This window comes from Macaca mulatta, chromosome 14 (genome assembly GCF_049350105.2).
Source record: "Macaca mulatta isolate MMU2019108-1 chromosome 14, T2T-MMU8v2.0, whole genome shotgun sequence".
In the NCBI taxonomy this organism is placed as follows: Eukaryota; Metazoa; Chordata; class Mammalia; order Primates; family Cercopithecidae; genus Macaca; species Macaca mulatta.
This window is the reverse complement of record NC_133419.1, coordinates 39,357,597-39,429,685: the sequence shown is the minus strand read 5'-3', so window position 1 is coordinate 39,429,685 and position 72,089 is coordinate 39,357,597.

Below are 72,089 nucleotides of genomic sequence, written 5' to 3'. Positions count from 1 at the left end.
CTGTTTTTGTTTTTCCTCAAACATAATACAGTAAGAGATCATTGTAACATGATTTCCTAAGTAAAAACTGCCTGCTAAACTACACTTCGGCTGCAGCTAGTCCCCTGTGGTAAACATATTGCTTACAGTTTCCCTAGATCTACTTGACAATGAATACAGATGCGTTTCAGCCTTAATCCTCATCTCCTCCCTTGGAAGTCATAGGCTTCTCTAGGAAAGATGTAAGCATCATTAAAATGATGCAAACATCCTAGACTTTCTTTCCCTTAGGATGGATACTGAAATGAAAGTTTCCAAGAGCAAGGCTCTGCTTCACAAATAACACAATTCCCTTTACAGATAGAAATCACCTTCTACTCAAAGCCCCAGCATGAACAGAAATGCATTTTTAAAATATTGTCATTGATTATCACTTTAAATCAGAGAACTTTCTATTTTAGACTTTGCCCACTTGATCTAATTCTACTTTCTTCCTTCTACCTAGTTTCACTTGTGGTGATCCCTGTCAAGTTACATAGAATTCAATTGAATTGCTTAAATATTAGCCTGCCTTCTTTATTACAAGGATTTTGTCCTCTTTGAGAAAATAAAACTGTCTTTGAGATTTCCACACGTATCTACTCTTATACATTCTTTTTTACTTGTTTGTAGAAGTTGATGGAAGATGGAGAGAGATTCAAACTTTCTCACATTCCAACAAGAGTGCACTGGGGTCCTCTGTGTTGTCCACATGTTCCAAACATTGAAAAAAATCACATTAAAAATTCAATATAAATGACATCTAGTTTTTCAAGAAATGTTGCCCTATGCTACTTATAATTATTCTTTTGATATTTAATGTTTTACTACCTCAACATTTTGATTAACTCTTGTATCAGAATACTCTGTGCCTCCTTCTACAATGGCAGACTACCAACACATTAGTCTAAATATGTTTACATGGCTGTTTCCGTGACATACAAGGAAAATTCTACTACTATGTGTAAATTTGACAATATCAACCCAGAAATAAATTGCCATTTATATATTATGTGCATATTTATATAAATTATACTTTTACGATTTGAGCTATTGCTTGAGTATTACCTCTTCTCCACCTACCACTTTCTCAAGAGTATTGTAAATGCTGTTATAAAAAATAAATATCAAAATATATAATGGCTTAGCTATAAAAATATAATTTTGGCTTGGTGTGTTGGCTCAGGCCCATAATCCCAACATGTTGAGAGGCTGAGGTGAGAGAATCCCTTGAGGATAGGAGTTTGAGACTAGCCTGGGCAACATGGCAAAACCCCATCTCTATCAATAATTAAAAAATTAGCCAGGCATGGTGGCACACACTTGTAGTCCCCACTACTTGGGAGCCTGAGGTGAGAGAATCACTTGAGCACAGGAGGTCAAGGCTACAGTGAGCTATGATCATGCCACTGAACTCCAGCTTGAGCTACAGAGCTAGACCCTGTCTCAAATGTATCTATCATATATGTAATGTAAAAGTAAAAATAAACACGTAAATAATTTTTGTGCATATGCCAGTATGAGCATGGTGCTTCTGTTCAATAGACTGCCCTCCTCCATGTGGTGATCTAGCTAAATAGGCAGTGCCATCTTGTGTTTCTACCACTGAGGTCCTGCCATCTGAATTCAGCTAAAGGAAGAGAAACGAACATGCAGGGATGTGAAAGGGAGGATGTATGGGCCAGACCTAAAAGCAGCTAACATGACTTCTGCTCTCATATAACTGAAGAGAAATTTATCACCACCCTTAATTGGTAGAGGTCTGTGAGATATTTTCTAGCTGTGTGCCCAAAAATTGAAAGATAATTTTGATGAAGAGCTAAGAGCCTTTGCCTTACCTCCTCAGAGATAATAACTTTGAACAATTCACTTTGTACCCTTCTGATTTCATTGCTTCTTATTTACTAATTCATAAGGGGTTCAAAAAATGCTATATGCAATGTTAAAGTTGTATTTTTAATTATTTTTTCTTTTTTTTTTTTGAGTCAGGGTATCCGTCTGTGGCCTAGGCTGGAGTGCAATGGCACAGTCTTGGCTCACTGAAACTTCTGCCTCCTAGGCTCAAGCGATCCTCCCACCTCAGCCTCCCAAATAGTGGGGACTACAGGCATGTGCCACCACATCCAACTAAAAACTTGTATTTTAAAATTAAAAATATGTATTAAGACAAATTTCCTTGTCATAACTCTTATGTCTACATAATTCTTCCAAATTAGTTATATGAAATGTTCCATTATGTTGGTGTTTTACAATATAACTTTCCTATTGATGAAATATTTTAGACCTTTAAATAACAATTTGAGAATTTTAAGGTTCATGTATTTATAAAGCAAGGATGTTCAAATGGGATTGTAAGCAGAGTAGTACTTCATATCTATTTAATATGTTGTGATTTGAAAGTCTTCATTTTTCATTTTCCACTGCCAAATTTTATGCCCCAAATGTGATTAAAATATTCTAGGAAACTCAGCTTTTATGAATATAAGTAAGTGTACTTCTCACTTTATTAATTTTCATGATGTATTCATTTTAGTTTAAAGTTATCAAATTTCTCTTTCATCTTACCTTAAGAAGACTTCATAAGACCTAATATCTGAGAGTTCACAGGAAGTTATGTTTTCTTAAACTGATTTTCTAAAGTGGATAAGATGCAAATATATACTGAGATTAGTCATATATACACACATACACATATACACGTATATGAATATATACATATATGAATATATATGTGTATATGTGTATGTGTATTATATATCTATATATCTATATATTATATATATGTCTATATTATATATATAATATATATATATATTTCTAGAAATATCTAGAGCACTATAGTTGGGAGGACAGTCAGACACTTACAGTGAAGATCTTTCTGCTTCTATTGTAAAATGTTGGAAAATTTATCAGGATATTGTCAGATTTTAGGCCGGGCGCGGTGGCTCAAGCCTGTAATCCCAGCACTTTGGAAGCCAGAGACGGGCAGATCACGAGGTCAGGAGATGGAGACCATCCTGGCTAACACGGTGAAACCCCGTCTCTACTAAAAAATACAAAAAAACTAGCCGGGCGAGGTGGCGGGCGCCTGGAGTCCCAGCTACTCAGGAGACTGAGGCAGGAGAATGGCGGAAACCCGGGAGGCGGAGCTTGCAGTGAGCTGAGATCCGGCCACCGCACTCCAGCCTGAGCGACAGAGCGAGACTCCATCTCAAAAAAAAAAAAAAGAAAGAAAGAAAAATCAGGATATTGTCAGATTTAAATGCTTGTAAGAGACGAAGTACAGATTGCTTAAAAATCAACATATAAAGAGTTCGAGTTTTGGCATCTAATGTCATTTGAATGAGGGGGATATCTAACAGAACAGTAGTACCCTTTCGTTATCTATTATATTTGAATATATAAATATTACTAATAAAACATTATGTAATCACAAGGAAGTTTGGCTCATGCATGGAAAAGTAGAAAACATAAGAAGAAAATGTAACGAATGCTCATGACAGGACCACAAGAGATTTTTCTTTGCTATATATATTTTAATAATGATTTGGGCATAAAATTTTGCCATAAAAATAATAAAGACTTTCAAAATCATAATATATCAATAAATAGACTTGAAACACCACTCCTTCCCCAAATCCCACAGAATTCTCACATTATAATTACTGAACTTTAAAATTATCAAATGGTCTCTTAAAAATGTAAAATATGGCATCTCTGAGCATCCAGTTGCCTATCTCTTGGCTTTGCACAATGAACCAGATTTCATGTCCTAGGGAAACATCTACTCTGGATAGGAAAAAATAAAAAGTATATATATATCTAGCTAATTGACTTGCGATTTCCTGAAACCATTGGTGATGACTGATTTTATGTGGTGTTGCCTAGTAATAGATCTTTATAAAGACAAACCTGGTGCCATCTATTTTACACTTGCCACCTAAGCTTAAGAAAATTGCTCTCCTAGCTCCTGTGTTTGATTTATCTGTGTAATGAGGATATTAGTAATATATTCTCTAAACTTGTGAATAATTACCTATGTAAACTGGTTATTATAATACAGTGGTTCAAGAGGACCCAGAAGAGGTACCTATTATTATTAATGATTTGTTCTTTAAAAAAGGCATAAGCTAACCAAGCAAACATAGATATGCTGGCAAAGAAATAAAACTGGTTATTTTTTATAAATAAATAAAATGGCACTTAGGTTTCTAGTTCAATTGTGGGTACAATCCCTTTATATAGTACTTTAACCTTCACTTACCATATCCACAAACTAATGAAATCAGGCATTTTAGGAAACAATATATCAAAACTCAATTTAAGTAGAATCTTGAAAACATGGGAATCGAAGGTTCTCTGTTATAGAAAAATGAGAATTTTATCTTACTCCTGAAATTTCTAAGTTTAAAATATTAAGAAACACACCAGAGCCAAAGATTTTGCCAGTAAAAAGAAAACTTTCGTTTGAAAAGAAAACCTTATTTGATTTTAACAGATCTCATTAAACTAGACTAATTGAAGATTTACAGCACCTGCTGAAAAAACATTACCTTATGTTGTCCACTGAGAAATAGCCACTGGAGATAAGAGTTAACCAAGCAAGCTGATACATTTTATTCTGGCTCACTCCAGGAAACTTGTACCTCTTTTGCCTATTAATTCCTTGGCCTTTTGAAAATAACACATCTCAGTTCATGAACTATTTATCAAAATCATGTCATGAACCTGATGAGGATTCTAAAATGAGTCATGAGTCATGTTCTAAGCAATGAATAGCATCATTTAAAGTCTTCACGCATAAAGAATCGTAACAGTCAAATGTATGAATCAAATCCATCAATGTGAGTCCCCAAGCAAAGACAACTGGTTTAGCAACTACATTTAACTTAAACAAATTTACAAGAAACAACAACAACAGCAACAAAAACAGTAAAAAGCAGACAAAAGACATGAACAGGTACTTTTCAACAGAAGACATACATGTGGCCAACAATCATATGAGCAAAAGCTCAATATCACTGATCAATAGAAAACTGCAAATCAAAACCACAATGAGATATCATCTGACACCAGTAAGACGGCTATGATTAAAAAGTCAAAAAATAGCAGATGCTGCCGGTGTTGTGGGGAAAGGGGAACAATTATACACTGTAGGTGAGAGTGTAAATTAGTTCAACCATTATGGAAAGCAGTGTGTTGATTCATCAAAGAGCTAAAAACAGAACTATCATTTGACCCAGCAACCCTATTACTGGGTATATACCTAGAGAAATATACATAATTCTACAATAAAGACACATGTACGTAAATGTTCATTACAGTGCTATTCATAATAACAAAGATATCTAAATGCCCATCAGTGATAGATTGTATTTTTTTTTTAATGTGGTACATATACACCATGGAATACTATGCAGCCATTAAAAAGAATCAGATCACGTCTTTTGTGGGAACATGGATGGAGCTGAAGGCCATTATCCTTAGCAAACTACTGCAGGAAAGGAAAAACAAATACTGCATATTCTCACTTACAATTGGGAGCTAAATGATGAGAACTCTTGGACATAAAGAAGGTAGCAACAGACCCTAAGGCCTATTTGAGGGTAGAGGGTAGGAGGAGTGAGACGAGCAGAAAAACTACCTACCGGATACCACACTTAGTACCTAGGTGACAAAATAATCTGTACCATAAACCCCTATGACATGAGTTTACCTACATAAGGAACCTGCACATGCATCTAAAAGTTTAAAAAAATAAAAGACAACTGATTTTACAATTCAATCGTTACAATATTTGGCATGTTTTACATCATGTGACAATTTAATGATTATAAAAGAGAGGTGCTATTTATGCTGATTTTTTTTATTTTTCATTTTAAAAGTGATACTATCATCCCCTTCACTTTATGTCAATTATAGCTCTTCTCCCCATTTCCAGATTGTTATGGTGTAGTTCCATAGCATGAACTGCACAGACAGATTTCTCTTATTATTTATTTATTTATTTATTTTGAGATGGAGTCTCGCTCTCGCCCTCACATCAGTAGTGTATTAAGCAGCAGAGATCATCAATCACAATGTGCTCTCAATTAGTTCCTTTTTCTGTCACATTAGTTAGAAAGTAAGTAATTGTTTGCTGAAGTCTATCTGTTCTCAATGGTTCTGCAGGTTATGCACTTAAAAATCAAGGTCATTATAAGTTTACAAAATTACTCCTTTATCAACCTAATATTTGTTTACTGAAATATCCATTAACAAGCCAATTAGGACTGGACACTAATAATTATGCAATTCAACCCCTATAATCTGAAATGGTGGCGGTGTTCCAGTATATGTTGGACGAGAGGCGACGACTGAATGAAATGTTCAGGAGTGATTACTCTTTGAATGACAACCAATTAGTTCTCACACAAATCACAGATCGATTTTAACTCTGACCTTTCTATTCCACACTGCAAAAGCATTGTGGCATCCCCTCCAAGCTGAAGGGAGGCAATTCATTGTGGAGATGCTAATGAGCAGAGAAGTTTTTCTCCCTCAGAAATGTTTCCACTTAATGTTTTCCTGGCATAATTATTTTTTATTTTGTTGAAAGAACACTTTACATTCTCAGTCTAAAACTGGTAGGAAATAACTTCCAAAATTTGAGGATGATTTGAGATGTTATTTTTTTCTTGAAACTAATTGCAGCTCATGGTTTTATTAGCACTATAATTTATCGTGTCTGCAAAAGTCTGTAGCAGTTGGCCATGCAAACCCAGTGAGAATAATCACGATTTATATATGGCAACAGCTACTGGGAACCCATACACATGGTAGTGAGAATGACCAATTATTTAAATCGTCACCATCACAATAACAAAATATGCCCAAAAAAATCTTAATACAAAATAAACTTTTGCATTTTAATTTAAATAAAACCCTGTAGCAATGTTGAAATATTCTCTAAAGCAGAGCGAAATAATGTAACACATTTTTCCAGTGTAGTTCACGTGACTCCAGACTTCAAGAGATTTTATGTTTTTTTTTCAAATTTAATAGGCTAAGCATGTCTTTGTTCTTCCCCAATCTGTCAGTCCAATTTTTTGGTTTTTTTTTTTTTTTTTTTTTTTTTTTTTTGAGACAGAGTCTCACTCTGTCACCCAGGCTGAAGTGAAGGGGCGTGATCTCAGCTCACTGCAACCTCCGCCTCCCGGGTTCATACAATTCTCCTGCCTCAGCCTCTCAGGTAGCTGGGATTACAGGTGCCCACTGTCACACTTGGCTAATTTTTGTATTTTTGTAAAGATGGGGTTTCACTATGTTGGCCAGGCTGGTCTTGAACTCCTGACTTCAGGTGATCCGCCTACCTCGGCCTCCCAAAGTGCTGGGATTACAGGCATGAGCCACTGTGCCTGGTCCAGTCCAAGTTTTTAAAATCTAATTCTATGACTATCAACTTTACCAACAAAAATAGTTTTATAATAGTAAAATAGGCACGTATTATTTAAAAAGGTATTTTTTATTTGAATGTATATTTTGGTGATTCAAACAGAAAATGCATTTTCACCTTTTGATAGATGTTTTTAATTGCTTTATCTCGCCTTGCTGTGATATTAATGAAGATCATATCTTTTTAATAAGACCTATGACTTCTATAACAACTACTTCAGAAACTGGAAGACTAAAAGCAATGTAAGTAAATAGAAGCACACCAGCTAAAGGAAATTTAAACATGTTGAGGATTGCTGTCCCAGCCAATTATATCACTATGGCTTTCTATAAGACTCATGATTGGAAGGATGATTTCAATATGAACAATGCATAAAATACTGTTCCCTCATCCAATCCATCTGTAGTAGATACTTAGTACCCTCTATTTTTGACACAGCCATTTGCTACTATCTTTATTTGGAGAAATTGTTGCCTCCCCACCCATGTTGTATAGTTTTTTGGTTGGATATGTAGCAGGTATGCTAGTCACTGCATAAGCCAAGGATTCCATTTCTTCATCTTATTATCTTGATAGAGAAAAGGGATTAACTCTTGCCTAATCATGCAGAATCATGTACAATCATGTACTTCTTTCCTGAAATTTAAGTCTTGCAGCAGAAACATGCAAAGATAAAAGAAATATTTGGAATACATTTTTTCTTTTTTTTTTTTTTTTTTTAGGCAGAGTCTCTGTTGCCCAGGCTGGAGTGCAGTGGCACGACCTCAGCTCACTGCAACCTCTGCCTCCAAAGTTCAAGCGATTCTCCTGCCTCAGCTCCCTGAGTAGCTGGGATTACAGGCTTCTGCCGCATAGTCAATTTCTTTTGTGAAACCATTTTTGTAATTGCCACTTCGTAGGTTTCTGAAACTGATTTTTCTTAAGGTCATTTGTCCAGTGTTTCTGCTGATATGTTTAGGCCTCCACACTCTTCTAGTAAAGCCATTTGTGCACAAGTTGTTTTGCCAAGAGTTTGTTTCCGTCTGGTGTGATAAGAGAATTTGGGGAGATTTTTTTGTTACCCTAGCATTGACAACCAAGACAAAAATCTGAAGAGAAAGAGTTCATAAGAATCCCAAAATGTTTTAGTGCCAACGTTTGGCATTACACATCTCCTTTCAGGTTTACATAATAGATGACCTATCCTACGTTCAATTCAATTTCAGCACTTATGGCTTACAGGACTTTTTCAGAAAGCTGGAGATGAAAGAACAAAACTTCACAATGTCTTTGGTCCGTGCAGAGATCAAGGTCTGTCAGAGAGATCTTTTCCTGTGGTTCCCTCAACTCCATAAGCCTTTGGGTAAAGATGTACTCAAAGTGAACTCATCATAGAGATTAAGTGTTTGTGTTTTGGGCTGAATCATACCCCACCCAAATTTATATTTTGAAGCCCTAAATCCTAGTACCTCAGAATGCAACTCTATTTTGAGATAAAGTCTTTAAAGGGATAATTAAGCAAACATGATGTCTTTTGGGCGGCCCCTAATAAAATATGACAAGTATCCTTGTCAGAAGAAAACATGTAGACATAGACACCTACAGAGGGAAGACAATGTGAAGATTCAGGGGGAAGGCTATCATTTACAAGTCAAGGAGAGAGGCCTCAGAAAAACTAACCCTGCATGCTGACACCTCAGTCTCATTCTGGTAGCCTCCATATCTGTGAGAAAATAAATGTCTGTTGTTTAAATCACTCACTCCAACTGAATGTGGCCCTTTGTTATAACCCCGACTGAGTGTGACCCCAGATTATGCGGTCTTTTGTTACAACCACACTAGCTAATACAGTCTGCAAGAAGGAGATGCTGTCAGATTACTCCCTAGTTGGTTGTTTCATGAGTTAACCTGTAGAATCATACTAGTAATGGCATCAAAAGCAGAGTGGATCATGGTGACAGAGGTCTCAGGAGAACCTGATGTGTGTGCAAGTTATATTGTTATTATTATACATAAAGACTGGGACTTACTCTTCCACTAGAGATCTCTGAAAGTGGAAGATTAACAGTAATAAATTGCAACCCAAAAAATGATAAGAAGAATGTGGCATGTCACAGAGAAGGATGTTCCTTTATGCCTCAGCTATATTCTACAATTTTCAAATTTCTATGGCTACCTATTAGGATGCAAAAAGTTTAGAGGAAAATGAGAGTATAATATCTCATTTGGAAGTGATAGGAAGGTTGTATTTCTGGAAGGGCTAAAGGTACAAGCAACTGCTTTTCTTGAAATGAGTCATAAGTGACGGCAGAAAGCAGGGTAAGTTCTAGTGCCATCCTCTTCCCAAAAATTAAATTAAAAACTAAAAAGCATACCTACAATCTACACAGAGACCAGCCATCTCAAAAAAAAAAAAAAAAAAACTCAGACACAACGGGAACAGGGAAGAAATAAGGGAGGAGCAGGAAACATGATGTGGAGAGGAAGCGATGTGATGACCTTTTAACACAAATGCCAACATGGCCTATAATTGGAACTCATCTTCTTCTGAGTGTTGGCCAACTAAATAATTTTTTTTTACTCCTAAAGCAATTTATTGCAAAACATAATCATACAGAAAACTTTATAAGACAATTTTGATTTAATAAATAACTATGAAATAAATTCCTGTAAAACTAACACTCAGATCAAGAATTTACAAATGCCAGAATCCCAAACCCCTTCTCTCTGGTCAACCACCCTCCTCTGAGGTAATAACTAAATAAACCAAAAGAATTTTTAAATGTTTTGTTGTTGTTTTAACTAAATAAGTATATACATATTAAAAGATCATGGCTTATCACTATAATTATCAATCTTCTTCCCACTCCATTTGGCAGAAGCAATCACTTTCAACTCTTCTCGTTTTAACCTGGTAAATAACTTTAAATTTCTGAATGAAATGATTTAAGGACATGTTTTGATTTTTAAATTTTGATAATGTCTATTAAATTGCTTATATAAAGGTCACAATTTTAATTCTCTTAAAATTTTACTTCATACACCATTTTCTACCCTTTTTGCTTAGCATATTTTGGATAAATCATTATTTGGTATTTATGCTATTGTGATTTCTTTCATCTCCTTTTTTTTTTTTTTTTTTTAGATAGAGTGTCGCTCTGTCATCCAGGCTGTCATGCAGTCCGGCAACATCATCTCACTGCAACCTCCGCCTCCCAGGTTCAAGTGATTCTCCTGCCTCAGCCTCCTGAGTAGCTGGGACTACAGACACCTGCCACCACGCCCAGCTAATTTTTGTATTTTTAGTAGAGACAGGGTTTCATCATGTTGGCCAAGATGGTCTTGAACTCCTGACCTCAGGTGATCCATCCGCCTCGGCCTCCTAAAGTGCTCGGATTACAGGCGTTAGCCACTGTACCCGGCCTGTGATTTCTTAAATTATATTCACAGCTGAGGCATGTGGTGTGCTACAATTAAACTGCCTTTTTTAAAAAAATTGTACTTTCTCAAGTAAAATGATTCATCATTTTCTTCGCGATGTTCTCATTAATTACTCAAGCCTATAGAGAAATTCTTCCGGAATTCTTCACCCATGTAATTGGCTGCTCACTAGACATGCTGTAAGCTAAATTGGAAATATTTCCTGTCATTTTTCCTCTAGTAGGTCCCTCTTTTCAAAAAGAAAAAAAAAGTATTTTAAATAATATCTATAAGAAAGTGAATAAAACTTTTCATGTCTAAAAGCACTTTTTAAAATTTTACATTTATCCTTCTTAGGTGAGAATAAGCCTGTAGTTTCAAAATACTTTTTTTTTCTAAAATGTTCAAGACACTTCTTTATTGTAGTTCAGGTTTCCATATTGCTGTTACAAAATTCAGTGCCATTCAAATTTCCAATTTCTGTATGTAAATCAGTCTTCTTAGGTACTTCTGTTTATTACTAATTTCCCACAAGTTTATAATTGTGTGGCTTATGGTACACCATTTTACAATACATTGAGCTTGATAAGATGTATATTTTCACTTTGAAACACAAGCTTTTACTCCTAGATTGTATTAATTCATCAATTTATTAATGAATAAATTCATAATGAATTTTTCATTCATTCAAAATACATTTTTAAGTGTCATATAATGTAAGAGTAAACAAAGTAGAAAATACAGAAAAATTAAGCTCTGTGTCTTATTTTTCTGATATTTCTGGTTTTTGTTTGTTTGTTTCTTCCATGTCGTTCATTTGCGAGAAAGTTTAATGTTTCGATTTATCTTCTTCATGCAGACGTAATCTTCACATCTTGAGTTTTGAAATTGGGTGCAGAAATTACCTTAATAATCTTTGTAGTATACAATAATAGGGTATATATATTGTAAATCTTCTGTAAATGTAAAATGAATTAAATTATTTTCCCTGTGAAGAATAAAGATCTACACACAAAAGGATTGGTGGTGATTTTGCTAGATCTAGATGTCTCAAATTTTATTACAGAGAACATGGTTAATTGCAGTAACATAAAAGAGCACTTCAAATTGCAAAAAGAAAACAATATGTATGTTGATAGAAAAATAAACAAAGAATATAACCTGATTATAGAGAGAAACAGAAACAGCCAGTATGGTTAACAAATGATGTTGAAATTAAATAATAGTAAACACGAATTATTAGGAAATGAAATATCACTTTACATTTTTCATGGTGAAAATTTAAAAATAAATATCCATTTATTATGGATAGAATGGGGCAACACTTAATGCACATATATTGCATATAAAATATTAGAAAGTATAAAAATATAAAATCATACAAAAATTAAAAATACAACAGAGATATATAGATTTAATTCCTCACATACCTTAAAATTTGAGAGGAAAAGAAAAAAATAATGGTATCTGGGATAAATGGCCTGAAATATATTTGGTTGCTTTAAATGTTAAACATAAATTAGTTGTAGGAAAATTATTTCTAACTGTTGTGAAATATTTGAATGTAAGATAAAATAATTTATAGACTAATTAGGAAAAAACAGTGTAAAGACTGAAGTATAATACATTTTTACAAAATAAATATTAGCATAACTGTGATTAATGTGTATATTACTGTTTCTTTCCTATTTTAGATATAAAGGAGAAATTTAACTAAAACACACACAGTTAAAATAAAATTTTGAGGTGGAGGGAAGAAGGTAAACAACACAAATTATTTTTCTCACAACTTTGGAGGCTAGATATTCATGAGCAAGCTGTCAGCAGGTTAGGTTTCTTCTGAGGCCTCTCTCCTTGGCTTGCAGATGACTGTCTTTCCCCCATGTCTTCACATGGTCTTTACTCTGTGCCTGCCTCTGTTCTAATTTATTTTTTCTACTCTTTGTTGCTTAACATTTTATTATTATTATTTGAGACAGAGTCTTGCTCTTGTTGCCCAGGCTGAAGTGTGGTAGCATGATCAAGGCTCACTATAACCTCCGTCTCCTAGGTTTGAGCCATTCTCCTGCCTCAGCTCCCTGAGTAGCTGGGACTACAGGTATGTGCCACGACGTCTGGCAATTTTTTTTTTTTTTTTTTTTTTTTTTTTTTAGTAGAGATGGGGTTTCACCTTGTTGGCCAGGCTCGTCTCAATCTCCTGACCTCGGGTGATCCGCCCACCTCGGCCTCCCGAAGTACTGAGATTCCAGGGGTGAGCCACTGGGCCCAGCCCAACATTTTATTTTTTAATGTATTTTATTTTAATTTTAAAAATCATATTTTTACAATGTACATGTTCTAATATATGTGTACATTGTAGAATGAATGATTAAATCAAACTAGTAAACATATACATCACCTCAAATACTTAGCATATTTTTGTGGTGAGAACAATTAAGGCCTATTCTCTTAGTAATTTTCAAGCACACAATATGTTATTATTATCTAGTCACCATGTTATACAATAGATCACCACAAATTGCCTATCCTAAGATTTTGTAGCCTTTGACAAATATCTCCTCATCGATCCGTTCTCCCCCAGCCCTAGGCAATGATCATTCCACTGCTTCTGTGAGTTTGACTTTGTTAGATGCCACATACAAATGAGATCGTGCAGTATTTGTCTTTCTATGCTAGGCTTATTTCACTTAGCCCAATATCCTCCATGTTCCTCCATGTAGTTGCAAATGACAGAATTTCCTTCTTTTTAAAGGCTGAATTGTATTCCATTGTGTATACATACCATATTTTCCTTATATATTCATCCACTGATGGACACATAAGTTGATTTCACATCTTCACTGCAATGAACGTGAGAAATGCTGCAACGAACATGAGAGTGTAGAAACTCTTCTACATGCTGATTTCATTTCCTTTGGATATATACTCAGACACGGGATTGCTGGAACTTATGGTGGTTCTATTTTTAATTTTTTCAAGAACCTCCAATCTGTTTCCCATAATGGCTGTGCTAATCTACGTTTCCATTGACAATTAAAAAAGGTTTCCTGTTCTCAACATCCTCTTCAGCATTTGTTATATTTTTGTCTTTTTGACTTTTTGATAATAACCATTCTAACAGATATGAGGTGGTATCTCATTGTGGTTTTAATTTGCATTTCCCTGATGATTAATGATGTTGAGCACGTTTACATTTACCTATTTGACATTTCTGTATATTCTTTTGAGAGAAATATCTATTCAGGTCCTTTGTTATTTTTTAATTGGGCTGTTTTCTTGATATTAAGTTGTTTGAGTAAAAGGAGATTTAACTAACTTAAACATAATGCAGTATTTTAGACAGACAGTTCAGTCACATTCTGTAAATGTGGTTTTTCAACTGTGAAAAGTGAAACAATTAGATAAATAACAAAATAATCTATTGATATACAACTTCTGTAATGAAGTAGATTTTCAGAAGGCAGTTGTGCACACAAAAAGATATAAACAGAGGGAAATTTTCTTACAGAAAAATCTATGAATATATTATAATACTGCAATCTGTGAAATTTATGTATGTGTTTTTCAATTATTTTTATTATTATCTCATAGATTGCAACCAGAGAATCTTAACATACATGTGACAATTTGGTGACTTTTAGAACAAGTGACAGTGAAGACTCATGACTCTCTATATATTTGTACATACAAGTATATAGGTATAATACACACATACACATATATAGACATAGATATACAGATAGATGCTTGTGTGTATAAGTGCATGTATACACGTATTGATGTGTTTTTCCTTCTTTCAATGTTAGTGAATACTATGTGTGTGCATAACACATACAAAAATTAACACAATTTTCTTTGTTTCATGAAGATATCAGAAGGTAATACTTGAGTATACCAAAATATTGCTGTTCATTTGTGTCTTTAATTATTATATTGATTAGATTTGTATTTATATTCCTAGATAATCATATATCATTTCCTAAAACATAAAAGCGAAAACACTAAATTTATTCACAAGAGCCTCAATATAAGAACATAGGAAACCTTATGTTTCTTTCCTGATATTATCTCTGAGCTATCATCTGATTATATCACAAAAAAAAATGTTTAAAGTTAAGAGTATAAACGACTAGTTTCTTGTTCCAAATCACTTCCTAGTAAGCCGAACCATCTTGACCTTCATTATATATATTTAATGTATTTACTATGGTGCTAATCAATAGAGACTGTGACCTGTTGTTTTTGTTTGTTTGTTGTTTGTTAAACCTTGTTCAACTTTGTCACGTCATTCAAAACTAGAGACTTAATAGATTCCAAATAGAGATTTGTGAAAGTTTGGTTCTGTTTACTGTGTTATTCGCAGTATACAGATATTTTAGTTTGGCAAATATCGAGCAGAGAATAGTACTATTTCTAATATTTTTAACTGTGGAAATGTCAAAGGGATATGAAGATTTTTATTCAATTTATTCAGATTAAAGAAGGAATTTACTTTTATTTAATGTAGTCTAATAAGGAAATTTCCTTCTGATTTTAATGTTTGTTCCTAGACTGGGCTTGGCTATATTAAATTCTAGCTTACTAGCATATCACTAGGGTTAATTGTCCACAAATTAAGAGTATTAATAAGTCATATATGTGTATATCCACATGTAGTATACTAACATATATTTGTATATATTAATAAACAAATACATAATTGTATATTAGAGGCTACAGTCTGCTAAGCCCTCTAGATATTTATTAAAACAAAGGAAACAGTCCACAAACCTTGATTATCAGATACTTCCCTGAGGAAAACTTACTAACATCACAGAGCAGTTAAAAAGTAAAATCATGGCCACATATTTCTAGTCAAAGCACTTTTACTATGCCATCCTGGAGAAAGCATAACTTATTAAGTAGCTTCAAATATTAACTCGCTGCCCAAAGAGCAGACTGGAAGTAACATACATGTATATATTACACTCCTTATACAAAAAAATGTTTTAAAACAAATTGGAGAAAGTGTAACAACCAATAACATCATTTTAAGTTACAGTTACTATTACGCACGTGAGTGTACAAGAAAGTATCATGTAACAGAATCCTTGACTGTTGCAGCAAGAGGAATGGCACTTATATAAAGTAATAGAAACAATTATTTCTGCACAGTTTGAGGTCCTGATAAATTCCTGCTAAAAGTTTTTTGTTTTAATGACTAACCCTGAGGAATTTCAGACAAGGCACTCCAGACAGCTTCTGTAGGAATTTTTGGAGAGAACTCCTAAATTTCAGCTCCACGTAAAGCTATACACTCTCTGATATGACCCAAAGTAAAACAATATACATACCTGATGAGCTCTCGTAAACAAAGAGATTAACATCTATTCATAGTGAGTTAAAGCTCCAAAACATCAAATACTCACTTCAAAGAAAAGTGAGGGAAGAATCAGAAGATCACAAGTTTTAGAAGAAAGAAACCACAATAACATTTCTTAGCTATTTGCCTTTGCCATAGTCTCATATCAGTTTCATCAACTGACAAGTGAGAAGGCAAGCTGTTCCAATTCCCTCCTGAGGTGCATACATAAGAGTCTGCACTGACTGTCGTTTTACAGTGTGATTCAGTTTTTCTTATATAGCACTTTTAAATAACATAAACAATGTCTTTGGTATTTGAAAGCTATAGAGATCTAAATTGCTGTCCACCCATTTGTCAGCATTCTGGTGCCCACAGTGACCAAACAACACTTGCACTCATTGAAGACTGTTGTGATATTTACTTTTTTCCACTTTGGCTTTGCCTTTTGTTACAAGGTCCAACAAATAAGGGTAAGAACAGTGACACTGAACTGGCTTGTTAAAAAAGTGCATCTCAGTCACCTCTGAGACTTCTAAATCTGTACATGTCTTCTCTTCTCCATTCCTCCTCCCCGAGGTTCAGACACCTGACCTCACCCCCAGGGGTTGGAGACTAGATGGAACTATTGTAAAAATCCAAGTTGTCTACGTGAAGAACTGTAGATTAAACAAATCTCTAAGTCTTGCTCCCACACTCATCCATTATTATTCTAATATGAGACTAAATTCAACAATTCAGTCACGGAGAAAAGATTTGGGTTATATTTGTTTTCCTGAAAACATTTTCTCTTTCTCTCATTTATAGGAAAAGAATAATATTATTATTAAAGTTAAATAGTGCTCTGCCATGAAACATAGAAAAACCTTAATGTCCCAGAGGTTCTTGCTTCTTTAAAATAAGCCTGTGGTTGGTTTCTATTTTAATGTTAATGGATGTTACCTACTGGGTGACACAGCGTGGTGTTATGAGCCAGAGACTAGGTTCAGAATCCTGGCTCTCACACTTTCTAGCGTGGGGCCATTGGAGGATCTACTTTTCTATTTTTTACCTTGGTTATCTCGACTGTAAATTGAGGTAATGATCCCTACCTCATAACAATGTTACTAGGCTTAAATGAGAAAAACGGATGGAAATTGTTCATCACATAGTGATTGTTTTATATACATAATAGTTCTAATACTTTTATATTATTAAACATGTATGAAGTAAAATAGATTTATTTTTTGGTACTAGATGGTGTTACAAAAATAAACTTATAGGCTATTTAGCAACATAATTGGTGCATCTAATTACAGTTTTGTCAGTGACATTAAGGCCAGACTGATTAATGATTTCAATTCACATTGATTACAGAGCACGCAGAAATTCCATGTTAATATTAAACACTTGGTAGTAAAATGTGAAACAATGAATCAGTAATTAATCAAAATTAATTTTAGTAAGGAGCATCAAACATAAAAATATTAATACAATAATTATGTATGCATGGAGATTAATTACTACATCTAAATTTTTGCATGGAGATTAATTACTATATCTAAATTTTTGCTAAGAAAATAGTTAATTTAATAATCAACTTTCTAAATGTATCAAATTCAACATAAAGGACACAGAAAACTTCTGTTATTGGCTCTGAATTTTTTGTTGTTAACAGTGGTGCCTTTAGTTGGTGCAGTTGCAAAGCACATATATGAGCATAAAAAGGATATTTTCATTTATTTCATAAAATTAAATGGAAAATACATCTATTCTCATTGAATTCCACTGCAGAAAGTACACAAGTAACACGGACTAAAACTTCTTGAGTCTTCATTCCTCATTAGCATTCCTCTTAACACAGTCCCATAATTCAGAGTCTTGCTCAACAATTCCAGAAAGTGTGAAGGCTTGCCCATTTCCCCTTTCAAATAGAATTAATATTTATGAATGCACTTATTATGAATTTATACCCCATTTTCTGTAAGTCAAAACCATTTGAAGCAGCTTACAAAGCAGAAATAATGCAAGATAGGAATGACTGTTAGGAACAAAAGTCTAATGGAAAGCCATGCTGCCCGACCCCTTCCCTGGGACAGACTATGATCACATATTCAACACTGAGAATCTACCTCACTATTTCCTGGCAGTTTAAGATAAAACAGGTAAAACTTTAGTATACTGTCCAATCTCCTTAAAAGTGGTTTGATTAAAGACATACAATTCATGAAAATGTAAAACAATAATCAGGTCAGTGTAGGGGATAGAGATTTATTGAGCCCTGATGAGATTTAATCTTCTATCCCATATCCTGGGTCATCTGGAATTCCAAGCTTATAACTTCCTATCATTATTCTATGGCTTTAGTGATGGGGAAGTATAACAACTGACTATTTAATGTTTAGTGTTTTTAAAAACCTAGTGTCAATACATATAACTGTGTGAGTGTGTACTGCACAACACTAGGTGCACTATTCGTCTTTTAGTCATGTAATATATATATGCACATATATACGCATATATATGCACATATACGTATATATGCATATATACGTATATATGTACATATATAGAGAGAGACGACACTTGTTAGTTTAGAATTGTGATTCCTCTTGTTAGTTTAGGATTATGATTATAAAAGAGTTGATTTTCTTTTTTTTTTTTTTTTTGAGATGGAGTCTTGCTCTGTCACCCAGGCTGGAGTGCAGTGGCCGGATCTCAGCTCACTGCAAGCTCCTCCTCTCGCGTTCATGCCATTCTCCTGCCTCAGCCTCACGAATAGCTGGGACTATAGGCACCCGCCACCTCGCCTGGCTAGTTTTTTGTATTTTTTAGTAGAGACGGGGTTTCACCCTGTTAGCCAGGATGGTCTCGATCTCCTGACCTCGTGATCCGCCCGTCTCGGCCTCCCAAAGTGCTGGGATTATAGGCTTGAGCCACCGCGCCCGGCCAAAATAGTTGATTTTCAAGATGACGAATGGATACAGACACAGATAAAAGAGGAATGGCATGAAGTTAGCTACTGAAGGTGATGCATATTGTATTGACTTTGTATATATATACAAAATTTCTGGGAAAAAAGTTTGAAAAAAAAGTATTGGCCCTAAAAGGAGGTAGAATGAATACGACTTCCTTGATTTGTCAGTGACTAGCTTGTGATCTTGGATACATTTCAATCTGTTTAACTCTCAATTCCTGTGCCTATAAAATGAAAATAATATTTCTTTATAAAGCAGTGCTATAAAGACAAAATGTGTAATGTATTTCACTATCTAAGCATAGTTCAGAACCACCATTCTCCAATATGGTGTTATTATATGACTTATAAAAGATTTCCTCTCCCAAGACACCCTCTTGCTGTGTGTCAGGAATACACACGCGCGCACACACACACGCACGTATCTATATAGTCACTATATATCAAAGTCAATACAATATCCATTACCTTCAATAGTTATCAGCCTTATGCCATTCCTGATTCATCTGTGTCTTTATCAACTCCTCATCCTCAAAATCAACTATTATATAATCACAATAGTAAACTAACAAGAGGAATATGGAGTTATTAACAGTAATTTGTGCAGTAGTATGAATAAAGGTTTAAGATTATATTTAAATTATACCTGGGACACTGAATGCAGAAACTGAAGACTAGGGAACATCAGCAACGTTGTTGATGTTGATTGTGCTTTGCTACCCATGTAGGATAGCATTTTTACCAAGAAGGCAGGGCTCTCAGTAAAAATCGTATTTTGAAGACATTATATTCTCAGTAGCAATCGTGAAAATTAATGTCATATTTCTATACCATGATTATTTATGATTAACTTACATAATTGGATCTCCCACAGGGCTGCTGATCAATATAAAATCCACGGCCTCTGTAGAGACCAATTTTCTTAATACAAGGACACGTTAATGGACAAGATAATTTCAAATGCCATTTTTTGGTGCATGCAATGTCCAACGTTTATTTTGAATGCATCTGCATTTTTAGATCTTCATCTATAATTGGTTATTTTCATCTTCAAGAAGCCAAGTATTGAAGAATTGAGGTCTCGATTTGCCAGAATGCTTTCGTAACCATAAGGTATACACTTAAATGCCAAGAATTATGTGGTAATAAGTTAACAAGTGTAATCTAGCTTGTCAACAGCCTGAAAATCTAAATCTCAGTATTTGTGATTTGGAACAGAATGTACAATGCATGGAATTTCAAGAGTTGCAGATTTTCTCTCACGATCCATTGTTTTATAGTTTTTTTTTTTTTTTTTTTTTTTTTTGCATTGTGCAGAAACTCAGGATTCTAGAATTAATCACATTTTTAAAATAAATATGATCAGTGTAAAGCAGGTTAACTGTACATTGGTTACCCACTTGTCAGAGTCTGGTGAGACAGAACTACTCATAGGCAATCAATTACATTGGGTGTACTTATTAATTACAGACAGGCAGCAGAGACCAAAAAAAAAAAAAAAAAAAAGCCTAGGGTCCACTGTGAAATGGCCCCTCAAGGCTCAAGAAAGCTGCCTGAGGCAGAAGTTTCAGCTGTGTGTAGCCCTATTGCACCACAGCTGGAGGGACTCTGTAAAGCAGCCCACCCTGGTTACAAGCCTTAGGGGCCATGTGAACCAATGGGCTAAAGCTTCGAAGGACATCCTGCTTCACGCCAGAGAGAAACAAAGCCTGCCTTGATCAGAGCAGTTATTTTCTAACCTAAGATGTTATATCTCCTAGCTCAGAATATTTCATTCTTAACACATTTTATAGTTATTCTTGAGAACTGCTAGTGCAAAAGGGGAGTGCACTGTACTGCAATTAGTAATCCCATTGAAATATTGATAGTTATAAAATACAGCAGAGCACACACACATACCCATGCACGAGCATTTACTAGGACTTCTTTGTGATGCATTTAAACTTTATAATAAACCTAGAAGTTTGTCTCTTTATTATTGAAGAGGAAATGAAGCATATAACTTATTTATCTTTGTATTAGTTCATTTCCATGCTACTAATAAAGATATACCCAAGTTTGGATAATTTATAAAGAAAAGAGTTTTAATGGACTCACAGCTCCACATGGCCGGGAAGGCCTCACAATCATGGCAAAAGGTGAAGAAAAAGCAATGGCACTTCTTACATGGTGGCAGGCAAGAGAGCGTATGCAGGGGAAGTGCTCTTTATAAAACCATCAGATCTTGTGAGACTTATTCACTAACACAAGAACACCATGAGAAAAAACCGCCCCTATTATTCATTTACCTCCTACTGGGTCCCTCCCAAGACACGTGAGGATTATGGGAGCTACAGTTCAAGATGAGAATCGGATGGGGACACAGTCAAACCATATCAATGGTCACACACCTAGTAAAACTTAGAATCAAGAAAACAACTCAAGCGTTTAAAAAATTAAATCTTTTGTTGCGTTGCCTATTCTTACTTATCTTTTACACTAATTCAATTATCAAACCACATAGTACCAGTGCACTATTTCCATTATAGCTGTTCTACTTCAGGTCAATATAATTTGTGCCTTAACTATACACATGATATTCTAAATGGCCACCCTGTTTCTTATTTCTCCCATTCTAGACTGTTCTAAATATAGCCAAAGGATTCCTAAAGCATAGTTTGGGTGATGTCACTCTCCTCTTCAAAAAATGTCTATGTACTCATTGCCTACTCAATCGTTAGTATTTTGGGGGAATGTTAGAATTGAAGAATCTCCAACAATTCTTAGTCAAGAAATGGAATTTGTAACTAACATTACTGTAAAAGCACTGCCATAGCATGACATAAAAAACTTGCAAAAAAAAATTGTTCTGCAATCTGTGACCCCATACCGGCCAAACTACCCATTGTGTGTGTGTGTGTGTGTGCACGTGCATTTTTTCCCCTGAGGGCAACACTCAAAAATATCTGACAAGCATATGATATTACTCACCCAGGTAAGTACATCTATATTTTACTTGCTTTTATCTTTTTTACATACTCTTGATTTAGAATTCTCCTGAAATAAAGTAGTTAATACAGGTAACTCAAGATAGATTTACTCCCTTTCCCAAAGGGTAGAGCAGATAGACTTCTAGGGAGAAAGTAAAATATGTATATATATAAAATACATATACATGAATATATACATATGTATATACTTATGTATGTATGTGTGTATATACACGTGTGTGTATATATGTGTGTGCATGTATATATAAATATATAAAAATATATATAAATAAATATATATGTAAAACCTTCTCTGTTCTCCTTTTCAACTGAATACCAAAGTAAATAGACTTTGGTTAAGGATTACTTAAAGTTAATAAGCCTGAATCTATGAAGCATTACTCTCAGGAAAATATCTTTTAAGATACACAACTCCTTTAGGGTAACAAATAATGCAGATGTTTCATAGTTTGAGGTTCGTTGCTGTATAAGGTAGCCCAGCAAACCTCACTTAGAAAAGCCTCTGTTACTCTACACCAGAGGTGTGTGTGTCATGAGTGAAAGAAGAACCTGGGAAGCACCCCATGAGTCCCAGATCTCACTCTGCCTTGTCTGAGCCTGTATCCATGAAGCCTTAGTAAAGCTTAAAACTGGGTGATATCTCTGGTTCGTGTGAATCTGATTTGACCATCTGATCCTCTACATGGGCTCAGTTTTCTTCTTTATAATTCTCTTTATCTTTAATGTCCTTCTGTGTGTGTGTGATAAAATACATATAAGATGAAATTTATACTCTTAAATGCTTTAGTGTACAATACAGTATTTATAACTATAAACACAGTGTTGTTCAGTAGAACTCTAGAACTTTCTCATTTTGCATAACGGAAACTTCATACAGATTGAGCAGCAACTCCCCACTGCTTCCTCTGCCCAGCCCCAGCAGCCATCATTCTACTTTTTACTTCTATGAGTTTGTTTACTTTAGATACATCATATAAGAGACATCATTTAGTGTTTGCCTTTCAGTGTCTATTTGCCCTTCAGTGTCTTTCTTATTTTATTTGGCATAATGTCCTCAAACTTCATCCATGTTAGAATGGCTTCTATAGTCTAAATGTTTTCCCCCAAATTCATGTATTGAAACTTTATCACCAATGTGATAGCATTAAGAGGTGGAGACTTTAAGAGGTGATTAAATCATGAGGGCACAGCCCTTATGGATGGAATTACATCTTTCTAAAGGGGCTTAAAGGACTGTACTGGAGGTCTTCCGATCATCCACCATGTAATATAGCAAAAAGGCCCTCGCCAGGTACACAACCTGCCAGTACCTTGTTCTTGGACTTCTCATTCTCCAGGACTGTAAGGAATAAATTTATGTGGCTTATAAATTATCCAGTCTGTGGTATTCTGTTATAGTAGAGAAAATGGACTAAGGAAGAAATTGGTACTGAGGAATGCAGTGTTGCTATAACAAGTACATCAAGATGTGGAAAAGGCTTTGGAACTGGATAATGGGTAGAGACTGGAACGATTTTGAAGTTCGTGCTAGAAAAGCTTAGATTACTAAGAGCAGACCATCCAGGGCAATTCCTGTGAGGGTTCACAATAAGAGATGAGCAGTAGGGAAAGTCTCAACCTTGGAGATTATATAAGTGATCATGGACAGAATGCTCATAGAAATATGGGCAAATGAAGACTATTTATGAGGTCTATTTACCTCCCACAATAGAAATCATTATCTGAAAGAGCTATTTGCTCTCCCATGTTCACTGCAGCATTATTCACAATAGCTAAATTGTGGAAACAATCTTAACTTTCATAGACGGATGAACAAAGAAAGAAAATATACACATACATACATACAGTGGAATATCACTCAACGTTAATAGAGGAAGAGAATCTTTTCATATGCAATAACTGCCCTTCTTAATCTCGGCTGTTCCTACACCTGCAACTTCACACCATTCCCCACTTCCACACTCTCTTCTAAACATTCTGGTTTTACTCCTCAGTTTCTTGAATAAGCATTATTACTAACACAGAGTATTTGCACATATAGTCTCTACTCTCTGTAACACTGTGTTTCATTTGGCTTTCTCTTACTCTCTTCTGATAATAGTCATTCATTATTCAGGTCAAATTTTAAATGTTATTTTCTCTGAAAGGCTCTTTTAGTATTTCAGTATAAACTTAGTGGTTTTTTGTCTCTCATACTTTTTTGCAAAGCCCTATACATTTTGTTTAGTGTTGAATAACTGTGTATATACCTTTGTATCCACAATACGTGACAAAATAAACTTGCCACATACTCTTTACTTGTTGTAAACTTGTGTTATTTTATATAAATTTCCATGAAATTTAAATGTTCTTTTTATCACGATATCCTATGCTTCACTGTCTTTGCATACAATAAAAAAGATAAAATATATTCAATCACCACTATGTGCCACAGGCCCTGCTGATATAATAATCCTTCAAAATGAATTCTATGTAATCTTTGATATGTTTTATATCATATTTATAGTTTAATGTGGGATCTATTCTAAGCTTAATATGAAGCTTCCTGTTAGTCCTACTAAGCTTTTACCTGCCAGATATTCTGTGTTACGCAGTAGTTAAAACTTGTACATCAGTGACCATGGAGTAGGGTGATAAGTTGATCTGGACAACTCCTCACACTTTTTTCCTAAAGCAAATATATATTTAATAATAGACCGTCACAAAGGTTTATGCTTCCTTTTGTAAAGGGGTACATAAGATGATGTAGCTATTCATATATAGATCTTGGAAGTATGAGTGGAAATGGGAGAAAAAAATCAAGCCTTACGCCCCTGGGAAAAGAGACAAGGCCTCCTTTCCCAAGTCTCCAGGCTGTTTGGTATTTTCCTATCTGTACTCCCCTTAGCCTTCATGGATAATAACAACTTGTCTCATTATTTATTCACATGTTCTCCATTTCTACAATTTTCCACAGACCTTGCACTTTAATATCTTCTTAGCCATGTTCTACTCCCTCATTTTTATTGCAGAATGTCCCAACACTAAGCTGCTAACTCAGTCTCAGGCTCTATCTATGAATGGCAAAGGTCTTCTTTTGAGTGTGCTTCACTAATTTACTGTTATGAAGCCAACAGTGCAAGCTATCCCAGGGTTTTGTGGGATCCCTGAGGTAGGAGCAAAATGCCAATTGATCTCTTAAGAGAAAATGAATTTCTGAAAAAAATACTTCTTTTTTTCCTCTGGCTATATTTGCTCCTCCAGGTGAGCTGGTAAATCAAAATGTATCTTATACTGAGAGTATGATTGTCAGATAAAATGCAGAATACCAGGTAAAATTAGAATTTGAGATAAACAACCAATACTTATTTTAGTCCCAAATGCTACATGAAACAAAATTATATATACATATATATATATTTATTGCTAAATATAGTAGCATTAACTAAAATTCCTAGCTTTCTAAACTACATGAGAAATTCATATTTGCTCTATTGAGTTTTCAATATTTTTTGCGAATACGCTGATTAAAATTTATTTTTATTGAATTTTAGTTATTAGTGATCTAAGGTCAAAGCTAGTCTTTTTAAGGCATTAAACCTTCTGTCCTTTTAAAGATTACAGCTGTATTATTTTTTAACCTGTATAGCTATTTAAATTAACTATATATTTCAGGACTTAGAGCCAGAAACGTTTATATTCCTAACATCATCACCTATTCTTGAATGCTTACATATAACACCTTTCATTTAAAGTTGACTTTAGCTTAATATTCTATCTAGGTTGAGGGAGGAGAGATCACTAGGTAGGAATCATGTACTTCATAGAAAAGTTATTTTTTTGTTTTGGCTGTACGTCACAAATTTCAGGTAAAACATATTTTGGGATGAGTCAAAGTCAGGGACTTAAAACTGCAGAATGGGAGTGGTTATTTATGCAACTGATAAACAGTGAAACAGACTCGTGGACATGTTCCTCTCCGCCAAACCACTCTTTCTAGTTATTAAACACCTTTTTGTGTCTTAGCCAGTCAGGTTACATTTTACACTAACACTATATAGGTAATGTGGTGCCTGAATGTCTAAATGTGTCATTTGAAGAGTACACTTATTAGTAACTCTACCCTCCAGAGCACAGCCACCACTACTCTCTGTGGTTCTTTTTATGCACACTCAATTTTATAAAACTGAATTTCCAAAATAAAGAAAAGGCAGACATGATCCTTGGTTGAACATTTTCCTCTCTTCTTGAAACTGAAATTTGGGAACTGTCTTTCTAAATCCAAGATCTAATAGGGAAGCTTCAGATCTTTCATGAGTTTAGCTATTTGATAAATGACCCACTTACCCATAGTATATTTCTTTTCTTTTGGTTCTTCCCTTTATTTATTTATTTTTGTCTTGTTTATTTGCTTTTCTCTTATGTCTATTTTATCAGAGCTCTAAATGATGGATTGGGCTTTGAAACTGGGGAAGATTAGATTCAAATTTTTGCTGTGCCACAGTCAACTTTGTGAAATTGGGCAAAGTACATAAACTTTCTGCTTCAGCTCCCTAAATGGATTAATATGCAATGTAACCAAGAGGATTGGTTAGGATAATATACGTAACCCACCTAACACAATGTGGCAATGCACACATTACACTGTCTTCACAGCTCACAATGAAATTCTTTATATGAGAATTTATCTGTCAGGGGAAAGGCTCTAACAACCAAGATGCTGTGCCATGACCACAGTTGAGTGGATAACTCATGAACAAACAGTCTAAGTGTCTATGATGGTTAATATTAAGTGTCAACTTAACTGGATTGAAGGATGCAAAGTATTGTTTCTGGATGTGAGGGTGTTGCCAGAGAAAATTAACATTTGAGTCAGTGGAATGGGAGAGAAAGAACCATCATCAATGTGGGTGGGTACCCTCCAATCGGAAGCCAGCATGGCTAGAAAAAGCAGGCAGAAGAAGGTGGAAGAAGCTGACTTGCTGAGTCTTTCGGCCTTCATCTTTCTCTCATGCTGGATGCTTTCTGCCCTTGAACTTCAGACTCCAGGATCTTTGGCTTTTGGACTCACACCGGTGTTTTGCCAGGGACTCTCCGGCCTTCAGCCACAGACTGAAGGCTGCACTCTCAGCTTCCCTACTTTTGAGGTTTTTGAACTTGGATTGATCCACTACTGGCTTCCTTGCTCCTCAGCTTGCAGACCACTCATCACGTGACTTCACCTTGTGATCATGTGAGTCAACTCTTAATAAACTCTCTTTCATATATACATATATCCTATTAGTATTGTCCCTCTACAGAACTGCAATATAGTATCCTAATAGGATCAAACACACCTATAGACAAACTTGAGGAGATTCCAACTTTGGTGTTCCAATTGAGAAGCACGATCTGTTTTATGGGCATGAGACCTAAAGAGTCACAGAGTCCCACAGGTAAAAGGGTTCTGTGCTTTGTCTAATGTTCTGCTGTTACTACCTTAAAATTCTTATTTTGACTTTGAACTTGTATTTTTACGTGGAATCTTATGGGAGAATATCACTGAACAGAGGAGATATACGCAGCAGGTTTACCTTTTTCCTGCCACCACATTGTCATCTAGTATTTTCAGTGTTCCATGGGAATGGAAAGTGGTGATATTAATAGTTGAGTTGGGCAGCAGATTTAAGTCAAGACTTTCTCAAGAAAATTTCTCTGCTATAAGCTGTAAGATATCCTGCCTGTTTCCAAACAAATTATCTGTAAAAAATGTCATCTAATCCCCATGACTTTAGACCATGGAGAAATCACTCTCAAGCATTCTAAGCCTTAGTCACAAGTCCTCTGACTTTCCTTTCACCAGTTTAAGCAGGTTTAACTTAAAATTATTATCAGAAACTAGCTCTAAAATTTTATTGCCTTTGCTTTAAAATATATTTTTATTGATAATTTTATTACACTTCCTTAAGAATCTGTTTTTTATTTTAATGAATTAACTTTGTTTTATTTATAAGTGCCTACTTGTCTCCACCAGACATTTTAAATGGTCATCTGTGAATAATTGTTTGTAAAGAGTGTCACAATAAGTTTCCTCCTTATATTCATGTTCTTGACTAGTTCTTTTAAGCATTGATTCTAGAATCAACTATGTAACTTGTTTTGGCCATGAAATATTAGCAACTATGGCAGACTTGAAAAGTGCTTGCCAATGGGAGCAAACTATTCATATTTATAGGAATCCTATAATAATCCTGAAGTAACCAAGTTCAAACTAGCCTGCAGGATGGTGACACATGGCTCAGTTACCTGTAACTACAGACTACCAGACATATGAATGGAGTTAACACGTGAATGGATCCCAAGGGCATGAGTAACCCTGTCAACACATGTATTATAGATGAACTATCCTAGCTAAGCTAAACCCAAACAGCTGTCCTACAGAATAACACCAAAATAAGCTGTTGTGTGTGTGCATTTTTTAAGTCATTATGTGTGATTTTGGGTGGTTTTTACACAGTAAAAACTAACTGTCAAAAATACACAGGAAAAAGAAACCAATACTTTCACACTTGGTTCTTTTTCAGCTGCTTGTGTAATCTACTGTGTCTTCGTTTGCATGGAACCAAAGGCTGGTTTTTTTTAGTGTTCATGGTAGAAATAACAGTAAAACAGCAATTAAATTAAAACAAAAATGCTGGAAAATGAATACTTGTAATTTAAGTAATACTATATTTATGAAATTGAGTAGAACAACAAATTGACTGAAAAAACATGGAAAATACTCACAAAACACTAAATTTAGTCTTACTTGGCTTCACTTTATTAGGGATTAGTGATAATGAAAACACTATATTTTCCAGGTCTATAATACATAATCGGTAAGTTTTTGTATAGGTGTATCTTTTCCCATATAGAACAGGAGGAAGTTAGGAAAAGATGAATATTCATTCAGTCTTACAATGAGTCATTCACTAAACCAGGAAATTTGTATATATACTTGAAAGAAATATATAATTATGTTTTAATCCTCATTGCAGATATTTGGAAATGATTACTTAGTGTTACATATACAAAACTGTTTTACTGATACTCTATGCTTTCAGGCAATGCAAGAATTAGAAACTTGAAATGTATAACATTCTTTTAGGAAACTCCCTAATCCAAAATGAAAGGAGTAGTAATAACACTGTTAATTCATTCCCAATTTATATATAAAGGCCATTAAAAAGAGAGCACATTTAACTTATCACCAGGAGGAAAAAACTCATACCTTCAGATATCATAATACAATGGTTAATAACTCAGGATAGGAAGTAAGAACATCTTGAATGTGAAACTGCTTCTGACATTTCTTAGCTGTATGACTTTGAACAAATTAGTTAATCTCTGTAAATGCTGTTATTAATCAGTAAAATAGAGATCATGATAGTTCATGCCTTACAGGTTTGTTGTGATTAATAAATGAAAAAATGCAAACAGAGAGTTTCTCTCAGTGCCCTGCAAACATTACATATCGAATTAATGTTAACTATTGACATTTTAACCATGACTGCCAAGAGGTTCATAATTTAATATAAAGCCCAATAGAAATAATTATCTCAGCAAGGACTTATGAACACACTCCATTTAACTTGTATACTGTTCTATTTTACTTTTGTTACATAAGTCCTACTCAAATGTCCAATGCAAACTTTATCACAAGTTATTCTAACAATGTTGACGGGAAATTTGTATATAAATGATCAATAATTAACATTGTAAGTCTGTGTTCAGTTTAATAGGCCACATTGGCCATTAACTATGATATTAATAATTGCAAAATATGAAACTTTTAATATTTTTGAAAAATCAGTATAATAAAAATGTTTACCACCTTCATGATTATCTGAAATATGTAAAATACCATGTATATTTTTCTAAACCCAATGACAATATTTTGTTAATATCTCACCAATCTGACATTAGTGATATTTATTCTGCATTCCTAGATTCAATCCAGGCAGCTGATGTATATCAAAACTTTAAATCAAAACTCATCTGTTGTTAAAAATATTAAAAAGTCAACTTTACACTCAGTATTGCCAAAAATCTTTCCTTCAACAAGTTCATGTAAAATGGGAAGAGGCCTCAAGTGACCTACTTGTGACAATGGAGAATAGCTTTTCATTCTTTTAAATATTAGATAATATAGGCCATGTTTTCTATCATTAAATTAACTTACTCTTAATAATAAAAAGGTGACCTTCTTTTTTTTGACCTTCATTTTTCTTTAATGAAGCAACAGCATGAGAAATCTGGTCATATCATTTAACTGTGTGGTACAAACTTGCTGAAGCTAATAAAGTGTTGATTGAGGCAAGCAGAAATATGGACTAGAAATTGAAAACAGCCTGAGAAGCTAAATGGAATTACATTCCAGATTTGGTTTAAAGTGCATTAGTTAAGAGCTTAGTGTTGTCACTTTATTTTAAGCTGTCCCCTTAGAATGAAAATGGTAACGTACGTTAATAAGAGCTCCTGGGAACAGTGATCTGTCTGGTCTAAACAGTATTACTCTTGCCTGATTTCCCTGGCCAGAATTCCCAATACTGTGTTGAATAGGAGTGGTGAGACAGGGCATCCTTGTCTTGCGTTGGTTTTCAAGGGGAATGCTTTCTGCTTTTGCCCATTCTATATAATGTTGGCTGTGGATTTGCCATATGTGCCTCTTAATTTTTCAGGTATATTCCTTCAATACCTAGTTTATTGAGACTGTATGACATGAAGGGATGTTGAATTTTATAGAAAGACTTTTCTGCATCTATTGCAATAATCATGTGGTTTTTGTCTTTAGCTAGATGAATAATATTTAGTTGCGTATGTTTAATCAACCTTGCATGCCAGGGATGAAGCTTACTTGAATATGGTAGATAAGCTTTTTGATGTGCATCTGGATTCAATTTGCCAGTATTTTGTTGAGATTTTTTGCATCGATGTTCATCAAGAATATTGGTCTGAAGTTTTCTATTTTAGAGGCATCTCTGCCAGGTTTGGTATCAAGGTGATGCTGGCTTCATATAATTAGAAAGCAGTTCCTCCTCAATTTCTTGGAATAATTTTAGTAGGAATGGTATCAGCTCTTCTCTGTACATCTGGTAGAATTCAGTTGTAAATCCATCTGGTCCTGTGGTTTTGTTTTTTGGTTGGTAGGCTGTTTATTACGGCCTCAATTTTTGAACTCTTTATTGGTCTGTTCAGGGATTGAATTTCTTCCTGGTTCAGTCTTGGAAGGGGGTATGTATCCAGGAATTTATCCATTTCTTCTAGATTTTCTACTTTATGTGCATAGAGGTGCTCATAATATTCTCTGATGGTTGTTTGTATTTCTGTGAAGCCAGTGGTGATATCTTTCTTACTGTGTTTATATGAATATTCTCTCTTTTCTTATTAGTCTAGCTGACAGTCTATTTTATTAATTTTTTTCAAAAAGCCAGCTCCTAGATTCATTGATCTTTTTATTTTGTGTGTGTATGTATCTCTATCTCCTTCAGTTCAGCTCTGATTTTGGTTATTTCTTGACTTTTGCTAGCTTTAAGCTTTGTTTGGTCTTGGTTCTTTAGTTGTTTCAGTTGTGATGTACAGTTGTTAATTTGACATCTTTCTACTTTTTGATTTGGGCATTCAGTGCTATAATTTTTCGTTTAGTACTGCCTTAGCTGTGTCACAGAGATTCTGGTATATTCCATCTTTGTTTTCATTAGTTTCAAATAACTTCTTGATTTCTGTCTTAATTTCATTATTTACCCGAAAGTCATTCAGGAACAGGTTATTCAACTTCCATGTAATTGTATGGTTTTGAGATAGTATCTTAGTCCTGATTTCAAATTTGATTGTGCTGCTGTCTGAGAGGCTGTTTGTTATGATTTCAGGTATTTTGCATTTGCTGAGGTATGTTTTACTTCCAATTATGTGATTAACTTTAGAGGAAGTGCCATGTTGCTATGAGAAGAATGTGTATTTTGTTGTTTTTGAGTGGACAGTTCTGTAGATATCCATGAGTTCCATTTGATCCAGTGTTGAGTTCAGTTCCTGAATATTTTTATTACTTTTCTGTCTCAATAATCTGTCTAATATTATCAGTGGGGTGTTAAAGTCTCTATTACTGTGTGGGACTCTAGATCTCTTTGAAGGTCTCTAAGGACTTGCTTTAAAGGGCATTCGGGTAGGAAGCAAGAAAAGTCAAACTATCCCTGTTTGCAGATGACATGATCCTATACCTCAGCAATCCCACAGTCAGCCCAAAAGCTTCTTAAACTGATAAACAAATTCAGCACACTGTCAGCATACAAAATAAATGTGCAAAAATCATTAACACTTCATACACCAACAGCAGTGAAGCCAGGAGCCAAATCAAGAATAAACTCCCATTCACAATTGCCAAAAAAATATATAAAATACATAGAAATATAGCTAAGTAGGGAGATGAAAGATCTCTACAAGAAACTACAAACCACGGCTTAAAGAAATCAGATATGACACAAATAAATGGAAAAATATTCCATGTTCATAGATAGGAAGAATCAGTATCATTAAAATGACCACATTGCCCAAAACAATTTATAGATTCAATGATATTCTCATTAAACTACCACTGACATTGTTTACAGAACTAGAAAAACTATTTTAAAATTAATTTGAAACCCTAAATGAGACCAAATAGCCAAGGCAATACTAAGCAAAATTAACAAAGCTGGAGGCATTATGCTATCTGACTTCAAACAATATTACAGAGCTATAGCAACCAAAACAGCATGGTAACGGTACAAGAACAGATACATAGAGCAATGGAACAGAACAGAGAACCCAGAAATAAGACCACACTTCTAAAACTATCTGATCTCTTACAAACCTGAAAAAAAACTAGCAACGGGGAAAGGATTCCCTATTCAATAAGTGGTGCTGGGATAAGTGGCTAGCCATAGGCAGAAGGCCAAAACTGGACCCCCTTCCATACACCATAAACAAAAATTAACTCAGGATGGTTTAAAGACTTAAATGTAAAATACAAAACTATAAAAACCGTAGAAGACAGTCTAGGCAACACTGTTTAGGGCAAAGGTTTTATGAAGAAGATGCCAAAAGCAATTGCGACAAAAGCAAAAATTGACAAATGGTAGCTAATTAAGCTAAAGAGCTTGAAGAGTTTCTGCACAGAAAAAAAAACTGCCATGAAACTATTTGTAAACAGAGAGCCTACAGAATAGAAGAAAACGTTTGCAAATTATGCAGTTGACAATGGTCTAATATCCAGCATCATTAAAGAACTTAAAAGCATTTACAATTAAAAAAAAAAAAAAGCCCATTAAAAACTGGGCAAAGGACATAAACAGACACTTTTCAAAAGAAGGCATATATGTGGCCAAGAATCATATGAAAAAAAGCTCAACATCACTGATCATTAAAATAGACAAATCAAAACCACAATGAGATGTCATCTCACACCAGTCAGAATGGTTATTACTAAAAAGTCAAACAGTAACAGATGTTGGTGAGGTTGTGGAAAAAGGGAACACTAATACACTCTTGACAGGAGTATAAATTAGTTCAGTCATTGTGGAAGACACATGCACGTGTATGTTAATTGCAGCACTACCCACAATAGCAATGACATGGAATCAACCTACATGCCCATCAATCATTGACTGGATAAAGAAGATGTGGTACATATACACTATGGAATACTATGCACCCATAAACAAGAATGAGATCTTGTCCTTTTCAGGGACATGGATGGATCTAGAGAGGCCTTTTTCCTTAGCAAACTAACAGGCACGGAAAGCCAAATACTGCATGCTCTCAATTATAAATAGGAGCTAAATAATGGGAACACATGGACACAGAGAGGGGAACAACACACACTGGCACTTTTTGGAGACTGGAGGGTTGGAGAAGGGAAAGGATCAGGAAAAACAACTAACAGAGCCAGGCTTAATACTTGGGTGATGAAATAATCTGTACAACAAACCCCCATGACACAAGTTTACCTGTGTAATAAACCTACACTTGTATCCCTGGACTTAAAATAAAAATTTTAAAAAAAATTATACTATTCATAGGACAAAATGACTGTTTTGAAAAAGTTCTTGTTTGTTCATTTGTTCATTGTCATTTCTGTAATCCATCGAGGAAACTTGTTCTTTTGCCTCCTTATTCCTTTGATGTCATTTTCCTAGACAATTTTATGCCTTGAATGTTCTCAAAATATCTACACAAAGACCCTAGTTTTTGTATCTATGATTAAGACCAACAACACCTACTGCATGGAAGATTAAAAGGGATATATTTTAAATGACTAGTCTTAATAAGTACTCAATAAAATATCACTAATATTACTTAATCTGGGTTTCTATTAGATCACACAGTCACTACTTTTCAATCTTTTTTTTTTTTTTTTGTAAACTTAGATCCTATACTGGAAACTAATTTTAAAATGGTGTGCAAAAAGAGAGGGAAATAATATGTTCATTTTGGGGGTTATCATAACAGCTTGTTCATAATATTTTGAAATTAGAAAAATATTGACAATGAAACCAGGAGTCCTGAATCATTTCCTGAAGCTCACACATTGAGCTAGTATCAGAAGCAAATAGAAACCTTGTCTTTTAACTTCCAATAATTGTACCATATATTTACATATCATAATTTGTGCAAAGCTTTTTGTATACATTTTCCTCTCAGTTACTGCTTAAAATTATAACTTCCATGAATTTTTAAAATTCTCAACTTGTTAAATATTTTGCGACTGCCTTTCCTTTAAAATTTTCAAAAAAAACACCAATATATCCCAAACTAACTTACTTACAATAGGAAGATCAGTTAGAATAAATCCAAAAACTTAATAAAAATGGGACACTGAAGGGAGAATTTTTTATGGGATTCCTTTTCGATGTTCATATAACTCTTTGAGAAGTCATAAGTTTTCCTTTTATTTTAGATTATGTTATTGAATTATAATTTGTCTTCAATATTTTTATTGTATAAAAGACCTATACACACCACACACACACACACACACCAAACATACACACACAGACACGTACATACACACACGCACACACAGGTTTGCGTTTGAAGAGCAATGAACTAAAATTAAATTTCCTGGTTAATAGGGTAAGACATTTGAAAAGCTCTCCCAAAATTCTTCCAAACTGTCTTAAACAAAATAAGGTTTGCAGCAACTCCATTAGCAAAGCTCATTTAAGCTCAAAACAAAAATACACATCCATGCACATTCAAGATAGGAATGAACGCTAAGTTCAGACAGCCCATTTTTTAGCTCTTGAGAGTTTGTTGCTCTATTTTGCTTTAAAACATATGTTCATCTGCTTTAAATGAGGTAACTTGAACATACACAGACAAAAATGACCATCATAGTACACAATTGGCAGTACCAAGGTCTGTTTACCCCAAGTTTTCTCTGTGCAATCTATATCAATTGTCAGTTAACTATACATTAGCTATTAAATTGCGATAGTGCCCTCAAAAGATGCTCAGTTGTCTTTGTAAATAAGAGATTATATTTTATGTAAGATATCAAAAACAACTGGATAAAAATACTTGCTAAGCCAAAAAAAGTTTAATTTGGGCAGATTATTTTGAGATAGATAGACAAATGATTAGGTGGCTTTCAGATTGGAAATTTATTAGAATGTTGATTTATCTTTTAATGTATCCCAAATACCTAGAATGGTACTTGACCCATATAGAAACTTATTTCAACATTATAAAATGAAAAATGTCCTCTTGTGTTTAATTGCAAGGTAAAACACACATGCAAATAAACACAAATATTAAAAGCTGAAAAAGTTCATTTGCAGTAGACTGTAAATTTTTTTAGGTCTCAAAATGTGCAAACCAAAACAATATAACCTTTTTTAAACATTGTCATATATAAACTCTTTGATCTGGGAAAAGTCCCAAACAACTTTGCTTCCAGAGAAAAAATCTCACAACTTTGGTAACTGTTAATCAGTGGTAATCATTATAAATCTAAGTAAAATTATTTTACACATAAAACCCAATGAATAAATATTTTTTAGTGAACTGATAACAATGTTCTTACAAAGCAAAATAATATAAATATATTCAAAAATCACCTAAAGGAAGAAATAATCTCCAGGACTATCAGTTTAGAATATATTTTCAAAAAAGAAAACATTAAAATGTAAACAATTTGTGGATTAGAAATTTTTCACTCTTGGAGTTCCCTTGGAGATCATTCAGATTAACCACTTTTCCCCAAATTTGAAACATTGGAATTTTGTCTGTGACACCCCTGAAAGACCACAGGGCTTTTATCCAAACACTATACTTGAAGGGTTAAAAAAATACATATAACCAGGAGAATCTGCTTCTGTACTTTTGGAATTCACTTTATTATTAGATTCAGGAGCCTACATTTAGAGAAGGCAAACCTCCAATAGGCAATTTCCAGGCATCATTTCATTACCACCTACAAGAACATGATTTTTCACATGAGAATACTAAGATTAATTAAGTGAATTTTAACGTTTATTTCTTCTGTGATTGTAAATTTTCCTCATGTGTGTGGTAGCAAAATAATGTAGAAAATAAAATTCAACAGTCTCACACTTTTAGTAGAAGATCATGCCTTCAAAAAAGCTCAGACCAACAGTGTTATAAGGCTTTAAACTACACCTTACATAAATCTCTTGGTTTCTGGGATAAATGCCAAAAGCAATGTAGATATAGTCATACTTCCCCATAACGTTAACACCCTTCATGTTTGCTCAGTTGAAGATCAGTTAATCACTAGTATTCATCAATCTAGGCAAAAGCTTGGTTACATATAGAGAAGGTAAATACTCATTAGTAAACTAATAACAATCATCATAGAAAAAAAATGATCATCTTAATGTAAAGAGACAAAAGAAAAATCATAGCCCTTAAAATCCAGGGTCATGAATTTCAGCAGCTCTTTGAACTGAAAAATTGCATGACATAGGAGGATCTTATATATTATGCAGTCTTCCCTTACTTAAATGCTAAATTATTCTGACATCCATAGCACATGGTATTCCAGGCTTTACATAAATACTCAGTCATTAGATGCTCACAAGCAAAGAGGCTGCACAGCAAAGTGCATCTTAAAGGTCTATCAAGTATATTGGGTCTAGGAATTGTAGAAAAAAAAAATCTAATTAAATAATTTGTATTCAGAAGCTTCAATTTTTAACTAATGCCAAAATATCTAATGGTCTAATAGCATGAGAAAGGTTTTACTAAGACTAGTGAACTGCTACTAAGAATTTTTTTAATTTTAAATTTAATTGCTCCCTGACTATATGTAGAAACACAACTGAATTGGAAATGGTAATATCATATCCTGTGAATTCACTAAATTCGTTTTTAGTTCTAGGAATGTTTTGTAAATTCCTTTGAGTTTTCTGTCATGACAATCACAACACTGTGAACAAGGACAGTTTTACCTTGTTTCAACCTATATTACATTTTATTTCTTTCCTGTCTTATAACACTATTTAGGATCTCAACACAAAGTCAAGGTAAAGTGACAAAAGAGTACACCCTACCATTTTCCCTGATTTTGGAGGGAAAACTCAGTTTTTCACTACTGTGAATGTTATAGGGATTTTGTAGGTGCCCTCCATCAGGTTCAGAAGGTTGCCTCTATTCTTGGTTCACTAAGAATTTTTATTAGGAATGAATATTAACTTTAGATGAATGCTTTTCTGTAATAATCATATGATTCTTTTTTTCAGTCTATTAATAAAGTGAATAGCATCAATTGGTTTTTGAATGTTGAACTGGCCTTGAATTCCTGGCATAAACTCCACTGCTTAGGTTATACTATCAATTTTACATTAAAAATAATGTTGGATTAGATTTACTAGTACTTTGAAAATATTTGTATCTCTGTTAATGAAGAATATTGGTCTGCAGTAATGTTTTGTTTAATGCCTTCGTCTGATTTGAGTATTAGGTTAATGTTGGCCATACAAAATCACTTGAGACATTTGCTCTCATCTTCTAATTTCTGGGAAAAAAAATGAAGAGCTGATTTCATTCCATAAATATTTTATATAATTTACCAATGAAAGTATCTTTGCCTGGGGTTTTATGTATAAAGTAATAAATTTCAATAGATCTAAAAACTATTTAATTATTTATTTTTTCTTGAATCAGTTTTAGTAGTTAGTGCCTTCAAGGAATTTTTGTTATGGGAATAGAGTTGTTTTCATCTTGTTTGTACAAATTTGCTATAGAAACACTTCTAAAATGTTTTTCAAGCCTAAAAGAATATCTAATGGAAAGTCAAAAAATGAGTAAAGAACACTGGAAATAAAACTCTAAGGTTAAATATATGTTTATTTATTCCTCCGAATTTATTATATATACATATATATTTAAATCAAAATAATTATAACTTATGTTTTGGAAATTAAAACAGATAAATTTAATGCCTAAAACACTAGACATTTAATGGATGAATGGTAGGCAAATAATAATATTTCTGTCTTCTATTTAAATAATAAAAAATTAATTATAATTAAATATAAAACATTAAGGGCATATTTAATTGTTCTTAGAGCAATCAATGAAAAAATGAAAGTATGTTTAGCTAAAAAAGGCAATGACAAAATTAAACTTTGAAAATTGACAACACAAAATAAATATAGAAGAAAAGGCGATAAAATAAAGTTCACATAAAATATTAACCCAAACCCCCAAAATATCACATTAAATATAAATTTAATAAGAACACAACTTAAGGCAATAATGTCTGACTAAGACTAAATCAGACAGAACAAAATAAAGCAAAATGAAAATAGGACTCAACTCTAAACTGCTTACAAGAGGCAATCTTTAAATGCGAATAGTGTGAAAATACCTACATATATGTATAAAGAATACTAAAAAACACTAAAGTCACAGCGGCCATATTAATATCAGATGAAATGTATTTCAAAACAGTATTATAATGAGGTAAAGGAGAAAATTTTATGATGGCAAAGTATCAATTTATTATGACAAAATAACAATCATAAACATCTATACACCTAATAAGTTCTTACATTAAAAAGGCACCAACATGTATATCTTTTTTGCAGCACAATTCATAATTGCAAAGATATAGAATCAGTCTCAGATGTACATCAATTGATGTGTGGATAAAGAAAATGGTGTGTGTGTGTATCCATACTATGGAATACTACTCAGTCAAAAAAAGAATGAAATACTGTATTTTGCAGTAACTTAGTGGGAGCGGAGGCCATTATCCTAAGTGAAGTAACTCAGGAATAGAAAACCAAATACCACATGTTCCCACTTCTAAGTGGGAGCTAAGCTATGTGTACACAAAGTCATACAGAGTGGTTTAATGGACACTGGAGACTCAAAAGTGGGAAGGATGGAAGAGGATGAGGGATGACAAATTATCTATTGGGTACAATGTACACTATTCAGGTAATCGGTACACTAAAATTGCAGAATTCACCACTATACACAATTTATCCATGTAATAACCAAAAACCACTTGTACCCCCAAAGCTATTGAAACAAAAAAATTAATCTCCAACATAAGTGTAGCCAGTTATTTCACTACCATTTATTGAATAGAGTGTCCATTCCCCAGTGTATCTTTTTGTCTGCTTTGTCAAAGAACCAATGGTTGCAGGTGTACTGCTTTGTTTCTAGACTCCTTAAGTCCACTGGTCTATGTATCTACTTTCTTTTTTTTTTTTTAATATTTGTACACCTGTTTATTCATATTCATACCAGTATAATGTTATACTATACTGAAAAAATGATCTTTAAATACTGCCATGCAGTATTTTTTATTTTTATTTTTTTATTTTTATTATTATTATTATACTTTAAGTTCTAGGGTACATGTGCATAACGTACAGGTTTGTTACATATGTATACTTGTGCCATGTTGGCGTGCTGCACCCATCAACTCGTCAGCACCCATCAACTCATCATTTACATCAGGTATAACTCCCAATGCAATCCTTACCCCCTCCCACCTCCCCACGATAGGCCCCAGTGTGTGATGTTCCCCTTCCCGAGTCCAAGTGATCTCATTGTTCAGTTCCCACCTATTTTCATAACAGTATCATGCCATTTAGGTCACTGTACACTTGTAGTATACTTTGAAGTTTGGGTAATATGATGCCACTAGATTTTTCCTTTTGCTTAGGATTGCTTTGGCTATTTGGGCCCTTTTTTGTTTTCATATCCATTTTAGAGGAGATTTCTAATACTATGAAAAATGATGTTGGTAGTTTGATAGGAATAGCATTGAATCTCTAAATTGCTTTGGGCAGTACATCCATTTTAACAATATTGATTCCTCCTATCCATGAGCATGGAACCTTTTTCCATTGTTTCTGTCATCTCTGATTTCTTTCAGCAGTGTTTTATCTAAATTCTTGTTGCAGGGATTTTTCATCTCCCTAGTTAGCTGTATTCCTAGGGGTGTGTGTGTGTGTGTATTGTTAATTGGATTACATTTTTGATTTGGCACTCAGCTTGGATGTTGTTGGTGTATAGAAATTCTACTGATTTTTGTACATTGATTTTTGTATCCAGAAACTTTGCTGAAGTTGCTTAACAAATCTTGGAGCTTTTAGGCAGAGACAATGGGGTTTTCTAGATATAAAATTATATCATGTACAAACACAGACAGTTTGACTTCCTCTCTTACTATTTGGATGTCTTTTATTTCTTTCTCTTGCCTGACTGCTCTGGCTAGGACTTCCAATATTACCTTGAATACAAGTGGTGACAGTGGGCATCCTTGACCCCTTCTTTACATCTTACCTCTTCTGTTGAAGAGATTCATTAAGATCTCTACAACAAGAATTGAGAGCTCTTCCTTTTCTCTATACACAAAAATCAACTCTAGATGGATTAAAGATATAAAACATAAAGCTATTAAAACCCTTGAAAAAAAAACTGAGGAAACACCATTCTAGACATAAGCCCTCAGAAAGATTTTATGGCAAAAATGTCAGAAGCACTTGCAAGAAAAACAAAATTGAAGAATGAGACTTAAACAAAAGAGCATACAGTGAAAGAAACTATCAACAGAGTAACTATATAACCCACAGAATGAAAGAAAATATTTACAATCAATCATCTGATAAAGGTCTAATATCCGGAACCTATAATAAACTTACATTAACAAGGCAAAAACAACCTCTTTAAAAAGTAGGCAAAGGACATGTTTCAAAAGAAGATACATATATGGCCAAGAAAATATGAAAGAATGTTCAACATCATTAATCTTTGGGGAAATGCAAATTAAAACCACAATGAGATACCATCTGACAACAATTAGAGTGGCTATTATCAAAAAGTCAAAAAATAACAGATGCTGGTGAGGCTGTGGAGCAAAGGGAATAACACACTGTTGGTGAGATTGTAAACTAGTTTAGCCAATGTGGAAAGCAATTTGGTAATTTCTCAAAGAACTTAAAATAGAACTACCATTTGACCCAGCAATCTCATTATTGGGTATATACTCAAAGGAATATAAATGATTCTATCATAAAGACACATGTATGTGTATGTTCATCACAGCACTATTCACAATGGCAAAGACATGGAATCAGCCTAAATGCCCATCAACAGTAGACTGGATAATTAAAATGTGGTATATATATATATATATATGCCATGGAATACTATGCAGCCATAAAAAATGAGATCATGTCTTCTGCAGCAATAAGGATGAAGCTAGAGGCCATTATCCTAAGCGAACTAATGCGGGAACAGAAAACCGAACACCACATGTTCTCATTTATAAGTGAGAGCTCAACATTGAGTATGTGCGGATATAAAAGAAGGGAACAATAGACTCCAGGGCCTACTTGAGGGTGGTGGGTGTGAGGAGAGTGAGGATCAAAAAACTAGTCAGGGAGAACACTTTTTACCTGGGTGATGAAATAATCTCTACACCAAACCCCCGTGACACAAAATTTATTTATAGAACAAACCTGCACATGTATAACTGAAATTAAAAATTAAAATAATAAACAAAATTTTAATTGAAACATTTCAATAGACATTTGTTCAAATCAGACATTCAAATGAGCATTAAGTACATCAAAAGATGTTGAACATATCAGTAATAAGGAAACGAAAATTATAAACACAATGAGATACTACTTCATAGCCAGGAGGACTGCTATATTATAAAAGATAATTATTATTATTATTATTGAAGAGAATGGGCAAATATTTGATCCTAATGTATTGTTTGTATGCTGACATCCTGGCAAGTTGATGGAAATATGAAGTGGTGCAATTACTTTGGAAAATAGTTTGACAGTTCGTCAAACATTAAACATATAGTTAGTATATCTCCAATAACTCTTCCTTTAGGTATATGCTGAATTGAAAAGAAAACATATAACCACACTAAAACTTAAACATAAATGTTCATAGCAAACTTACGGTAAAAAAAAAAAAATGAAAGAAACCAAAATTCAAATCAACTGATGAAAAAGTAAACAAAACGTAGTATATCCCTGCAATGAAATATTTTTTTAACAAAAGTACAAAATACTAACACATGACCCAATATTGATGAAACTTGTAAATTTTGTGCTAAGAGAAAAAGACCAATCAAAGAAAGACAACATATTGTATGATTCCATTTATATGATACATTCAGAATAGGCAAATCTATAGAGATAGGCAGTGGATTTGTGGTTGTCTAGGTTATGACCTATTATCTTGTTACAATGGCACAAGCTTTATCATAGCTGCAGAATAGAGGGTCACCCATCAGATGTTTCTTAAATAATGATACTAGGAAAGACACAGTGAAAAATCAGGTTTAATAGATACATATTAAAAACAACTGTTTAAGTGATTCAACACAACTTTGGGTTATTTACAGTCATATCAGTTTATTAAAAACTCACAGAAGTAGAAATATTTTCCATGTAATCGATTTCATAAGTATTACAGGTTTCTATTGGAGGATAGAATGTGGAAATAAAATAAGGGTTATCAAATGACCTGAGATGTAATCGAAATACTATTTTTAAAATAATTGAAATACTTAAAAATACTATAGGTTGCATGTTTTAGTCTCTCCTTCCTTTTTCTCCTCCCTTCCCTTCCTCTCTCACTTCATTTCTTATTCTTTTTCTTTCTTAATAGCTACTGATTCTTATATAGTTTCATATCCTGTAATTTCCTTGGTCACAGTATTAATTACCAGCAGAACATTAGTGTTTGATTAAATCTTTAGAAACAATGATTGTCATTAATGAACCAATACAAAATCATCACTAGGGTACTTTGATTCTCATAGGCATTGGTGCCAGCATGACTGAGACTTGAAATCACAGATGAAGTTTATAATCATTTGTGATTATAAACGGCAATTATATATCTGCTGTGAAATAACTAACATCTAATACAAGGGATTCAGAAGGTAGTTTCTGTTAATTTGTCTCCTTTTCTGCAAAATAATATCTAAAACACAATGTTTATATATAAGTTGTCTCCTAATTTTTTCAAAAATTATATATGTATACACTTATGTATATATGTATATATACTGATATTTCCTTTGATATCTTTAACCTGAAAAATTGGTTACATTTTTATTGCAAAACAGATAAATTATACTGTCATATCATATTGAGGGATGTAGCCTCTAAAATTAATAAAAACATTTAATACTTATAGCAAGTTCACTAGTATATAGCACAACCTTCTAAGTATATTGTGTATTTTATCACACATAATTCTTGTAACAACTGCATAAAACAGGAAGGAACAAATATGTAGAATAAATTGTCCAAGATCATAAAAAAATCATAAATATTTGAGTCTTTCTTTGGAAATATAATAATAAAATATAATAATGTCTTTTGCATCTTCAAGAAAGTGTTATAGACATGTAGTTTGTGAAGTTGACACTGCTTTGCTATCTACTACAGTGGAACGCTCTTGCTAAATGACTTCTCAATTGCTGCCTATGTTGTACTACCGACTTGAAGAATTTAAAATATAAAAAGATTACGTTTGGGCATGGTGGTTTACGCCTGTGATCTCAGCACTTTGAGAGGCTGAGGCGGGTAGATCACTTGAGGTCAGGGATTCAAGACCAGCCAGCCTGGCCAACATGGTGAAACCCTGTCTTTACTAAAAATACAAAAATTAGCTGGGCATGGTGGTTGCAGACTGTAATCCCAGCTACTAAGGAGGCTGTGACAGGAGAATCACTTGAACTTGGGAGGAGGAGGTTGCAGTGAGCCAAGATTGTGCCACTGCGTTCCAGCATGGATGATGGAGTGAGATCCCATATCATTTTTTAAAACTCTCATTAAAAATATATAAACATATAATATATATTATTTATTATATAACATATATTTATATATATTTATATATTACTTTATATTGAATATATATTTTATATTGATCCAATATAAAATATATATTATATATTAAATATATATTACAAATATATAACATATATAAAAATTCAAATATATATTATAACATATATGTTACATATAATATATATTATATATGTGATATATAGACACTTATTTTGACATATATTATTTAGAATATTTATAGTAGAAACCAAACCAGGCCAGCTGAATCAAATCAGGAAGTATCTTCTAAAGATCATTTTCTGTGGAAGCTGGGGAAGAAATTGAACTGAAGAGAATGTTTTAGAAACAAATAAACCAACAATTGCTGCTTTTATTTCCTCTAGTCTTTGCATTTCTTAGAAAATGAGTCCTTTATTTGTCTTTATCAGTTGCAAAGTGGATAGATTCTCTTTGACTCTCTGGAAGAAAGGAAAAACCACGGCACCTCACAGACCCTGTTTTAACAGATCACAGTGATAGTAACTTTACATAGTTCCAACTGATATTCATCTTAATTTTAGTCCTCATTCCAATATTTTAGATGGGTGAATATGATTGGCCCATTTTTGGTCAAGGCACACACCTGATCCAACTAACTCTGACCAGAACTGCAGAAAAAGATACTTAATGGATAAGGAATTGAGAATATATTTTGCTGAGACATGGTTATTATTGGGTCAGGAGTCACAATACAAGGTGTCCTTCCAGAACGTAAGGAATATTAAATGTCAAGGAAGACGGGACTGGGCCAAATCTTGTGCTTGAAAGCGAACATCAACAATGTTAAATAATAAATCTAGTTAAATATTTTAACAATTTGGCTATTTCTCTTCGAATCTTATCAACTAACCATTAATGAATAAAACTCTGAGGCATATATTATTTGGGATACACACTGCTAAGTCTGAGAAGTGTATATTGGCAAGTATACCATTGTCAGATTATTTAGGCTGAGGACTGCCTTTGTCAGAATCCTTTCCTCTCTGGGCTTTAATCAGAATTGGCCAAAGATAAATGCTTAATGAGGTTTGGAAGGCACATGGCAGCAGCAGCCATTCCTCTCAGGAAGTCTTTAAGGCCAGATGAAAAATGGTCAAATACAGAGGTACTCAGTGGGTCCTAGCTTGTCATCACTCTCCTCGGCTCCACATCCAGCTTGTCTTCCTAACTGCCAGCGCTGATCAAAAATAAGAGCCCTCAGCCCAACACCAGATGCTTGGCTGCAGATCCATAGAGTAGTAGCTATACAGAGAAAACAAATTCCCCCAGATCTATCTATGGGCTCCTCCTCAGGATCCCACTTTGCCAGATAGACATGTTGGATTTCTCAGATTTCCCTGTAAATCAAATTGTACACTCCTGCAGTTCTTCAGGATTCTCAGATACTCCAGCTCTTTCTTTCACTTTCCCATCATCTCCTATAATTGTATCCTATTATCTGCATCCCTTTATACATTTAGTTGCAGCTCCACTTTCAAAACATAACTGACAACAGAGCTAAATAGCTAATCTACCTATGATGTTTGATGTTGCCATTACCAGTAGATTGACATGAGTTTCTAAAGATGATGAAAAATAATCATAATCCTCTTGAACTGGCCCTAATATTATCTGCCATATATTGGGAACTTCTATTATTTTATGGGAGCTTACAAACATGCCTCTATGCTTATGCATGTACTTGTTTTCCTTTCCTAAAACAGTTTATTATTATTATTTGCTTGGATAAATCAAGCTGAGTGCAAGAAGCCACTTTCATTTGCATACATTTCTCGGTATGTTTACTTCTTCCAATATGCCTCCACATCACTTTATATGCAATTCTTTTACTAAAACTGCCACTTTTTAAATAATTATTTATTTGTATCAGAATTTATTTTTACTACTCAGTTCTGTTACCTGGAGATAAAGACCAAGTTCAGTAGCTAGTAAGACTTGCATGATTAAGAACCTATTGTAGAATCAATAAAAAGTTGGTTAATCATAAAAGGATCATTCAATCTGAAGTGAACATTAGTGTCTTTGATAGTTTAAAAAATCATATGAAAAATTTTAACGGCCTCCTCATTGAGATGTGGGATCTATAATTTTTCTCCTGGAATGTAGCAAGGCATATGAATACTTGGCCAAAAAAGTACAATATAGGTGACTCTATATGACTTCTGCCTACATCATAAAACATTACTTAAAGGTAGCATCTACCTGGTTCTCCTAGGATGCTAAATCTTAGAACTCTCTCTTGCTACATCCACCTTTTGGAGCCCAGTCACTATGCTATCATAAGCTTAAACCATATGGAGATGCCACGCATAACTACTAAACTGGAAAGGCCTAGTTGAGCTTCAACTTCAGCCTACTCAGCCTTGGTGAAAACAGATGAGTGAAGGAGTCATTTGAGATCACATCCTCCATCCCCACCATCTAGTTCCCTGCCATTTAAATCTTGCCTCATTCCAGCAACCCTTGGTTCAACCCAGAAGAAGCCATAGAAATTACAGAGTCAATCTCCTCTGTACCATATTCAGATTCCTGATGGATAGAAACTTGGAGAATAATCTGTTTTTATTGTGTAAAATTACTATATTTTGGAGTTTTCTTTTAGTGGTGCAAAAATCACTGAAACATATTTTGGTAACTGGGAGTTAATACTGGTAGAACAAAAAACTAAAAATATGCAATATTGGTTAATGAAAGAGTTGGTGAGCAGAATCCTGATAAGCCTCATGAAGACTGTTTTTCAGAGCTCAACAGAACATGAGGACAATATTACTGGAAGCTGCAGTAAAGGGAAAATAAAGTAACCAATAAATTTGATAATCATGCTAAGGAGAGTTGTTAAATGTAATTTCTGGCTTCTTCTACATGTCTATGAGGGAGCAGAGAGGTAAAGAAAAATTAACTTAAAATACATTGTTCAACTTTGAGTAGAATTGGGAAGAAATATAAAGAGCTTAGACCAGTAATGCCCACCAGCTGGGGCTTCACAGAGTAAGAAAGGACCACAGGGTAATGGCAAAGCTAATGTGTTAATAGGAAAATGTGGACTGGAGTTGAAGATAATGCTAAGGGTATAGTTTAAAAACCCTTTAATAAGACCTTAGAAAGAGATAAGGCAGTGGTGCCTCATAGACTCATGCACACAGACAAAAGCCCTTCTAAGGGTCTTAGGGTCTTATCTAGCAAATCCTCTCTATTAAACAATAGGGCTTCCAAAACTCTCAAAACAGCCTCATAGGGGGCCCAATACAGACAAGGGTTTATCTCAAAAAGATGTGAGTGTGTATTAGTCCGTTTTCATGCTGCTGATAAAGACATGCCTGAGACTGGGCAATTTACAAAAGAAAGACGTTTAATTGGACTTACAGTTCCATGTGGCTGGGGAAGCCTCACATTCATGGTGAAAGGCAAGAAAGAGCAAGTCATGTCTTACATGGATGGCAGCAGGCAAAGAGAGAGAGCTTGTGCAGGGGAACTCCTCTTTTTAAAAATCATCATATCTCATGGGACTTATTCACTATCACATGAACAGCACGGGAAGGCTTGCCCCCATGATTCAATTACCTCCCACTGGGTCCCTCCCACAACACATGGGAATTCAAGAGGAGATGTGCGTAGGGACACAGCTAACCCATATAATTCCACCCCGACCCCTCCCAAATTTCACATCCTCTCCCAATCCTGCCTTCTCAACAGTTCCTCAAAGTCTTAACTCATTTCAGCATTAACTCAAAAGTCCACAGTCCAAAGTCTCATCTGAGACAAGGCAAGTCTCTTCCACCTCTGAGCCCGTAAAATCAAAAGGAGGTTAGTTACTTCGTAGATACAATGCGTGTACAGGCAGTGGGTAAATGCAGCCATTCCAAATGGGAGAAATTGGCCAAAAAAGGGGATACATCCCCCATGCAAGTGTGAACTCCACTGAGGCAGTAAAATCTTAAAGCTCCAAAATAATGTCTTTTGACTCCATGTCTCATACCTAGGTCATGCAGATACAAGAGGTGGGTTTCCATGGTCTTAGGCAGCTGTTCCCCTGTGGTTTTGCAAGGTACAGCCTCCCTCCCAGCTACTTTCATGGGCTGGCATTGAGTATCTGCAGCTTTTCCAGATGCACAGTGTAAGCTGTTAGTGAATCTATCATTCTGAGGTCTGGAGGATGGTGGCTCTCTTCTCTAAGTTTCATTAGTCAGTACCCCAGTAGGGACTCTGTGTGAGGGCTCTGACCCCACATTTCCTTTCAACACTGCCCTAGCAGAAGTTCTGCATGAGAGCCCCACCCCTGCAGCAAACTTCTGCCTGGACATCCAGACATTTCCATACATCTTCTGAAATCTAGGCAGAGGTTCTCAAACCTCAGTTATTGACTTCTGTGTACTTGCAGGCTCAACACCATGTGGAAGCTTGAGGCTTGCAGCCTCTGAAGCCATGGCCTGAGCTCTACATTGGCCCCTTTCAGGCATAGCCCAAGCTCTGTGTTGGCCCCTTACAGCCACAGCTAGAGTGACTGCAGGCCACCAAGTCCCTAGGCTGCACAAAGCACAAAGATCCCAGGCCCAACCCATAAAACCATGTTTTCCTCCTAGGCCTCTGGGCCTGTGATGGGAGGGGCTGCCGTAAAGACCACTGACATGTCCTGGAGACATTTCCCCATTGTATTGGTGATTAATATTTGGCTCCTCATTACTTTTGGGAACTTCTGCAGCCGGCTTGAATTTCTCCTCAGAAAATGGGATTTTCTTTTCTATCACACGGTCAGGCTGCAAGTTTTCTGAAATTCTATGCTCTGCTTCCCTTATAACAACCAAGTCACCTCTTGAATGCTTTGCTGCTTAGAAATTTCTTCTGCCAGATACCTTAAATCATCTCTCTCAAGTTCAAAGTTCCACAAATCTCTAGGGCAGGGGGAAAATGCCACCAGTCTCTTTGCTAAAACATAACAAGAGTCACCTTTCGTTCAAATTCCCAACAAGTTCCTCATGTCCACCTGAGACCACCTCAATCTGGACCTTATTGTTCATATCACTACCAGCATTTTTTGTCAAAGCCATTCAACAAGTCTCTATGAAGTTCCAAACTTTCCCACATTTTCCTGTCTTCTTCTTATCCCTCCAAATTGTTCCACCCTCTGCCTGTTACCTAGTTCCAAAGTTGCTTCCACATTTTTTGGTATCTTTTCTGCAACGTGTCACTCTACTGGTACCAATTGACTGTATTAGTCCATGTTTACACTGCTGATAACGACATGCCCAAGAGTGGGCAATTTACAAAAGAAAGAGGTTTAATTGGACTTACAGTTCCATATGGCTAGGGAAGCCTCACATTCACAACAGAAGAAAGAGCAAGTCACGTCTTACCTGGATAGCAGCGGCAAAGAGAGAGAGCTTGTTCATGGGAACTCCTCCTTTTAAAACCATCAGATCTCATGAGACTTACTCACTATCACAAGAAAAGCATGGGAAAGACTTGCCCCCATGACTCAATTACCTCCCACTGAATCCCTGCCACATCACATGGGAATTCAAGATGAGATTTGGGTAGCCAAACCATATCAGTCTATATCTAATTGAATAAATCTCAATGATATTTTTTAAATATCCACAATCTTTTTGAGAACAAAATATACTGGGAGAAGTACTACCACCCAAATGGAAAAGGGTGGAGATAAAGCCATATAAAATAAGACTTCATACCACTGAACTCCCATTTGCACAGACTGCTCAAAAATCACAAGACAAAAAATAATTATCTATCTTCCTGTTCTATTTCCTATGGAGATAGTAAGATAAGTCAAAAGACAAAGACAAGAAATATGAAAAATTATCTCCAGGTAACAATATGAGATTGAATCACAGAAGTGACAACACATGCTAGCTGGATCAGAAATGTTCTGGACCAGAAATGATTCTATGTGTCACATTTTCCTCATTTTAAATGAGCCAAGCTGCATTTAAGTTTATTGGATACCTGTCTAATTATTGTTGGCTGAATGTGGGGGCATATAAAGTGTTCCTTTTTTTAAACAATTTCAACTTTTAGATACAGGGAGTAAATGTGTGGGTGCATTATCATGGATAAAATCATAGAGATATTCCAAGACGCTGAAGTGTGGGGTTCAGAGCTCAACACCCAAGTAGTGAGGATAGTATCCAATAGGTTTTTCTTCAACCCACACACCCCTCCCTCCCTTCCCCCTCTGGTAGTCTGCTTTATCTATTGTTCCCATCTTTATGGCCATGTGTGCTCAATGTTTAGCTCCCTCTTTTTTTTTTTTTTTTTTTTGGAGATGGAGCCTCACTCTGTCACCCAGGCTGGAGTGCAGTGGCATGATCTCTGCTCACTGCAACCTCCGTCTCCTGGGATAAAGTTATCCTCCTGCCTCAGCCTCCTGAATACTGGGATTACAGGCATGCACCACCACACCTAGCTACTTTTTGTATTTTTAGTAGAGACGCGGTTTCACCATGTTGGTCAGGGTGGTCTTGAACGCCTGACCTCAAGTGATCCACCCCCTCAGCCTCCCAAAGTGCTGGGATTACAGGCGTGAGCCACCGTGCCTGGCCTAGCTCCTTCTTATAAGTGAGAACATGCAGTATTTGATTTTCTGTTCCTGAATTAAATGTCTTTCTTTAATTCACAGGTCTTCAGATTGAGAGGACCAGAACATGAGGTACCGAACTCAAGAGGTCTCACTTGCACTTGGATCTGATTTACATGACAAGTTTCTGGCCTGCTTCAGTAACATGATACAATCTTATGGGGGTATTGGGAGGTGGCGCATGTATTTTTCATGGGGAACAATGTAAATAAACCATTGAATAAAAATTGTGACGTTTTAAAATGTGATCGCAGAATCCTTTGCACTCCCTTCATTAAGAAGTAAAGTCTATGATTTTCCCTTTGAATTTGAGTGGGCTTTTGACTTCCTGAATCAATACTGTAAGCTTCAAATAATGATATGTGACTTCTAAATCTAGATTTTAAAAGGTCTTGCAGATTTTGCATTTTTTTTAATTACACAAAAATCATGTTTGCATAATTCTCCTTCCTGGAACTTTCATTCTTGTACATTCCCTCCCAGAATCAGCCACTATGCTGGAGAATTCCAAGCCTTACAGAGAGTGCCCATGTAGGTTCAAAGTTCTAGAGTCCCAGTTGAGACTGCCCTTAAGCCACCACACCCTGAAAAACAGAGTGTGGGTAGAGTTTATATGGAAATGTTTTCTCCAGTCTTAGTTGTCCCAGCCCCTGGCTGCTCAACTGAGGTACCAGATATGGTAAAGTTCTAAAATGTCACTCATATTCTGTATATGCTAATTTTCAAATTCACACAATTTGTAACCATAATAAGGCAACTGCAATCATGTACTACTAAAATATAGGATATTTTAAATGCAGCAACTTTAGCTAAAACAAGGACTGACATCCTGTTTTGCTACATTGCAAGTCATGCTCTCTGTAGCCAAGAAACTCTTTTTTCATTCCTTTTTAATTAAACTCATACTTCCTCCAACTCATATTTGTGAAACATCATTATTTATTTGTGAGTATTGAGCAAAACATTATTCAAAACTACATAAACAGCATTTATTCTTTTAAATGGTCCATGTCTTTTTGAAAACCTTCTCAGCTGGGCCTTCCCTGTTTTCTAGTTAAATTCCTGCTAATCGAATCTAAATTATCAGCAACATCTCAAGGATAACTATGGAGGAAATGTTCCACCACTTCAAATAAACAAGGATAAAAGAAAATTAATCTTTGGCATTTTTAACTCACTGTAAAATTAAGTATATGGAGAAGGTACAAATGCATATCTACCTGTACACATGGTTATTAGCGGCAAAATTTGCAAAAGAGAACTCTGTTCTTATTGCTCTTTTATGTCATAACCCCCACAATAAAACCAAAGTCTTCTCTCTATATAGTATTTATACACTCTGATTTTGTTCAGGTCTGTAATACCTCATAAACAGTTGTGTAATATAGTTTAGGTTATCATTTCCTAGAAGTACACACACACACACACACCCGAAGTATATAAGACATTAAACACACTGTGTGAAATTGGCAGATTAGGAGACATTACACTATATCATTCCATAAAAATTATAATATTTCCTTTGTTCTATGAAAATATAAACTCCTTGCTATAGACGCTGCATCTTTATGTTTCCCCAAAATCCATATGTTGAAATCTAATCCTCCATGTGAGAGTATTAGGGAGTGGGAACTTTGGGAGATGATTAGGTTATGAGGATGGAGTCCTTATGAATGAGATAAGTGACCTCATAAAAAAGAAAGCTCCTCTGTTCTCTTTCTCCATTTGAGGACACAGCAGGAGGATGCCATCTATTAATTAAGAGGCAGGGTTTCACCAGATGCCAAATCTAAGCACCTTAATCTTGGACTTAACCTTTAGAACTGGGAGAAATAAATTTCTGTTGTTTATAAGCCCTCAAGTTTATGGCACTATGTTTTAGCCATTTAAATGGACTAAGACTCTTCTCAGATCATTCTTCATAATGAAGAACCTATAACAAAACAAACTATGGTTGAAATCTTATTACCATATATTTTCTATAGAGTTCAAGATCTCTCAATATATCACCTATATAGAAAAATATACCAATCTGTTGAAGGAAAAAAACCAGTACTCAGTGACATGTGTAATTGATGTGACTATATTCGACCAAAGAATTTCACTGGACCAAAGAACTTCTAAGAGATTTAGGATTTAGTAAGGCAATCTACCAATCCACTGAGATGGTTCTAGTAGTGACATAGGTGATATATAAAAATTAAAACCCACTCATCTTTACTGTCAATAACACAGATGCTGGAATCAGATGACTGATGTTTTCTGTCTTGCCTGGAGCTGTTTATGTTCTGCCTTGTTTGTTAAAAGCCAGAAGCATCTCTGAGAACAATCAGATGTTCACCTCTTCTAGAGAAATTTAATGACCATTGTGTCAATTTCCTCACAGTTCTCCCCTATTGGCATGCTGATAAATGATAGTCTGAAGCTTTGACATAAAAACCTAAACTCTATCTGTATACAGAACAGAAACAGAAGAAAAGGGTGAAAAAATGACTATACTGAAAGCAAATTGAAGAGAATTGTGAGCTTTCTTCTGAATACATATATTTTGCTTGACAAGTTTAGCTCCCATAAAAATCTGAAATCTAGAATGTCTGTCCTATTATTTATTCATAAGCTTGTAACTTTATGGGAGATATTTCCCCATTATTCTTTATGAACACTTGATATTCTTTTCATTAGAGAAGATATTTTTTATCTGCTTCATTCTCAAGCAATGCCTTCACTAATCACTAAGCACTTCAAAGAAGTTGCCTGTGTGTAATAAAGCAATGTGCTAATCTTGACAGATCACCCTGCTTATTTCTCTGCAGTAAGTGTTTAGTTATAAAGGAGAATTGTATCTGTACAACATTTATCAAAGCACAGATTCAGGAGGAAAGAGCCAGGGCTAATTCTACCTTAAACATCGAATAAATCACAGCACCCACTCATTGTTCTTTTATCACCTTGAAATTCCTCACTATGTTAATTTGCTTATTATTTGTAATGCTTTCTACTTGCTAGTTGCTGTTTTTCCACTGTGATAGAGCAGTAAATAAAAGAGACTTACAACGCTTGAAGAAAAGATGGACCTACAGAAATCAGACAGATAGATAAATGTAAAAGTACCAATTAGTTCCAACTTGGGTAAATCCTATAAAGCAGAAGCAGCAACAAGATTATACAATAAATTCTCCTTCTAGCATTGAAGATCAAGGGGTCTTCAGAGAGGACATGAAATTTATTAATCTATGACAAGCCCACTAGCTGAGGAAGAGTGCTTCAAGCAGAGGAAAAAAAAAGTGTTAAGATCCTGCAGTGGGAAGAAGCTTGGAAGCAGAAATAATACTGTTGTCATTGGATTAACAGAGAATTCAGGGTGGACGGGAGACTGTGAAGCAGTGTTAATGGTTTTGGCCTTTAGAAGAAGAGCCATGGGGAATTCCTGGAAGTCTCTAAAGAGAGAATCAGTGGTGTAGAAAACGTATTCGAGGAGAATACCAACAGGGACAGGAGACATGTTAGGAGGCTATTACAAGAACCACAGAAGAGATGATAGTGGCTTAGCCTGCCTGCAGTGACAGCAATGCAAAAGAAAAACAAACACATTCAAGACTTGTGTTGAACTAAAATTGACAGAATTTAATTGATTAGATATGAGGATGCAAGAGAAGATATCAAAAACAACTTCAAGGTTTCTGAGCTTGTGTGATCACCGCTATTAAAATCACTTCTTTATATCCGTGTGAAAGTAAAATCAGATTGTCAAGAATCAAATATTTTTACTTAATATTAAATTTTACTGTTAACTAAAAGATGAAAGCAACAATTAACATAGGAAAAAGTCTAGTCCTCTAATGATAGTTCTCTGTATTCATTTTTTTAACATTACAAAGTATATTGCCCATATTAAAAATGTTCAGTCAATAAAAGTATAGTTTCAACAAAAGTAAGTAATGGCTATGAGTTCATAGAGTCCAAATTTATTTACCATAAGCAATCCTGCACAGATCACGAATATCCTGCTAAAAGCATTCCAAATAAAGAACTCTCCCCGTAGTAAACATCCTTGGTGTTTTGTCATATCTATTATTAGCATGTTTATAAGGAGATCTGACTGGGTTACTTTTCTGACCTTCTCCCAGATATAAGAAAAAATAGTTTGTAATCCCTTTGCTATTCTTGTCCTTCCCACTGGGCATAGAAATTCATAAAAGTACTCATTTTACTTCTTTATTAAAAAAAATATACTGGGAAAAATAAACACATTTTCTTCAAAATTTCTAGAAAGAAAAGTAAATGTTTGAACTATGAATTAACTTTAGCCATTTCCAGAATCAAGAATCTCCTATTTACTTGTGCTATGAAAGAGAGTAGTTATTTTCAACTTTAAATAAAAACACTTATGAAATGAGAATATATTAACTGAATATTTGGGGGAAAAACATAAAAATAGCAAAAAGCAGAGGAGCAATCTTATTCTAATGTACCAAGGACTACAATATTTTATGCTGTGTAAATTGCAAAAGTATACGCAAAAAGTGTACGTTCTATAAACCATTTGAAATGCCTACTGAAAGGGAATTGTGAAGAATCAGTAATTTCTATATTCCAACTAGTATACCTTCAAACTATATGGCCTTACAATTTTTTGGACCAATATTCCCACCCACAAATCTATAGGGACAAAAGTGAATTAGAGGCTGTTAACAAGCTTCTCTCAACCATATAATTTGTACAGTGTTAAGTTTGCCAAGGCTTTGGAAGACACAAGCGATGCTTAAACCAGCAGTCCAGGTTCCTCTCACAAATACCTTCAAATATCATAACCCTTTATCCATCCCCAATATCTTAGTAATGGAAGTCTCTAGGGTGCTAAGGAGATGACAGCTTCTAAGAAAAAAGATTCCTGTCTTCTTTACAGAAGAAAGCAAAGTTTTACTTTTGTGTCCCATATTACCCTAGATTAATCTCCCAGCATCAACTCCCATTACATTAACAGACAGATGTATACACTCCTTTTTCCCAGCGTAGTCTACTTTCCCACTAAAAGCAAGATCCATATGAAATACCAATTCTTTTGCCTGCTTAGTTTATTATAAGTTGTTTGGCGGTAATAAGGTTATAATTGTGATAGCCATTCCTCTCATTAATCCCTTACCACCCAGGATTCTGGATTTTCCATAAACATAAACAATGTGAAGAAAATGTCATTTTCCTTTAGAGTTTTACTTCGCAGTAGTACAATTCATACAACAAATTTTAAGGTTATAATCATTAATATTCACAGTAGTTGACTAAGAAGCAAGAACAAGTACGAGCTGGAAACAGTGTGAAAATTAAAAACTTCTCACTAGACCTTGAGGGAATTTCTCTTCTGATGTGAAGAATTCCCAGGAAGGAATAGAAACACATTTTGAATGTGACTCACTCAATAACATTATTAATCTTCACCTAATATAATCTCAAGGACTCTCCTCTCTCCCCACCTTCTCTCTCTTTCAGAGTTTTGTAAAACACTCTATAAAAATCCACTAAGGAAAATGTTGCCATTTGTTGGGGTTGTAGAAAGGAAGGAGAGTCACTCTCACCCTTGCAATGAAAAAGAAGACCATAAATGCAGGACTTCTTAAACATTCTTTAGAGAGTTGAAGTCAGAGCAAACAACTACCTGAAAAGCCAAAGATCAATAGTGCCTTGAGAGAAAGAGAGAACATAAACAGGTATCACCTAGGGTAGACCTGAAGCAGCAGCTAAAACTAGAGCTCCCTACAATTGCTGACAATTTTTGAAGGGTGAGTATGGGCTGTCAGGACAGTTTAAAAGCCCTTAGGGCCACGGTCATTGGGAGAATTTGCACCATCTTGTAGAGAAACCTTACTCCTGAGGGAGAGGCAAAATTAAGTACTGAGAAAATAACTGCAGCCGGAGTAAAGGCAGGAAATCCTCAAAGGCTACAATCCCAAGAAAAGGGGCGTGGTTTATGATTGAGGCTGAAATTTGCTCAAATAGCAAAGACTTCACCTCCTTCAATTACTACTTACTATCAAAATAACAACTTTAAATAACAAGTAATAGCAGAATCCTGAAGTGACAGAGGGGAGAGGAAAAGATCATCTAAAGAAAATGTCTCTGAAGCACAAGACAAAAGTAGGACCTAAGATTCAGAAGCAAACAAACGTAGTTCTGGCAAACCACAGTGGTTTTAGTTCAATGCCATCCTCTTTTAATCTAACTCTAGGAAAAATATAGTAATCATCATTAAAACAAGGACTAAACATGTTTTTCCTGTTAAGCAAGCAGACGAAAACAATTAAAATGCTTACCCCTGGCTAGAGTATAACACAAATGTTCACGCTCTTTCTCTTTCCCTCTCTCTATTCTGATGCTGGTGTGAAAATAAATTCATATACAAACTTTAGAAACTAATTTTTAAAAAGAGATAAAGTTTCATAAATATGTTTAGGATCTAATAATTTTACTAGATATTTTCTCTCTGAAGTAAATAATCTTCAATAAAAAATAACTTTGCACTCAAAAGTGTTTATTGTAGTGATTTATACAACCAAAGCAAAAAGGTTAAAGAAATTAATGGTGAAACAAAAAATATTTTGACTAGTTATAATGATACAATAGTAGGATGAAATATTTTGTAGTCAAAAATGTAATGACTATTAACATTTAATGATATGAAAATGCTCATTCTAAAAGTATATAATACAAAAATATCTAAGTTATATTATTATGAACATGGAATATATGTTTATATATCTATACACATAAATATGAAAATAAACATCTAAAGCTATTAATACGATTAAGAAGGGGGTTTACAGATAATAGTAGGCAGAAAACCCTGCTTTTCATTTTTTATGGCAATTCCTGAGATTATCAGGCATCAATTCTGATAACTATGATAACAAGTTCACAATTATGCATCCCTTAAGTACTAAATATCAGCTTTCTGAACACCTGGGGACAAGGCACATGTATAGATGCTATAGAAGTCATGTGGAAGCTCTGCTTAGCATGAACTCATCAAAAAGGCACAGGAATTGCCCTTTTCAGACAATATCTACTCTCAACATTTGCTTTTTTATCACTCATTAAACACCAAAAAATCACAGAAAATAAATCTTCTTGATATATATAATGTAGGGAATTGAGAAGGCGAGAAAGACACGAGAGACAGGGACTAGAAGAAAATGCATCAAACCATTAATGATGTAATAATGGATATCTCTGGGTGGTAGCTTATTTTCTTGCTTTTAGTATTTTCTAAATTTGCAACAATCCATATATACTCATTATAATCACAAATTCAGCAAATAGTTTAATAACACTAAACTATTGGTATTAGTTTGTTAGGGTTACCAAAACAAACTACCACAGACAGGGTGGCTTAAACAACCAAAATTTATTTTTTCATAGTTGCAAAGACTGGAAATCCCACATCAAGATGTCAGCAGGTGTGTTTCTTCTGTAGCTTCTCTCCTTGGCTTGTAGATAGTCATTTTCTCCTCTTTATCATCACATGTTCTTCCCTCTGAGCAGTCTGTGCCCTAAGCTCCTCTTCTTATGAGGACACCAGTCATATTGGCCTAGGACCCACACATATGATCTCATTTAACCTTAATTCTCTCTTTAAAAACAGTATCTCCAACTATAGTCACTTTCTGAGGTACCGGGGGTTAGCACTTCAACATTTAAATTTCTTGGAGGGGGGTGTTCCCCTACATGTGGCCCATTGACAACATTACAGTTATTTGTTCTCCAGTTAGTAGAACTCATATTCATCTTGTCTTTCTGCTCTCTAACTTTGCTCTCTCTTCCATCCCTTCTCCCCACTGAACAGAGGAGGACGAGAATGCTTAAATGGGGTAAATGTTTAGGAATGTGTAAAATGATTGTACCATATCAATACCCAATAATGATCTGAATATTATCTGGTTCCAAAGAGTACATTATTTCCATCCTGAAAAATGTTTGTTTTTACAGCATTACACTTCTTAGAAAAATATGCCAGCCCATGAGAAGTAGATCTGGACGAAAATTATGGGCTTCATACCTGATATGATTTGGCTCTGTGTCCCCACCCAAATCTCGTCTTGTAGCTTCCATAATTTCCACGTGTTATGGGAGGGACCAAGTGGGAGATAACTGAATCATGGGGCAAGGTCTTTCCTGTACTGCTCTCGTGATAGTGAATAAGTCTCATGAGATCTGATGGTTTTAAAAACAGGAGTTTCCCTGCACAAGTTCTCTCTCCTGCTGCCACCATGTAAGACATTCCTTTCACCTCCCACCGCCACTGTGAGGCCTCCCTAGCCGCATGAAACTGTAAGTCCATTAAAATTCTTTCTTTTGTAAATTGCCCAGTCTCGGGTATGTTTTTATCAGCAGCATGAAAATGGACTAATACAGCACCAGACAGCCATGGGTTAAAATTTCTGACCCACCCCTTACTTTCTGTATGACATTAGACAAACTACTTAACTGCTTTGGATTTCAATTTTATGACCAATAAAAATCAAAATAACATTATTTAGCTTTTCTTATTTTTATAAAATTATATAGAACTATATAAAATTACACAGAACAAAGTGTTAGACATTTAGTAGCACAACAGTTCAGCCCATTTTCTCCCTCTTTTCTTCCCTTCCCTTTCTATTCCCCCTCCTTTTTTCTTTTTTTGACATTTCAACTATATTTGAAATAACATAAACATGTACCCTCTCCATCTATTTCTTTCAGTTTTTAGTGGGGATAGGACTGGTCTATCACTTCCCCAAAAGAAATGCCTAACTCTAAAATAACAACTTATCATTATAGAGCTGGCCTATAGAAGAATGCACAAATTCTTACATATTCCTAAATGTAATGTTTCATCTGGAACAATACCTAGAAATACAGGCTCCTTCTATATCCTTTGCCAAATTGAAACCCAAATTCAATTTACTAAAGAAAAAGAAACTTTCAGATCCCACCTTTCCTCATTCATATAAGATAAACAATATAATTTTACTTTGTAAAACATGACTATAAATATAATGAGGTATACTGAGTGATTATACAGAGAAACTGCATTCTGTCATAAAAGAAGCAAACAGTTAAAATACTTAAGCTTGAGAAGTGCAAAAGAGTGCAATTAGTAAGTAGTAGGCACAGTTCTTCAAACCATTTCCATCACCTCATTTACTTAAAAATTCAACTTCATGAGCAAACTACCAGTCTCTGAAAATTCAAATAATGAAATATGTGGTTTGATCAGGAAAGCATACACAAATTCAGCCACTTTAATATGCAGCTCATCCATTCAATTATACAAAAGACCTACAGAGTAGCTCAGCATGTCTGTAAATTATGAAATGAGATGAACCACAAATGCATCTTTATTGAAATGATTACACATCCTCTCCCTTACAATGCAAATTTCCACCAACACCACTGGAATAATCAGTGTTTTTCTGTTCTTTTGACAATAAATGACCATCTGCCAAAATGTGATAATATTACATAACACATGCAAGGAAACAACACAATTGCAGATTAGTTACATGCTGTTAATTACTTATCTCTGCATTAAAACAACACACGACAACAGGTGGCAGAGAAGCAAGTGGAAATCATACTATCTTCTCTCCAATAATCAGTAGGACTCCTTAGTGGGGAGAAAACAGGCTTTGGAGTCACGATTAGCTTAAATCACAATGCCACCACATACTAGCTGTGATAGTGCAGTAAATTAAGGCCCATCAAGTTTCCTGGACTGTGCTATTTTGTAAAAGAGTAAATTAAGCAGTAATAACACAAATCTTGACTGTAAACATTGAATTTTGATGTTAACACAAACCAACAAACAGAACAACTACTATATGTTTACACTATTTATGGAAAGGGCATTTTAACATACAAAATATTGGAAAGATCCAGTTTAATAATAAATGAGCATTCTTCAAAGAGAGGAAGATTCTGTGTTATTTTTCTAGATCTCTGTACTGTTGAAAACTTGACCACAAGCAGCATTTACCTACCGGTGAATATGTTACCTGTAAATCAATGTTTGGAAAGCACAGACAAAATTGCTTTTTTTTTTCCCCCTTCACTGGTAAAATACAAATACTGCCAGTTGCTCTCTCAATATTGACAATGAAATGAAACGAGATAATGAATGTAACACACCTCTAGAAAGAATACAGTAGATGCTCAAAAATATGAATTAATCTCTTATCCCCTTTCTTGAATTAACACAATTACAGAATAAAGCAAAGAACATATCCCAGGATAGAATTCCTTTACCACTTATTTGCTATATAAATTTGGGGAAATAAATGCATGAGTCTGTAATAGACTAAATAATGACCCCCAAAGATATAAGGCCCTAATCCCTGAAACCTATAAATATCATCTCTAATGGAAAAAATGGTGGTTGAAGATGAGATTGGGTCTTTGCAGATGTGATTTGATTAAGAATCTTGCTATGTGGAGATTATTTTGGATTATCCAGGTTGGCCATAAATACAATCACAAATGTTTTCTAGTGTTAGAGGGATTTTTGACCCACACACAGAAAAGACAATGTGAAGATGACACAGAGAGAGATTTGAAGATGCTCACCTTGAAGACTGGAAGGAAGTGGCTACAAACTAAGAAATGCTGGAAACTACCAGAGTTGAACAAAGTAAGGGACAGCTTCTCGCCTGCAGTCTCCAAGGAAAGGCAACCCTGTCTACACCTTGAGTTTGGCCCAGTGATACTGATTTCAGACTTCTGGTCTCCAAAGCTAGGCAAAAATAAAATTCCATTGTTTGAAGTCATCTATTCCGCATATATTTGTTACAGCAGCCACAGAAAATTAATATAGGTTTCTTAAGGTGATTGTGTGGACTGTTCTGATGTTTGTGTCTTAAGAAGAGGGTGGAAATGTAAAAGGATAATAAATCCTTCTTAAAGGAAACTTTACACAAGAAGGCTGAAAAGTTTTCATGATTCATGCCCATCTTTGTCTTCAACACAAACATCATATTAAGAAATGAAAAGATTGTACACAGACCCTTTCCCTTTCACCACTTGCCAACTTCCCATTCTTTGTCTTATGAGCAATTATCTAAAGTGAAAACATTGTCCTCTTGAAGGTAATTTACACAGAGATAAACGTTGCCCATTTACTTAACTGAATGAGATGTCCTGTTAGTAAAACAATCACACCTATTAAATCACTCTGCGTGTAACTTACTTAACCATCTCTGTAAAAGTCAAAGGCAAACCATTCTGCTGAGACACTGCCATCTGCAGACCTGAGGTGCCCTCCCTACTGTGATAAACTGAATAAAATCAACTAAAAGGTGCAGTACATTTTTGTCTTTAACACAAATCATTTTGTCAAAATACAACTTGTAATTAAAGGGACCTGTATCAAAGGCCCTGTTACTGAATTAGTAACTTTTAAAAACAAAGTAGATTGAGTGGTTTAATAGTTATTCATTGCCACCTTTTGTTGGAGTTTGAGTCTTTGCCCTCAGACTTTTGCCCTAACCACATTAGTGGTATTAATCACTGTGTTCTACATGGCAAGAAAAAAAAGTTTTGAAAATTCTGCATACTTAGGTCAAATGCATAATCAGAAACCAGAAATGTTAACAATAAGAACTATCTGTAACACATTAAAAAACAAAAGAGAAAAAAGCAAAGCAAAAACTCTCCAGTTCACTTTGCTCATTTGAGAGATGGAATACGGGGTGAAAGTTAAAAAAAAAATAAGCACAATTTATTTCAAAGGGAAAAAATTGAAGTAGAGTTAAGAACCATATTCCTTATAAACATATTTGCATGTTGAACTAGTGTTTTAACAATGCTAACATTTACACATTTCTTTAAAAGTTGATATGGTTTGACTCTGTGTCCCTACCCAAATCTCATCTCAAATTGCAATCCCTACATGTCAAGGGATGAGCCTAGTGGGAGGCGATGGGATCATGGTGGCTGTTTCCCCTATGCTATTCTCATGATAGTAAAGGCATTCTCACATGATCCGATGGTTTAAAAGTTGCAGTTTCCTCTTTATTCTCTCTCTCTCTTGCCACCTTGTGAAGACATGTCTTGCTTTCCCTTTGCCTTCAGCCATGATTGTAAGTTTTCTAAGGCCTCCCCAGCCCTGCAGAACTATGAGTCAATTAAACCTCTTTCCTCTATAAATTACCCAATCTCAGGTAGTATCTTTATAGCAGTATGAAAACAAACTAATACAAAATCACTGCTTTATTACTGTATAACTATTAAGAAAAAGACATAAATAAAAGATAATATGGAGAAAGAAAGAAGTTATAATATGAATATAAGATGCTGAATTATAAAAATAATGTTGATGCCAGTTAATGGAGCCAAAGTATAAGTATTAGACCAGGGGGTACTACATACGGGTTCTCATAAAAATTCTTCATTGTCTGACCATGTGACTCCAGGAAAGTGACAGTCCCTCCCTGAACTCTCTTATTTGTAGAGTGAGTTCCATTTGATGAAATCTCAGGTCTTTATAGCTTGAAAATGATGCAATTTTATCCAATAAATATCACTGAGTGCTATGGTAAGGGCATTTATTGGTAAGTGCTGAAGTGAATATGCAGATTCTTGTAGCCCATGTTCTTAAATTTCTTTAATCTACTTTGAGTAGAGAAACCTCGTACAAGTAGTTGAGTAAATAACGCCTCATAGAAGTGAACAAAGTATATGATGATATCAGCTCTAATATTTGAATAAATCATGTACCATGGGGTCCGAGGGGAAGGAGCCAATATATATCTTGTGAATCAGATTAATCTATGTATTTGCACATTTGTACATTTCACAATTACCTTAAATATTGCCTACTTTTTGCTCCACTTTTATTTCTGTAAGTAAGAATATTATTCTTAAGATATGCATAAGATTTCTACTAAGATCATAAACACAATCATATCATTGATCTGTATATATTACAGGATGGAAATGTGAGGATTAGTACTTGATGAGAAAAACAGACACTTGGTCCAAAGACCTCAGAAACTATCAAGTCTGTGACATGTGGAGGTGATATTGCCTTTTCTTAAAACAAACCAGAGAAGCTAAAATGTTGTATATGAAGCCAATATTTTCAGATTGTCTGAGGCCACTGATACATTTTAGCCCAGAGTCATGATGCTATGTGTTCTCTGTGACCAATATAACAGAAAATAAATGTCTTAGTATATTTCTGAAAAAATCAAGTACCTGCCAACAATTCATCTGAGCCTGAAAATGCCACACAATAAAGATGGAATAATAGCAGACAAGTATGTCACAAATTATTGCCAAATCCAGTTGTAATTTGAAAAAAAAACTTAGCAAAAGTTTCTTTTCTCTGCCTTTGGACATATTTTCCTATTCATTCTCTCCTCTTACTGTCCCTAGACAATGCCAGACTGTTAAATTAATTCCCTCTGGTCAGAAATGTGTAAGCAAGTATAACACAGGAAACTGAGCATGAAGTCCCAGTGCTAATTAAATGCTACTGTTGCTTTTCATTTTCCTCAGTACATTAGAAAAAATTAAATGTTTTTACCTCTAAGTGTTGGAAACATTGCAAAAACCCATTTAAATTGAACATTGAGCTTCAAACCCTTAGTTTAATTCTTGCTACACTATTAAACAATATGAAATGCATTTGTGAGCAGAGGGAAAATTGGTTAGAGCAGGCACATTCTTTTATTTTTCTCTATGTAACTTCAATGTTATCATTTAAACAATATTTCCACAACTATCCACCCATTTTAAGTAATTTGAACATATCTCGAAGTGAAAAATTGAACATTCCTTTATGTTTTTATTGATGCATTTAAAGTTTTCTCCAACTGTTAAAGAGAATCATAGTAAGGAACATATTCCAAACAGCCTTGCCAGGCTTCCAATTCCACATATATATATTATGTGGAACACAAGAATGTAATTAAGACTAAACTTGTTGCTAATACCAACCCAGAAACCTTCACGTGGCTCACGCCAAGCACATTTATTTTGAGATGAAGCCAATAACTAATAATCACCATAATATATTGAAATAAGTTAATATACTTGCCACATTCTAATTTATCAAAAATTAGAGTAATCTGGGCAAATTTAGACAAATCAAGAAGGAACAGTTTCCATAATTCCCAACAGTTTTTTCTTTTTCTTTCTATGGGCCAGATGAAGAAAGCAGAATTTGTCTCTTTCTATTGGGAAGAGAACAGGAGGGTTTTCTCTGCTTAAGATTGTCTATATCCTGGACAGCAGAGCTTGGGATAATGATGGTCTTTATGAAGTAGATGGAAATTTGGTTAAGCAAGCAGGAATCTGCATCCAGAAAACACTAGTCACAGGTCAGCACTGTTCAAGGTGCATGCAATTGGAAAGTTGTGTCCTGTTTGTTCCCCTCCTATGTGCTCTCCACACAGCTCTCCAGGTGACCACTATGAAACACAAACCTTGTCATATTGTTCATTTGCTTAAAACCCTTCAATATCACGCTTCTATCCTTCTTAATAATCAATGCAGGTTTTATATTGAATGTGTAGTATAAAAAATAAAATATATCTAACTCAATATTATGTTCCATTTTTAAATAAATGTATGTAAAAAATGAGACTTTTAAAATGTTGCATAAATTACAGCACAGACAGTACAAGACTTGGCAAAAATTGTGATGGTGGGATGTACCTGACTAAAATAGAAAAACATTGGTCTAAAATAAAGTCCAAACTCCTCAGTGGAGAAGATTTTCCATCCCCAGTTCACTATCCGTCTGTCATTACACTTTTTTAGGACCCCATTCCCTGTCCCCTACATTCTACAAGCTTAACATACCTCTAGGAGTTCCCTGAATCTGCTATACCATTTGTTTCTTTCTGATCTATCTGAGGCTTCTGCGTAAGCTGAGCCCTTTGGAATGTTGTCTCACTGTTTGGAACTTTATTCATTCTCATTCATTCTCTCTCTCTCTCTCTCCACTCCCCGCCCCCCACAACTTCTGTCTCCTTTGGGAGGGCACTTGCACTAAAATGCATTCTGCATACAACTTCTCACATTTTAATACTTTGTTTAAGTATTAGTTCTAATAGGATGACTTTCCATCCTCCACATTTCCCCAGCCTATAACATTGAACAATTCTCCTGTACTTCCCTGTGTGCTCTGACCATTCCTGTCATAGTACTGCTATAGCACTGAACTCTTTTCACATTCATCTCCTCTGCTACAATGTATCCCAAAACTCAGCACTATTAATGATACATAATTCCAACCAATTACGTTGAACAAATTAATTGTGTCCACTGCTAATTAGTAATCCATGAAATGTTTCTATTTTCTAGCTAATAAGAAAATTGTTAGATTTTTATCACTCTTGTGTTATTTTTGAATGAACCATGGGTCATTTATTTTACAATGCAGCCCAGTGCACAAAATGATATTAAGTTATATTGTTTCTTTATGTCAATAATTTAATCTTTTTGACATATATCCACAAATTCTTTGATAGTCTTCCTATTAAGAAGTGGAACTTTAAATCCCTTCTCTTGAATATGAACTGAGCTCTCTTTTAAGGAATAGAATATGGTGGAATAGAATGTATGCTCCTTCCAAGATTAGACTATAAAAAGATTATGAATACAATCTTCGTCATTCTCTTTCTCCCATGGATCTCCCACTCCAGGACAAGACATACCAACAGAACCATGTGCCAAAGAAATCAAATCTCCTGCTATTAGCCATGATGTGAGCCTGGAAATGGGTCCTCCAGACCTAGTCAAGCTTAAAATTATTGCACATCAATGGACACCCTAGTTGAAGCTATGGTCAATACTCAGAGCCAAAATGACACACATAAGCTACATCTGTTCCCAGATTCTTCACCCATAAAAGCTTAGAGATAATAAATGTGTAGTGTTTTAAGCCTCTAATTTTAAAGAGAATTGTTACATATAAATAGATAACTAAAATCAGACATTTGACCTTGAGCACATTGCTCAATTTTGTTGAATGTGAGTTTCCTTGCATGTAAAATTAACATAATACTTTTAGAATTCTCCTAATAATAAAGGGCCCTATGTGACTTACCCAGTGAAGTGCTTGGGAATATACAGTTAACACATGCTAGGTATTTTCCCCCATCTCAAATGCCATGTGGCTTCTTCTTTTTAAATACAGTAATTATGAATTAAAGACCCCTATGCATATGGTGCAGTGCTGGGCATTATACAAAACAAGGACAGCTGAGACTCTTGCATTGGAAGTACCTTCCTCATTAACAATTTGATTTTGTTTCTCACATAACGAGTCTATTGAAAAATAATTTCTTTTATGGTAAAAGCATAAAAACAGTATTTTTTCACACACACACACATATACACACATATATATACACACACACACATATATATATATATATTTTTTTTTTGAGAGGGAGTCTCGCTCTTCCTCCAGTCTACTGGAGTGCAATAGTGTGATCTCTGCTCACTGCAATCTCCGCCTCCCAGACTCAAGCAATTCTCCTGCCTCAGCCTCCTGAGTAGCTGGGATTACAGGCACCTGCCACCATTCCTGGGTATTTGTATTTTTAGTAGAGATGGGGTTTCACCATGTTGTCCAGGCTGGTTTTGAACTCCTGACCTCAAATGATCCGCCTGCCTCCGCCTCCCAAAGTGCTGGGCTACAGGCATGAGCCACAACACCCAGCCTTCATATATATATTTTGAAAAAATTTACAACCTTATTACAAAAATGGCCATGCATGTGGTAGTAACATACCATAGACAAGGGATTCGGGGTGACTCCCACCCACCTATAATCAAAACGTGTAACAAAGTCTATAATCTTCACCAGAAAACCCATAGTTAAGGAGTGTAATTCAGGCTTTTCCCCCATTAAAATGCAAAATATCTTGGAAAAAAGAAAGCCCTTCCTAATGATTATTATACTAAAATATATTTCTTCCTTTATAGGTCTCAAATTGTGGTCCACAAACACCCTGCCTCTTAGTGATCATGTATGTGTTTGTAGGGGATATTCTTTGTTAAAAATAAAAACTCCAAGGATCGGGCATGGTGGCTCAGGCCTGTAATCCCAGCACTTTTGGAGGCCGAGGCCTGTAGATCACGAGGTCAGGAGATCGAGACCATCCTTGCTAACATGGTGAAACCCCGCATCTACTAAAAATACAAAAAAATTAGCCCGGTGTGGCGGTGGGCACCTGTAGTCCCAGCTACTTGGGAGGCTGAGGCAGGAGAATTGCGTGAACCTGGGAGGTGGAGCTTACAGTGAGCCAAGAGCATGCCACTGTACTCCAGCCTGGGTGACAGAATGAGACTCCGTCTCAAAAAAAAAAAAAAAAAAAATACAAAATAAAAATTCCTGGGATCCACATAATTTCATATTCATTTATAATTCTGTCAATGATTGAGAAAATTCATTAGTGGGGAAAAAAAAACCTTTCTGCTTACATACGTTTGAGAACATTGATTTACATTAATCTTATCTGCATATGAACATCTCAACGACTTTAAAAGCTCCTCAGGTAACATAACTCTTCAGCCACAAATAAAAACTACTAATGTAGACTTTGCAACCTGACTCATTTTGCTCATTTGCATTACACACTTGGTCCGGGAATGTATTTCACATTGTACCCCCTCAACTTAAAACACGACCTGTGCTGAAAAGTACAGTGTCTTCAAAGTAGAGACACAGATACTATAAGTTTTTATCAGAAGGGAGTAGTCCAAGAGAAAGCTTCCAATTAGTGAAAGTTACTAAAATGATCTAGACTGGTTTTGTGGAAATTACTGATGAGTAAAATACCAGAGAGGGGAAAGGACACTAGACAAAAGATAAAACTGAATGACTTGAAACTATAAAAATAAATAATAAATAAACAAACAACTTCATGATTTATAGTGAATCTTACTTTCTACAAGAAAAGCAAACACTTTAAGTCACTTAAATCAATGGCAGAAAACAAAACTTCCCAAGTATTTCCTGATAGGAAACATGGTTGGTAGTATTTCTTTCTAAAAATTCCAGGAAGACAGGCCTTAAAGCCAACATATTCTCCCTAAAGTCAAACATTAACAACCTCACATTGTCATCCTAAGTATAGACTCCTTATAGCTTGTCATCCAATGCCTCCACAACATAGCGTCAATCTCTTTACCCAGAATCCCATCCCATGATGTTCCCTAATGTATCCAATATTCTAAGGTATACTGAGTTCATTCTTTCTACATCTTAAATTTCCTGGCTCTGCACATTTGCTCACACTGACAGTGACGTGATTATTTTTCAAAGTACAGATCAAATGTGAAATCCTATGTGGTAACTCGATGACTTTGTATTTCTCTCCTCTTAGAAAGAAATCTACCAACCTCTGAAACTGTGGAGCACTTATTTAAATTTCTTTTTAACTGTATTATGTTCTACCCTGCATTATCTGTGCACATGCTTAAATATCTAATAAACTTAAGGCAGTATTTCCAGCTAATTCTATTTTCCCCCGATCCCCTTTGGCAACCAGAACAAGGAACAGTCTGAAATGAAATTGTTTTTATATCCTGCCATATATCTTTTAGCTGCAGTGTGATTTCTTTTCAAACAGCAACTTTTTTAGTACTCTTCCAAATTTGTCACCTGCATTAAAGACCTGGTTTTGAATTTATCCAATGTTCTTTCTCATAGCTAGGCAGGAAAGATCCAAAATATTCTGACAAAGTCCTTGAATTTAAAATTCATGTCTTCAATTCTTCAAAAACACTGGTTCAGCACAGAGGCTCATGCCTGTAATCCCAGCATTTTGTGAGGCCGACAAGGGCAGATCGCCTGAGGTCAGAAGTTTGAAACCAGCCTGGCCAACATGGCAAAAAGTCGTCTCTACTAAAAATACAAAAATTAGCCAGGCATAGTGGCAGGAGCTGTAATCCCAGTTACTCCAGAGGCTGAGGCAGGAGAATGGCTTTAACCCAGGAGGCGGAGGTTGCAGTGAGCCAAGATCGCACCACTGCACTCCAACCTGGGCAACAGAGTGAGACTTCTTCTCAACAAAAGAAAAAGAAATATTGTTCAAAAACACAGAGCAAAGTTTCAAATTATAAAAAATCCTTTTTTCATTTCAAAGCATAATTTTCTCTTTCTTTAGTATTACCTCTCCATATTGCTGGTTTTATTACTAGAGAGAATAAATATGGAATCCCATCCACACTTTTTCACATTTTAACAGCTTTCTATGACATAGCTGTGATAATGGGCAGGTTGCTGAGCCTGCTGGTCACCTACTCATCTCTCTAAGAGCTCACCTTCACAAAGCTCTGAAAAACTGGTTAGGGCTTTTCAGTGGAACCTCCTTAGTCCTAATCAAGGAATATTTGCTTTCACACACTTGAAGGTGGGATGTTCAGATAATGGCTATTACGTACAAATAGTAAGTCTCATAGTGGCATTAACATTTTTAAAATGCTTATGTCTGTTTTTACATTGTGTTATTCAGTATTTATAAAAGTGCCTTCCCTCTTGAGAGACACTTATTGGCACTTGGATACAAAATAGTTTTATTTAGTGTAAGAACAGCTCAGAGGAGTGGGTAGCTCCCCTCTGTAGGCAGGTCGTCCTGTTGAGTGTTCGGCTCTCTGCAGAGAGGAGACCCTGGAGAGGAGAGCTCCTCTCTGCAGGGAGGGTGTGGGGACAGCTCTGCAGGTCTCTGACGCTCTCAGTAGAGAGGGTAGCTCCTTTCTGCTCACTGGTTGTCTCTGCAGCGCTAAGTGGAGAGGGTACTGGTCTCTGCAGCTGGTCTTCCAATCCCAGTGTCTCTCTGCCATCTTCCCCTTCTGAATGTCCTCTGCCCTGCTCTAGCTGAGCCCAGGGCTTTTATGGACCTCAGAGGGGAGGAAGTGCATGCCCATTGGTCCATGGGCAGCCATGGGCGGGCTGGAAGAGGCACCAAGAGTCCCCAATCCAGTCTGCGGGACTGACAAGCCCACCCCCAGCCTTCAGGCCCTCCCTGGCCTGAGGGTGGGGCCTTAATGGGGACCCCACCCCCTTCCGCCCAGGACTGCGTCTGCCTTCTGCTGCCATTCATAGCCCCGGGGTTTGCCCCCAGCCAGGCTCAAACACCACAGTGGGCACTGGGAGTAGAGAAAGGCCAGGCAGTGAGAGCAGACACACTTGAGCCTGCAGGGACCGGGGTACTTTCTGGGGAAATCGAGGGTGCAGGCTGCAGAGACGACCCGATCCTGCGCCTGGGAGGGCAGCGGCAGTTGCACCTCAGAGCTCCAGCCTTGCCAACTCAGAAGAAGCAGGGCTCCTCTTTGTCACCACTCCGCCTGCTTCCTGGAGCAGGAAGCTCAGGTCGCAGACGCCGCCACAGCTGCAGACCCAGACCTGCCGTACAGAGCAGGCAGGACTCCGCCCTCCGGCTGCAGCTGCACCAGGAGGGCAGATCCTGCCTGTTCCCGGCTCCTACCGGGAGGTTCGGATCCACCGCTGCGGTTTGGCAGCTGTAGCCCAGCCCAGGAGGGCAGGGGTCCTGCCTGCTCCTCAGAGCAGGCGTGTGTCAGCAGCTGTGGCTTGGGCAGGGCTGCTGCAGCAGGGAGAGCTCCCTATCCAACTCAGAAGGAGCAGGGCTCCCACTGGCTCCCTGGAGTGTGCAGTCCCAGCCAGCTTCCCTGCTGCAGCCAGAATGATAGCAGCAGCCACTGCCATCACTGTCACACACCTTTGCAATTCTGGGCACAGGAGATTTTCCCTACCACCCCCCTCCATGCCCCAGAGCTTCCAGACTGACACATATAGTAGCATGGATTCTGGTCAGAGCACCCACTCAGGCCTATGTGGAACCTCATGGGCTTGGATCCCTGAGCACCCTGGCACCAGCTGCTGTAGCCCCATCCTATCCTGGGTGTGTGTGAGGCCACGCTTTCTCACATGGCCCCAGGATAGGGACAGCATCCACAGTGCCA